This window comes from Simochromis diagramma, unplaced genomic scaffold (genome assembly GCF_900408965.1).
Source record: "Simochromis diagramma unplaced genomic scaffold, fSimDia1.1 OVJJ01000612.1, whole genome shotgun sequence".
In the NCBI taxonomy this organism is placed as follows: Eukaryota; Metazoa; Chordata; class Actinopteri; order Cichliformes; family Cichlidae; genus Simochromis; species Simochromis diagramma.
In genome coordinates this window covers 843,828-915,916 of record NW_024387419.1, presented here as the reverse complement: position 1 = coordinate 915,916, position 72,089 = coordinate 843,828, and the positions used below count along the sequence as shown (strand labels likewise).

Here is a 72,089-nt window from a genome sequence, read left to right as displayed (position 1 = left end):
ACAGTAGATGCGTTTAAACTTGTTGTATTCTAAGGCAAGCCAGCATAGCCGAAGCATTTTGAGTGTTTTTACAGCGGGAGATTCTCCAGCACACCGTAGACTTCTAGTTTTGCCACAGGGCACAGCACTCTCTGTGTTCTGGTCTTTGCGGGACTCCCTTGATTTTCCAATATTCTGATAAGCCGTATCACTCACTCAGTTACTCGACAGTGTTTAAAACAGACAAAGGAAGGATTCAGTCAAGTGTGTATCCTGTAAAGCCCAAAGGGGATGACTATCAGGTGAGTGGATAAAGCAAAAGCCGCCTGACTCTTTTTTTTAGTTAGATAATCATTTCCTTGTGGATCTAAAATGTGTGTTGCGTTCAGGGACACTTGCAGAACTTTTATCTCTGCGGCTGCTGTTCTTCATTTCAACTATAAACTGAGGTCTATGTCACAACTTTGAATATTATGAGAAAGATATTGTGATATTCTTTATTATATTTTTTAGAATAAGAATAAGAATTTGACAGTTAAAATAATGAACACGCTTTATTCTGTATAAATGGCACTTCAGTAAAGCAAAGCAACATGCCTGTTTATCTATGACTAATTTATAGCATGCAGTGGACATTAAATGGTGCAATGTGCCATGCTAATGTTTGAACAATTAAAAAGTTTTATATATATGCACCGTCTTTGTGCACAGATGTTTTCAGCCATTAGGGGAGACTGTGGCTCAGGTGCTCAGGAGCAGGCTGGCAGTTCAGTCCTGGACTCCTACTGTAAACTCGAAAGACACTGACTTGAATTTGATCCTGACTGTAGAGCCTTAGGTGCTTTCCCACGCTAACAAACCGGTATTATCAGTATTCCAGTTTGTCAAATACGAAAATGTCAGACCTATCCCATAGTATTCAGTCACATGTTTGAAGTATGAGAGCATGAATTCTTTTCAGGCCATTAAAAACCACAAATGTTAAATCAGATTATAGATGTCAAAAGGTAACACAAATAAATAATTTAAATTCCAACCATTCCAGATTTTTATACTGCTGTTGCTTTTATTTATTTTTATTTTCATCACTACAGACTGCAAGCTTTTTATATCACAGCAAATTAAAGTCAACATTAACTTTAACATTTAACCATTAAACACATACGGTACTAGTAAAAAACATAAAAATAAAATTCACACACAGTACAACATGTAGTGAAATGCTTGTGTCAGAGCTGCGGACAGGCTGCAGACGTAGCCGCGCCATTCCAGGGCTAGTTTTTTAGCATGGGGGGGTCTAGCCAGGACCCCTACTGGATACCGGGTGGGAATCCACCAGGTGTGTAGACTTACCACTACACTATCCCATTCTCTCCCTAAGCATAAGGTAATATCAGGTCCTTTTTAAGGGCAGCTGCAATGAAAGTGTATATTGAGAGTAAAAATAAAGTATGGGATTAGGAAAAATGCACCAGATTTACCAATCAGGACAAAATAGCATGTGACTGTATTTACTAAACAGTGTTCATAGGGGTGGCCAATTTTGCGACTAATCTCCAAAAGTGGGCTGGTTGCAAAAATTTGAGTTACTGGTCTTCTTGAGTCTTTCTGGACTCCTTTACAATCATGTTGAATGTGTCGAACGATGTCCAGGTATAAACACAAGAAGACAAACTCCTCTCTGTCCATCATAAACTGATGTTAAATCGTAATGTTTGCATAACTTATCGTGTCAGTAACTCAATAAATTCTTCACCAGCAGCTACCATTATTGATATCTGACATAATCATCTTGTCGCCTGATGTGAGCCACTACTCCCACACAAATACCTGCCTTGCATTCTGATGTTGCGTTACACTTAACCTTCAGTCAACCCCACTCAGGACAGGTCCACTGTATTTGCACACCTGTTGTGACTCTTAGAGAATGTGCCCTTACTGCATTCTTCTTTAATCTGGCTCCCCGCCTTGCCTTTGTTACATCAGTCACTTGTTCAGACTAATGCATGAAGCTGCAAGCTTTTATATAACCTTTTTTTTTAATGTAGGTAGTTAAACAGGTTGCTAAGTACACAGCTATTGATGTAAAAGTTGGAAGGTTTCTGACATGGACACTGATGAGTTTAGTTCTAGTGACGTTTTAGTTTACTTGAAAGGAGCCATAAGAATGGGGGGAACGGGCAAATCTTTATTTTCTCTTTTCCAGAATTCTGAGATTAAAGTGACTTTAATCTCAGAATTCTGGAAAAGAAAAAAAGAAGACGTGTCCACTTTTCCCCCCAGTGGCCCTAATCTGCTTCCTTAGCAAAGCCTGTTTTCTTTCACTGTACTCAGCATTCACAGTTCTTTCCACGGCATACACGTGAGGCTTCTAGGAAATTGCGTGTCAGTCATTTTGCATTATATTGCATCTGTTAAGTGTAGCTGCAGAAAATAACCTGAGTTACATTTGATTACATTCATCATCTAAACTATGTATGATTGTAAGTATGATTATGTTTCCTTAATTTGTATCAGAGAGAGCTCTGGATCCACAATCAGTTTTGGTGCAAATGCTTTTAGTCATATGGACGTGTCAGATCAATTGATTTTGATTTTGCTGAGCTCTAATACTGTACATGCTCTTTGCATTCTGTAAGTCATCTGAAAGTTGGATCCAGGAAGTTGCCACTCACCTTCATCATTATTGTTCATCATGTTTAGATGTGCACATAAAAGTGCTTTATACATTTTAAGAGCACAATAAAACATAGAAATTGTTGCATTCATACATTTTCGAACATGAGGAATACCAGGTTCTCTCTTAGAAACAAGATTTGAATTTCAAAGAGCTTAGCATTATTTGGTAATTCAGCTTCCCGTTTTAATGATTTCCATTGTATTTCAGTCATGGATTCTTCTGGATAAATTACCTGGATAAATAAAGGGTTGAAAGAAAAGACTGAGTAGAAATAACAAAACTGGTCTTTACGGTAGAAACAGAAAATCCTGGTTGCAGGGGAAAAAACTTCTTAGCAGCAAGTTGTAAAATAACAAAGTCTGTAAATTAAGAGAGAAGAAGGGAGAAAGAGACAGGCTAAGAGAAATCAACAGTTCTAGAAAAAAAACAACAAGTCACTGAGGAAAACTGAGGGCTTAAATACAGCATACAGTAAATATATAATTGGGGAAAACAAGACACAGGTGAACAGAGTCAAACTAACAAGACAAAAGAAAAGAAAATAAATAGTAAAAGCATATATGATTTACTCATGAAAGTGGCCACTTTCATGAGTAAATCATATATAAATCATATAAGGCTTACATGATTTACTCATGAAAGTGGCCACTTTCTCATTACTTTCATATATTTTTTTAGTAAGTATACATAAAACATACAAGTTTCATTGTATAATTTTTCAAGGGATCTTATGTGTTTTCACTCTTGTATGCTTTTCATACAAGACAGATAAAAACTTTATAAGATTTATATATATCTTTTCCATATGGGGGGGAAGCAAAACGCAACGCACACAAGCAAAGCAAAACAGGAAGTAGCTAACACCAAACAGTGAATGAGATTTGACAACAAACTGAAGAGAATGTAAACATAACGAAACCAATCCAGCAATCCGTTATTTAAGTCATGACGTGATGAATCCTGCTTCCAGGCCCAAAGTAGTCTGCATTTAATGAGGCTGTTGTGTTTTCAATGCTTTGTATCTTGTTCTATTTAATCTCAACAATCCCCTAAAAACAGTCAGTGATCACTGTCGGCCTCTCTCGGTTTTTATTATGGCTAATTATTTTAAAGCTCCGTTTCTAAACCTTTACGATGGAATTACAGCCCAGCCCATGCAGCAGTATATTAATGACTAACCTCGTATTGTGGATGGATTATCTCAGTTGTTCTCCTGACTGACGTTTGGCCCGTTTACAGCATCCTGCCATGCGAGTGCATTTGCCCCTAACCATTGGGAACCCTCACATTAACTTTTATCGAGTGGAAAAACGTCCTCCGTTCGTTAGCGTTCATCCTCCAGCTTCACTGTTTATATTATGCTAACATAGCTTCGTCACGCTAGCGATCACGTAGCACATCATTATATACCAGCTAGCCCAACTTCAGTAACCTTACAAACGTCACTGCTGTTTACTTTCCTGTCTTCATTTATATTGGAAGTAGGGATGGGTACCTGGCACCGGTTCTGACATAAACGGTAGTCACCAGACTGAAAAGCAGCGCACATTTCGGTGCTTTATTTCGTTGCTTTTTTTTTTCCAGAGATGTCAAACACTTTGGATTCTAGCCAATCATTTTACCTTTCCGAGGATAGTAGGATAGAATCTGATGAAACATCTGACGACGATAGCGATTTTTTAAAATCCGAGAAATGCACCGTATTTGATAGCTTGCTGCAAGACCTCCCTCTGAGTGCGGGTGTGGTGCCTGTTATTGGACCCGGAGTTAGCAACATTCCCCAAGAAGCCGAAGAGTAGAGTCCTGGCCCCTGCATTAAACTAATGCACGTAAGGTAAACTAGCAAACACTGTCGTAGTTACATACAGCTGTCTTCTTGTTTGACGCAGATACTCCCTTCATCCTGGCCAAAAAGGCTAAAATGACCAAAGAAAAAGTGGAAAACAGCTAAACAAGAGAGGTTTTTGGACAAAGTTTGTTTTTTTCCCATTGATTAAGCACTGCTTCCAGCCAAGAGTGATACCATATATGCCTTATAGATGCAGAAAAGGCTAACATTGTTATCTTTTTACAAAAAAACAGCTAAACATGAGAGGTTTTTGGACAAAGTTTGTGTTCGAGCACCGTTTAAGCACCAGCACCGTTTCAAAAGTACCGGTTTGGCACCGGTATCGGATAAAACCTAAACGATACCCATCCCTAGTTGGAAGAGATTGCAGAGCTTTACGTTTTAATTTGTTTCATAAATCCCTCAGTCAGAATATGGTATTTTATATTTAGATGAAAGCTAGCAAGTTAACTCCCTGCTAACTTCTAACTCCGTTAAATGTCATAAATTCCGTTTTCATGGATGCCTGGATGTTAAACTTAATTGTTACACCTGGTAGAGCAGCCACACTGAACATTTTATTACAGACTAAAGAATAGGCAGTTTTTCAACTCTCAGTGATGCCGCAGTGATCGTTTGACTTAGGGACCTGCAGCGGAGTTTGGGCCCAGACATGAACGTCAGACTTAAAGACCGGATATCTCTAAAGAGGTTCAAAAGTCCACACTGTGAAAATACAACAATTAAGAATCAAAAACAAACAATAAATGACAGAACAAAGCCCAGAGCCAGGTACCACAGAATTTTCTGTATTTGTTTGTTTGTTTGTTTTTTAACCATTTTTCATTTACAGTAACACTAAAAACCCTCATAAAAATAGAGGCATCAAAAATGAACAGGACATTGTTCTTCACAGATGTTTTTTTTCAGTGTGTAAACAAAATGAGACCTGTTTTTTGGCAGACTACAAATATCTGTAGAAACACTCTTATCATGTACACTGTAGCTCTGAGGCAGTTTTTCATTTGGTTGATTATTTTTAACCCTTCAGGCAGATTATTGTAACTGAGCTCATATTGGAATACCATTTGGCAGCTGAAATCTTTCAGAGCTGAAAAAGCCTTTTTAAAACGCTAAAAGGCAAAGAATTTTTTGGCAAATGGAAGGTTTTCATAAACAACTCTAGATCTGGATTGGGTGTTTCTGTTTTGCTTTTTTCCCCAGAGTAACCCCTAATGAAGACATGATTGTGATGGTGAAAACCATTTTAATTAAATAAAGCAGTCTGATGAATGTTCTTTCATTACTGCCTCAGATTCCCCACTGAGGGTATTTATTACTCACAGAGGAAGATATACAAACACACACACAAAGGCTCAGAGAAATATTTGCATACACACTCATTCTTGTGGGGCTTATGCCACTCATTTTCACCCACCTGGCATCGCTGTGTAACAGATGGGTGACATGTTTGGTGCCAGAAATAGAATATAACAGGCGATATCCCACTGTGCGTGCACACTAACAAAGCCATTCACTTTTCTCTGCACTTATTCAATGTGACTTCCACTCACTTATCATGTGTATGATTTGCCAGCTGTCAGCATACTATTTCATGCTTGTTCACTTTTCCAGGGATTCTGGTCTTTTAGTGTGTATGTGTGGGTGCATTCAAAAAGACCAAACAGCCATTTGCACACTCAGGGAGCATGCATTTGTGAAATTAGTTAAATCTGTGCTGTTGTCATATGTAGTGGAGCACGCATTCCTCCTACCAGTATTGTGGCTATGAGTAGATATATTGTAACACAAAAATCCCAGAGACCCCTTCTCTTCCCTGACGAACCTGTGCATTTTTATTTTATTTACAGTGCTTTCAAAAACAACTCTGAGAAGAACGTATGGTATGAGAGATCTTGTATTTGTGAAACATTTGATCTTTATTAGCTTTGTCTAATTTATTCATGTGTGTTTTTTATTGTCATTTTTAGTACCCCAGACTTATAAAGGGTTATATAGGTGTGATCCCTTTCCTGGAAACATCTTAGTGACGTATTATATTATATATCTTCTCTGCAACTTGTCATTGATTCTCTGAATGTCTGCACTGCTAATAACGATATGAATGCCACCGAAACCTCCCACAGGTGCTGAGTTCCTTTGAAATCTTGTGACTGTGAAAGCATGTCGTTGTGACAGTCTTTACACTTGTCAAACCATGGATGAGTGCTTTCATCAGGATTGAAATATTTCATTTCAGAAAAAAGAGATGACAACTCAGAACTGCTTTGTACTGATTTACAGTGAAGCTTTGCCTCTGAGGGAGAACTACCCCAGAATCTAAACCTATTTTTGATCTGATTCAGATCTCACAACTTAATGAAAATTTGTTTCCATTACTGTTTTTTATCTATAACTAGAGCTGGGCGATATAAGATTTTTTCATATGACGATATGTTTTTTTCATTTTAGGCGATAACGATATATATCACGATATTAGCCAAATAACTATATTTGTAAGATTTAAATGTGCCGTTGCTCACAGGTAAAATGTGAAATAATCAGCAGCTTGTTTTGATTTAAATATTTATTTCCCATAATAAGTTCAACAGGGTAGATGTACTTAAGGAACATGAGACTTTTTCAGATAAATAAAGGCAAATATTGCAAACTACACAAAAGGCAGCCGCTAAAGCGTTTTATGTTTCAAAATAGAACAAACGAAACAGACTACTAAATTGTCAATTCCACTTAGAAACAAAATATTAATTCTAAAAATAAATCTTAGTTTGTTTTACAGAAGAACAGACAAAATTGACTAACTTTTGTCAATATCAAATAAACTGAGAACTAAAAGGAAATTCTCAATCTCTCCTTGTTGTATAGCTTAGCTTTTCAAACAGTTTTAACAGTTACTTTAGTCTGACAAAAGCCGAATGACGAATTAGCGCTTTGAGTCAGAGATTGAGCATGCACCGGTTTATTGTATTTCCAGACTTGCTTTTGGCACAATTTACAGTGCACGCTACTCTGTTTTTTATCAGACTTGAAATAGCTGAAATACGTTCACACTACGGAACTTCTATGGCTCTTCCGTTCGACAATCTCTCTGGCATTGGAACCATCATCTGTTTTCTCTTCGGTAACCTTCGGTCACGCTCTCGGTTGATTTTTCTCTAGTCGGCACACTTATTTCCTCCATTATCCGGGCGGCACGGCGGCTGGCTGCTTCCCAAACAAATACACATGTGCGGCTTGGCACTTGTGCTGTACGTAACAAGTCACGTGACGTGACGCTGCGGCTGTGATTGGTTCGGCTCTGCGCTAGTTAATTTGGATTGGCTGTCCTTCTTTTTTTTTTTAAGAGGACAAGAGAGATGAGGCCTATCGCAATAGTTTAACTTTTCTATCGAGAAAAAGTTATTTCGCAATACATATCGTTATCGTTCTATCGCCCAGCTCTATCTATAACTAATCCGAATTTATACTTTCTGTTAAACTTATTTTGAAATCACAACATCTTCTCTTATTTTGCCTTATTCACCGGAATGTACTTAAACACTCTGAAATCATATCTGATCCCAGTGGTTAAAAAATCAGGCTGGATATCTATACTGATATGGACTGGGTAATGTGTTAGGAACAAACAGATATGGCATTGTTTGTTGAAAATTATCAGTACACACAAGGCTGAATCCATTCCTTCACTTGGTTCTTAGTAGTTCGTATGGCCTTCACTTGCATGTATTCATGCCTGACAATGTCGGGGCATATTCCTAATGAGGTGACAAACGGTGTCTTGTAGGTGTTTCTCCAAAATCTGGAACAAGGTATCACTGGATCTGGTAGTGTGTGAGGAACCAAAACATAATCTACCAGAGATGTTTTACTGGAGTTTGCGAGGGGCCAGTCAATGAGTACTGACAATAAGTAATTGTACCCTTAGGCCCTGAGTAAATGTGGTTATCCCAGCTGGACTTTTGTCAAAGCTGGAACGGCACCTAAAGAAAGCTCCAGCCGATCCAGGAAAGAAGGACAACCGCTGCCCAAGCGAAAACCTGTAGTGATCCCATATGTGTCAGGAGTATCGGAGCAGTTGAGACACATTTTTTCTAAACACCGGGTCTCTGTGACTTTTAAACCCCAAAACACGCTGCGCCAAAAACTGGTCCACCCAAAGGATTGGGTCCCCCAACAGAGTAACATAGTGTATGCTGTTAAGTGCCAGGATTTATACATCGGGGAAACCAAACAACCTCTGGCAAAGCAGATTGCACAACACAGAAGAGCTACCTCGTCAGGCCAGGACTCTGCAGTCTATTTACACCTACAGGCCAGTGGACACTCTTTCAAGGATGAGGATGTACACATCCTGGACAGGGAGGACTCTTTAACGTTTGTCACTTGTGCTCAGGGTGAACCTGCTCTTACCTGTGAAAAGCACAGAGTGCCAGAGGTGAACCTGCCAATTTTGGTAATCTATAGCATGTGCCAATCAGGCGCCACGATGCCGGATAGTGAGCACAGGGCTCAGTATATGACACTGGGCCCTCTGTCCACCCTCAGTCAGACACATTTACACCAGTTTCCTGCTGGAGATTATTTTGTAGCTCTGCAACTGGAGGATGTGTTAAAATAGATTTACTTCCCAAGAAAAGTGATTCCAAACTGCATTTTTATAGACATATTTTATTAGTGTGTGAATGTTTGTGTGAATGGGTGGATGACTGGATGTGTAAAGTGCTTTGGGGTCCTTAGGGACTAGTAAAGCGCCATACAAATACAGGCCATTTAATATAGTTTTTATATAGTGAATTAAAACAATATTTTAAAAAAGAATACTCACATTGATATGTAGACTTGATTTTGTAATGACTGAGCTTTTAACCCTTTAAAGCCGGTCAGAGCGGGCATGCTCCATTTTGTGTAACTATTTTTAAATCCCTGTAGAACCGGAACCGTGTAAGCTAGCGCAATAATTTTTTTGTATATGAAACTGGAGGAGTTGTACTTACATCTTATGCCATCAGCTTGTCCTAGGTCACGGTTTCCTTCCACATATCGCTTTGCAAATATTGCATAAAAAGCGCTTGCAGGAACAAAAACATAATATTCCAGAAACAGGTTTTGCCGATCCGATCAGCTGTTTGTAACACTTCCCACATTGAAACAGACATCAGGCGAACTATCGCATGTCCGCCATTACCTGCCTGAAACCGGAAGTGATGTCATTTTCGCGGAAAATGTAGTTTTTTACTTGTAGGCCTTAAAAGCCTATACTGGTGTTTTTATAAGTCATGTTTGACTTCATGCTTTTCTGAATAGTTTCTGGGATGCTTAGAACTCAAATTGCACTGCTGGAAATAGTTTATTTTGATGCACATGCTGCTTTCTTTGCAAATTTGCATCATAGTTTTGTTTTTCGTTTTTCCTGCAGTATATAAAAATTGGTGTATCTCAAAAATAAAACTATGAAGACGCTCAAAATAAATTTCCTGTGGTGGGAAACTATTTTTTGCAACTTTTTTGTATTTAACGTTTTGAGGGATAAACCTCTTAAATTTCTCCAAGTAGAAATATATGTAAAAAAAACAAACGATTTTCAATTTTTTTGTAGTTTATTGCACTTTTTTGCAATTAATGTAGTTACTATGGACTTAATGCATACATATTATTAAAATCTGGGCTATAACAGTTGTATTGATGTATAGCAACTTGAAATGGTCCCAAAAATAGCACCACACCATGTAAAAATATAAAGTAAGCTCTGGCGGCCTTGGTTCTATGGTAGGTCTTAAAGGGTTAAACAAAACTGTTAATTATTCACAGGCAACCCTTACGCCATTTAGCACAACACTTTTTTTTTCCAATTTCTGTTTAAAGCGTTGTAACAATGCCACTCATCACAATGTGTTGATGGCTGTAAATAAAGAACCCTAACCCTGAGTAAACAAGCTGCAGTTATAAGTCATGTTTTATCTACAGAGAGCATGTTAGTGACTGTGTTTTCATGTTTGAGTGCAACAAAAGACGTGCTCAGCTGAGTCACATCACTTTTCATGCTCCAGCAATTAAATATCCTTGACCATTTGATCCATTCTCACTGTAAAAAGACAATTATGTGTCAGAAATAATTGTCTCTAATTTTCCCCTTCAGAGGTAATTACCCTTCTTTCATATTCCTCACACCAAGTTTCTTTGAGTCAATTCTGCTTGTTTTCTCAAACTATATGTTTGAACTTTGCTGAGCATTGCTTTGATGGATAAGACCTTCTCTATCAGCCAAGCTGTCAGTCACACAATTAACTACACCATTTTCATGCCTTCATTCCTTTGCTTTATCAAAGAAAAAAAGATGATGACCATTTTTTATTCTCTATTCATGCTCCTGCTTTGTTGTCTGTTCAGCATCTATTCATTCTACATTTGTTTTCTTTTCCATTTGCAGGTGAAGGGGCGCTGTATTGAAATATGGATCTAAGAAAAAACAAGAACAAACATACACTCAACGCACTCGAAAGAACACGTGACAGAGAGAAGTTTTGTTTTGTTTTTACAGCATGTAGCTTTGCATATCTATGATGTTAATCTCTCGTTCCACCACATTCCAAAGGTGCTGTTTTTGATTGATGACCGTGGCCCTTTGCACACACTGAACTCTTCGAGCAATCACTTTAAGACGATTTAAACTTTTTGACATGGTGGGTTATCCTGCTGAAGCAGCCATCAGACGTTGTGTACACTAAGGCCATAATGGGATTGAAAGGGTCAGCAACAAGCTTAGGTAGGCTGTGGCAAATTATGTTCAGTTGATACTAGCGCGCTAAAGTGTGCCAAAAAGTATCTCTCACACCATTACACCAGCGACTTGAACCAGTGACAGGAGACAGCCTGGATCGACGCTTTCAAAGTGTTTACATCACATTCAGACTCATGGAAGTTCTTGGCAAATCTGATTTCATCACTTTAGACTCATCACCAATTGGGATGAATTCATATGACCTGTAGCTTAAGTTTTCTGTTCTTACCCGATGTGCTCTCCTGCTGCCATAAACCATCTGATTCAGGGTTACACATGTTGTCCGTTCCAAGATGCTCTTCTAGATCCCTGTGTTGTCATGACTGGTCATTTGAGTCCCTGTTTTCTTCCTATCAGCTTGAATCAGTCTTGTCATTCATTTCTGACTTCCTGGTATCAATAAGGCATTTCAAGCAGAAAACTGCTGCTCACACAGTGTTTTCTCCTGATCAGACCATTTTCTTTAAACTCTATAGATGATTGTGGGAAAATCCCAGCAGATCAGCAGATACTCAGACCAGTCTGTCTGACATCAACAACCACGCACACTGAAAATTCACTTGAATTGCCATTCTTTCTATCCTGATGATCACTTTCAACTTCAGTGGATCATGTTGACCGTGTCTATATGCCTACATGCACTAAGTTGCTGCCATATGATTGGCTGATGAGATATTTGCATGAATTAGCAGTTTATACTGCTAAAACTGTAGATTCTCACATTAAATATAACCAGTTCAGTAATCCATGCGAGTTAAAAGCTGAGGCTTCCTGCTGCTCTAAAAGGTCAGACATTTTTTTAGTCCTCAGAAAGAGAGAGGAAATATCTTCTAATACTAATATATTCATCAATACTGTATATTTACCACTGGCTATGAGCATCCCACCTGATGTTAAAACCTTTTCTTTGTGAGCGGGGACCACAGCTGCTAAGACACTTATGCAGTCAGTAACCCGTTTAAGGTTGTCTCTGGAGCGTCTTCAGTTAGTTTAAGCAAAACAACCACTCCCAAATAAAAAACAGGAAGCACTGTGAGAGTGTTAAACATCCTCCAAGGCAGCTTACTCTCTTGCCAGTATTTACTTTTAGGAGAAACAGGAGGAAACATAAGTTCAATGTGCAGGATTTTGTTATTTACCCAGTTAAAAACCATTCTAATATACTTGAGATAAATTAAAAAATAATAATTGTACCCCCAATTATGTAGATGTACTACATATGTAACATTCATTCCATTGTTTGGGAAAATTCATTTAGATGTTTAGAAATCAACATCACATGAAAACGTTTTTGAACACAAATGTCTGTTTAACAATTTGAATATACATGAAATGTTTCTGAATGTTTTGTAATGGTTATAACTTGTTACTGTAATCTGCATAACAGTCATAATAAAATAATGTGATATTTAGCATCACCATGCATCATAGCCTTTATGCCTATGTTCTCAATACAGACAATGGCAGTAAGAAAGATTGTTTTATACCATTATTATCACTTTGTCCATCAGATCAATCTATTCCTCGAAGGAAAGGTCAGAGGTCAAAGGTGACATGATTCAAGTGATTTTTTTACTTTCATACACTACTTTCTATATGTTGACAACACACGGGAATCATAGTTTCTAAGATACAAGGCTTTTTGTCAATTTTCAACCAATGAGACATTAAGTGAGTCAAGTTTTAATAGATTGTTAACATGACTCCACTCTACACCCCTAAAAAGTTTTATCTGAATTAATTCGACTTTTTGAGCTATCATATTTGCAGACAGAACCTCTTCCTGGCAGAGGTAATGACATCAAACTCTTGAAAGAAAATCCATGCAGGACCATATAAGAAGAATAAACAAAGACCTATTTAAACTTTTCACAAGAGAAAAAACAAGGGTAGAAGTCATAACTTCTATTCAAGTGTCCCAGCGAGTCATGGCCATGCCAAAGAATTTAGGGAGCAATGATTTAATTATTTTCCGAAATGCTTTTCTAGCTCTGACATGTGAAAATGTCTTTCTGTGAAAAAGACCTGTTGTAATTATCCTGATCTAAGGTGTGACAAAACTATCAGAGTGGCAGCCATATGTGATATTGTGAAATCACACAAATAAACAAAGAGGAACGCAGCAGTGAATCCCTTCAAATGTGTAGCCAATAAATTTCTTATAACCACATCTTTCCCCTTGGCCTAGTGGGTTGTTAGAGAGAGCTGGGCGTTTTTAAGCAGAACTGTCTGCAGGCAAAAAGACGCAAAGGAAACCTAAATACCTAAAAAGCTCAACTGCAGGATGTATTCTGTTCTCACAATTGTGTGTCATACGTACAGCTGTAGCTGTAGTTCGCATGGTTTATGGACACCCACGAGTCTCTGACACCCAGGAACATGACTGCACACACACTCGTGAGCTTGCACAGGGGCTCGCAACAGCTGTGGGTTATTAAGAGATAAGGAGATCAAAGGGTCAAAAACCACTGCTGGTTTTGACACAAAGACAACTATCTCTCTCTGTGTCATACAGACACACACACATACTCGTTTTCACATCTTAGTGAGGGCATCAGACTGACATCAGAATCAGAATCAGAATACTTTATTGATCCCTGGGGGAAATTATTTTTTGTTACAGTGCTCCATTATAAACCAACATTAAGACAAGACAGACAATACGCTAACTAAGAATAGTACAATATATACATATATATACTAGGGGTGCAACGATATTCGTATCGATATTGAACCGTTCGATACAGTGCTTTCGGTTCGGTACGCATATGTATCGAACAATACAACATTTGTAATTTATTTTATCAGCTTTCCTTCTGACGATGCTGTCTGTGTTGAGCGCTCAGTGAATCTGCGTTCGACTACTCCGCCTAGGCTGCACTGTCGAGCGCAGATCCACTGAGCGCTCAACACAGACAGCATAGTCAGAAGGAAGAGCGCAGGGCAAGCTAGCAAGACAGAAGTTAAGCTCTCCTTGCAAGATGGACCTCCCCCACTCTCATTCAGATCTGGCGTTTGGAATTATTTTGGTTTTCATGTGACGTATGACCCTGAAGGTAAGCGAGTCATGGACTAAAGTAAAACAGTATGTTGGATGTGCCACGCAATGCTTAATTACATGGGTGGGAACTAGTGTGTTAGCGCAGTTAGCTCGTTAACGTGTTGGCCGTCTAGACCCATGCACGGGGCGATCGGCGGTAGCTCGTTAACGGAGATTTGCCGTGTTGTGGCGTTAAGGTCATTTCAACGAGATTAACCTGAAAGCACTAGTGGGAACACAACGAATATGACTGCACATTTACGCCGACATCATCCTAGTGCAAAGACAAAAACAACAAGCATGCTACTAACTTTAGCCGAGTCATTTAGACAGCTGTTAGCACATGATTCTCCTTATGCTGCTGAGAATATAGCCCAGAAGAAGCGGATAGTATAGCTTTTATTTTGGAAAGAGACATTTCTCTGTAATAAACTCTCTTTTCCAAAGATGAGTGATTCCTCAATCAGATACAGGGCTCGCAAAATCGCTAGTCCGACGTCCTGGGGCTAGCGATTTTTTTCAGACGGGCTACCCTGCCCGTCGGGCTATTGTAGGAAGGAAAAATATATGTCAATGCTTTTGCATTCTTTCAGAAATGTAGCTGGGTAATTATGTCATTGGCATCGGTGAGCCACTGTCAATATGTGACATATTGAAATTGCGATTGAATTTGCACTTGTTTTTTTGCTTTCACTTTGCAATCGTGCGAACTGTGTATAGAGAGCGACAGCACTGATCTGTGAGTGATGATAATTTGTGCACCAATTCCTCTGACATCGTCTTATTAATCGTTAGCTTACTATGCAAACATGACAAGTGAAATCTCCCGCAGCAAGCTTAAACATGTGAGAGGTTGATCGCGCAGAGAATCGCTGAGCTTATGTGAGTCCGTGTGTAAAAGCAGCAGTATATATATTTTAGTTCTGCTGAGCCAAATAAGACAGGTCGGGGTGAAGAAGTGACAGCCAAAGAAAAGCTTACCACAAAACGGAGAAGTTATGACAAATGAGACTATAAGGCAAAAAGAAAGTGCAGCTTTATGGTTTCATGGACAAAAGAATTTCTGTGGCTGCAATATGACGAGCTAAATAACCAGGGCTGCACATAAGTGGTCCGCAGGTGCGCATTCGCTGTCAAAATAAAAAACGCGCACAAGGGTTAGGGTTAAATTTAAAAACTGTACTTTTGAGTTAAAATATATATTTATAATTTTAATAAATGACAAATTAAAAAGGCATGAACATTTTTTTTGTATCGAAAAAATATCGAACCGTGACACCAAAGTATCGAACTGAACCGAACCGTGAATTTTGTGTATCGTTGCACCCCTAATATATACATACATACATACATAAGTCACTCATAAATAAATAGCTGGAAAAGAAACATGTGTAGTTATAGCAGCAAACAGTGTGTTAAGTGGATGCATTGTACAGGGAGATGGCCACAGGCAGGAAAGATTTCCTGTGTCGTTCAGTGGTGCTTTTCGGTAATCTCAGTCTCTCACTGAACGAGCTCCTGTGACTGACCAGCATGTCATGGAGTGGGTGGGAGGTGTTATCCAACATTGTCTTTATCTTGGACAGCATCCGCCTCTCCGACACCACCTTGAGGGAGTCCAGCTCCATCCCCACAACACTGCTGGCCTTACGGATTAGTTTATTAAGTCTGTTGGCATCTGCGACCCTCAGCCTGCTCCCCCAGCATGCAACAGCATAGAGGATCGCACTGGCCACAACAGACATGTAGAAAATCCTGAGCATTTTCTGGCAGATGTTGAAGGACCTCAGTCGCCTCAAAAAATAGAGACGACTCTGGCCCTTCCTGTAAAGTGCTGTGGTGTTTTTAGCCCAGTCCAGTTTATTGTCAATGTGTACTCCAAGGTATTTATAGTCCTCCACAATGTCAACACTGACCCCCTGGATTGAAACAGGGGTCAAGTGTTTCCTGGTCTTCCTGAAGTCCACGATCAGTTCCTTGGTCTTTGCCACGTTGAGCTGCAGATGATTCTGCTCACACCACGTGACAAAGGAGTCGACCACAGCCCAGTACTCTCTCATCATCCCTGCTGATGCATCCAACCACCGCAGAGTCATCAGAAAACTTCTGAAGATGGCAGGTCTCCGTGCAGTGGCTGAAGTCTGTGGTGTAGAGGGTGAAGAGGAAGGGGGAGAGGACAGTCCCCTGTGGTGCCCCTGTGTTGCTGATCACCTTGTCACCTTGACATAATGATGTCCCTAGCCCCCTTACCCCAACCATGACCCCAAACCACTTTTTGAGCCTTTGCCTTAAAATTAAAAAGTACCAGCATTTGGTCCCCTTGATGATGATGTTTAAACAAGGACACACACACACACACACACACACACACACACACACACACACACTCTAACAGGACTGCGCTCTGGAGGGTATCCAGACATTTTCACAGAGCCTCGTGTACAACTAGCGTACAATTGACAGCTATGCACATTATTGTATACTCATCAAACGTAGAAGCGATAACAGAAGCAAAAAACGTTCAGGGGAATGTGCGCCTGGCAGACCTGACAGTGCATGGATGTATTTAAAAAAAATAGCATAATGGGATCTAGGGGAGGGGGATCTACATTTTACATTTTGCCAAGGTGTGAGCATTTTTCTGTGAATTTATGTATGCAATTTTCAGGCTGTCACGTGTGCCTCTGTGATTTCTTTATATAATGTTTATATAATGTTGCATAATGGTGTGTCTGCCTTTCTGAATGAAATTTCATTCCTCCTGGTGTTTTGATTATTTTTCAGACATGTTGTGTGTGTGCGCACAACTGTGAGTCACGTGTGTGTTATTTAAAGAAGGGATTAGGGCCACCAGAGACTCAACACCTGATTAATGCAGAGAGCAATGGATTGGAAAGTGGATTTGAGCCAATGGATTTTAAACATGCACGCACATCAGCACACCCTAAATACTTCACACGCCATACCAGAAGACTGCCATTAAATACAGTGACAATAATCACCTTTACTCATTCACTATAGAGGATTAAAAGTGCCAAAAGTTAATATTGCCAGGAATTCTTTTAAAATGCTTAAAAAATATATAAACATGAGGTGAGGTTGTCTTTATAAGATATTATAACGTCATCATGTTGCCGAGCAACCACGTAACAAGTTAAACAGACCTGTTCTCTGTATTTATGTAAAAATGTTTCTTTCATAATAATAATAATAAAGTCTCATTTGTAGCCACAACAAATAAAATATGAATGATTTACAGTCTGGAATTCTCGAACAATGTCCTTTGGATAGTCTAATCTAACAACTCCACTTTTGGGTAAAATGAAATACAGCATGTCAGCACAAACACCCCAAACCAGCCATCAAAGATGTTGGGCAATAATGTGATCTTGTTTCACATCCACGGGACCTGCACACCTTGCAGTCATTGAGTCAGCCTCACACTTGGTGCTAGAATACTTCTGCAGAGGATTTTATGGTTGTCTGTCTGACAGGTAAAGCGTGGCTGAAACTGGATCATGCAACAGGAGAATGATCCCAAGCACAGCAGCAAGTCTAAAACAGAATGGCTGAAAAAGAAAAGAACCAGGGTTTTGCAGTGGTCCAGTCAAAGTCCCGACCCTAAGCTGACTGAAATGCTGTCGTGGGACGTTCAGAGAGCTGCGCATAAATGAATGACCACAAACCTCAATGAATTGACAAGCGATAACTTTATTTATCTTTGCTAAAGGTTCGTCTACAACCTGCTGAGTCATGGGGTGTATATAGCTTTTCACAGGGTTGTGTCATGACACCATCAGGTTGTCTGTTTTTAGCCTTCATGCAAGTTTTATGAGTTAACAATATCTGTGTGTATCTTTAAATGATACTGGATTTATTGATAATGGTGTATTTATGAACAAACGTATTAAATTCCTATTTTTGATGTTTGGCATTAATGGTCCTCCATACATGCAACACTGGGTAAGACAGACAAAAATGATTTTGTGTATTATGAACCCAGATACAAAAGGTTTGTGGCTTTTGTGTCTGTATCTATTGACATTTGACAAAAACAAGCAGACAAAAAAAACCCACATAAAGGTAAAATGGGAACGGGGAACAAACACATCAATGAGTCAGGAAGGCAGTCAGTGAAAAGCAGAGTTCCCTAGGCACGTTATCCCTGGAGGGCTTAACCTGGGGGTTGTGGTCATAACCTGGTTAGTGGCTCTGGTTGCTCTTAGAGGGTGTTCTCCTTGTGGCTGCGTGCAGCAGGGCTGGGGGAAGGTCTGTGCTGGCGGACGTAGGTTAGTGGCCTGGTAGCCCCTGAGTGGACCCGGGGCAGGCGTGGGGGCTTGGGGTTCAGGGGTGCTTCGCCTCCGTGCTAGGGCTCTTGCTGGGCCTTGGGGGCTTCGGTCCTCGTTGGTGTGTTGCCGAGGTTGTGGGCGGGTGGGTGCACGGGGGCTCAGCCCTGGCGCAGGGGGCCTCTGGCGCAGGGGCCTCTGGCGCAACGGCCTAACTAGGGGGCTCTTCAACTGACAAGGAGTTTGTTCCATCCTTGCAGGAGTCCACTCTGCAGGTGGGGGAGAGTCATAGGAGAGGGGAAGAATAAACTTAACCTGGGTGTCTACTGTCTTGTGCAGTCTGGGAGATGATTGAATGTTAGGGTGGGTACAGTTTCCTCTGCGGTGGGGTCGGGTGGGCTGCCCCGGGTCCTGTATGGCTGGGCGGTCCTGCTGCCGTAGGCCCCGTTCTGGATGGGCCTGGGATCCCTTGCCTTGGTGGGTGCCGAAGGACGGGGGTGCCTACTGGGAGCAAGATGGCCCCAGGGAGGGGCATCTTGCTCCTCCCTTCTTTTCCTCCCCATCCCCGGCTGCCTCCCTCTTCCCGCTCCAACACACCCACCCACACAAGTAGGGCCTTGGAGTGCGGGTGTGTCACCAGGGTGCAGGGGAGGCATCCTCCCCCCCTTTCCTCTTCTGGCCACCTGTGCCTCAATTTTATTCCACAACTTAGACATCCACATTACTTACACTCTCATAACACATACATATAGGGCCTTGAGGGTGGGCACGTTAACGGCATCCAGTTGACGGTCTGTGTATTCAACCCCACCTCTGGCGCTGGTGCCCACCTCTCAATTTTAAATCCATGTAGACATTGAGGGTTCTCAGGAGGGGCCGTGCTAACACCTGCTGCTCTCTGGCAGCAGCACCATGCTCTCCTGTGTTTTAAATGCACCTTAGAACAACACGCAGTAACACTACACATGAGGGAGAGGAGGGAGGTTTTGGGTCTTCACACACCCCTGTTCTCTGCTGGCTATCGGGGAAGGGGGGCTGGGAGGAGGTGTTGGCCGTCCGATTGGGATCTGGGATGCGGGGCCTCCCTGCTGCTGCGGTGCCTGGGGCGGTCTGCTTGCCTCCACCCCGAGGGAAAGGGTGACATCTCCTGGGTCTAGGTGCCGTTTCCCCCTCCAGGGGCGAGGGTACCTGGACCCGGGATATAGAGTTTGTTTGGGGAGTGTGATTGTGTGTACATGTCCATTTATGTCTATCCCTACGTTGGGTGAATGCTGAGTATTTGTATATGTGTGCATGAGGGTGGGAATGCATGTTTGTGTCTGTGTATGCCTGTTTGTCTGTGTTTATTTGTCAGGTCGGGTCTTACACTCCACCTCTCTGGGAACTCCCAGGCCCTCCAAAGGCCCTCCCTGCCGGTAACTGATGCCCTCAGGGGTTGGTGCGTTGGTGGTTCTTGGTGTCCGGGGCTGGGCGCTCAGTTATGTACCAGCTCACTCCTGGTGACTACTTGGCGGGGCCTGGTGCCTGTTGCTCGGTCAGGCCTCTTCCAGGGCAAAGGGGGCCCTCTGGCCTCAGGACCTGCGGCTCGGTTCATTCTGGCACAGCTGGCTGCCGGCAGAGCCGGCGGGCACGTCACTGCAGCCCCATCTGGCTTCTGCTCCGTGGCTACTTGGTGACCCCTCATCTGGGGCTCTCCTCAGCTCTCCCCAGGAGGGTGGCCGTGATGATCCATTTCGCAAAGTAAATCCATTGGGTATCCTTGTTGGTCTTCAGACAACAATTCTGATGGCTAAAGAACCAAATGGGACGGGCAAAAAAAGAAAAAAAAAAAGAAAGAAAAAAAGCAGAGTTCAGAGGAGACAGAAATATATTTGTATTCATAATTTTTTTCTGCATACAAGTCCACGTGGCATGCTTCAATGGAAGAATCTCATACAGATTGACATCCTTGAGTTGGCCCCACCCGCAGAGCAACACACTGACTGTCATCGCCTTTAAAATCAAAAAGGATCAGCAGAGACACAAATAAACACGGCTTCATGACAACCTGAACACAAAGGGAAAGACGGGAAATATAAGAACATCTCTAATACACATCAAGAAAATACATCCTGTGTTGAATCGGTACATTAAATCCATCCACATTTTCTTTTTAATCAAAGATGCTTCTGCCTAAAGTGGTTCATTCATGGTATGCTCCAAATACCAACAGTCACACTGGGTAGTTTGTGTCAAATATATCTGTGTATGTAATCGGTGCCTCCTCGGTGCAATTGAGGGGTTCATATACAGCTCTGTTCACTTTAGCTTTAGAAATGTGAGCTTTGTGCAGTGATTCAGTGCATCTGCATGAATATTACTGCTGAGTCTCTTTATAAGAACAGATGTTTTGAAAATCAAAACTTACATGTTATATAATCATTAATTTTTTTACACAAGAAAGTCCACTGTACTGTATCAGAGAGTAACTAATCTGCAGAGAGTGTGAAAAAAGAAACAAAAAACCTGAAATGAAAATCTAGTAGAAATTTTGAAACTCTGTTCTGTAGACTTGCAGAAGATGCCTTTGAAGCCAGGCTGCTGGACCACAATATTCCAATATTCAACAATATTGTTATTTTAGTTAAGTGTATTAGACAAAAAAGAAGGGAAACATGCTGTCTTCATTTATTAAAATCCAAACTATAATATTATTGTGTTCATTTCACTTTTGTTAACCCTAAACAACCTGCCAATCACAACTGTCAACTACAACTGCACGTGTACCTTGCCTGTGTTGCAGTGGAAATGACTGCATAATATGCACGCACACAGTGGAGGCATTTGTTTCTCCATTACAAATTAACACTGAACAGTCGAAATTCCACTCAATCAACAGCGGCCCTGGTGAGTGACAGCTCTGAGAAAAAATATGAGCTTCAGAATGTTGCTGAACTGGTTTGTGCCCTTATTGTTTTATTTTTTTTCTTCCCACAGCTTCATATACCTCACACGCATCGAAACACCAAGCCAGCATTTTAAGATTTACAATTTTAATTACCATGCTAATTTCTGAAGGGGCTCTTTTGGGGATCCAATTAAGGCTTACATGTGTCTGCATGGGGTGCAACAAAGGCAAATGAGACAACGCCAATAGAACTTACAAAACATATGAAATGTTTAAACCAAGCAACTTTAAGTAAAAGTAAATAATTTTGATTTTCTTTTTTTTGCTTGTCCCATTTGGACCTTTAGCCATCAGAATTGTTGTCTGAAGGCCAAGAAAGATGCCAAGCGGATTTACTTTACCAAGTGGATCATCATGTCCTTGCCATATTGGTCCATTTGATTGACCTTAAAAGAAAGAGTGGGAGAGAAAGAAAAATAGAGGGGAGAAAAGATGGTGAGAAAGGGGGGAAGAAAAAAAAAAGAAACAAAAACAAAACACTTGGATCACCTGTATGGAGAAGAAAAAAAGAGAAGAGAAAACAAACAAAAAAGAGCAACATAACAAATACAACACAATCACAATAAACTAGCTAACAGTAGATAACAGTAGATACTAAAGATCAAATGTTATTGTGCAGCACACCAGATCAACAGCGCACAATGTGCTTTGAGGCAGCAGCCAAGAAAGGTGTAGTTTGTGTCTGTGAACACCCGTGTGTACACCTGTGTGGATCAGCACGCTTGCATTTAAAAGGTTTCTCCATGTAACGATCTGCTAGGGAGTGTGGGGAGTCATAGCTCCGTCCCCCAGGGCATGTGTAGCCGCTAAGACTGGTGGACCTAAATCTTCACCACCACGTCTGTATACATACAAGTGAAAAGGGGAGTTAGCGTGTCAGCGCTCAGGGCACAGAAACTAAGCTGGCTTCAAACACACACCATTTATTTCCATAAAAACGCAGCCAGAATCGCAAATACAAGTTAAAATCCCCGCTATACAATAAAAATAATGTTCACAACCGCTAAAAGCCCTGCCGGCAGGAATAACCGTACACTATTAAAACAAAGCTAAAAAAATGGTTCCCATATGCTAAAATTACCCTCCCACAGTCCCATAATCCCACAGTCCAGCCACACATGGGCGAATGGTCCTTATATGAAACAGGAGAGGAATTCCTCTTCCGGGATGGAAACCACGTAGGCCAGAAGAACAAGGAGGGGGCTCCTGTCGCAGACCTGTCTACTCCTGACAGCGCGTCGCCGCACAGTCCCGCTCCACTCCACACCTGAACACGGCCTCCCTCGTCTCACCGTCGGATGCAGGCAGAAGGGCATCCCTGCCATGTTGTGAATTGCGGCCATCGCCACCCGCTGTTGCTGTTCCTGCCGTTGGGACTGGGTCGCCGAACGACTCGTGGCACCCCACAGTCAGGCAGCAGTTCCTTCAACACACGTGCGGGCTTACACGCGTTCCTTTTTCTCCTGCTCACCTTTCATGCGTCGCTTCTCTTGTCTCTGCGCTCACTATCCCCTTTAACAGGTCAATCTGGCGGTTGATAGGCCACCTTGGGGAATGCCCCCACCTCACAGGTGCCTATAATTGTCTGTTTAGTCCACAGTGGATTAAAGGAATATGGTACAACAACATTAACACACATAATATAAATATGAGGATAAAACCATACAATATAAATATCAATAAACAAACATGCAATATAAAGATCACAATAAAATCATGCAAATAAAATCAACACTATGTACCAATACACAGATTGATAAAACTTAAAAACACAAATTTCCACTGTGTGACACATGTAGCAGGTATGGACGAGATCCAGGCCCCAGACATCCAGAGGCCCCAGAATACGAGGACCCAAGGAGGACCACCAAAGGGGCAACTGGGCCACCCTCCTAAGAAGAGCTGAGGAGAGCCCCAAACGAGAGGTCACCCAGCAGCCACGGAGCAGAAGCTGGGGGGGTTTCAGTGCCGTGCCCGCGGGCTCTGCCAGCAGCCAGCTCTGCCAGACAGAACCGGGCCTCAGGCCCAGAGGCTGAGGACACCCCACCCCTCGGAAGGGGCCCAGCCGGGCCACAGGCGCCAGGCCCCGCCAATCGGCCACCAGGAGTGAGCCGGTACATACATGAGCGCTCAGCCCCAGACACCAAGAACCACCAACACACCAATGTCTGAGGGCATCAGCCACCAGCAGGGAGTGTGATGAGGGGAGATAGGCCTCCATACCTCGAAGAGCCTAAGCTGTTCCCAGAGAGGTGAAGTCTGAGACCCAAGCTGACATATAGACACAGACGAACAGGCGCACGCAGACACAAACGTGCATTCCCACCCCATGTACACAAACAAATACTCGACACTCACCCAACGTGGAGACAGACACAAATAGACACTGTACACACATTCACACTCTCCAAACATACTCTATATCCCAGGTCCGGGTACCCCTGCCCCCAGAGAGGCAAACCATACCCGGACCCAGGAGATATAACCCTTCTCTCTGGTGTGGAGGAAGACCACCTCCTTATCTGCAGTAGCAGGGAGGCCCCGCATCCCAGACCCCAATCTGACGGCCAGCACCTCCTCCCAGCCCACCAGCCCTCACGGTTAACAGAACGGGGGTGAGTGAAGAGCAGAAGAAAGAGTGAAAAGAGAGCCATGACGGATAGTGGTCGCTTTGGCTTTTCCATTCACAACAAGAACTGGTCTGCCGGGAGCACACGTGTGCATGACAGAAAGCAAAGAGAAATTCAAATATCTGAACAGAGAAGGGAAGCAAATGTTTGATCTCTGTCTGGCTGGATTTTAAAGGTCAAAGGATACCTGTGGTGAATTTCTGCACTCTTTGCAAAGAAAAGCGTCTGGACTTCTTTAAGTTACTTGAAGACGTTTCACCTCTCATCCGAGAAGCTTCTTCATGGCACAACACAGAAGAGCCACCTCCACAGGACAAGACTCAGCGGTCCATCTGCATCTTAAGGACAAAGGTCACTCTTTTGAGGATGCCAATGTTCACATTTTGGACAGAGAGGACAGATGGTTTGAAAGAGGAGTGAAAGAAGCCATCTATGTCCACTGTGAGCGACCATCTTTGAACAGAGGCGGTGGTTTACGACATCAACTCTCTGCCATCTATAATCCAGTTTTGTGTTCCCTCTCCAGGCACCTTAACGCCCACTCACATCCTGGGCCATCTGATCTCAGGAATTCGCATGATAAGGTGGGGCCAGGTTTCACAATGAACTCACCCGAAACTCTGGCTGATTGGGACCCACACCCAGTTTCACACCTTGGCTCAGGCGATTAGAGGATCATCAGGGGGTCCTTTTGTCCCTCTGTGGGGGGATACTCCCACTAGGTTTATATCTGGGACTCTCCACCATTTGACCTTAGAATTGAAGAAGCTTCTCGGATGAGAGGTGAAACGTCTTCAAGTGACTTAAAGAAGTCCAGACGCTTTTCTTTGCAAGCTCCTTTGACTACGATGACCTGGATGACTGAGAACCTTCACAGACATATTGCACTCTTTGTTAAATCTCACAAAATAAGGAAAATATAACAATTAATAGATCAAATTAAGTATAAAAGATAAAAACAGAGTTTGGACAATTCTAATGAGCTTAAAAGTTATTATTTGTATGACCACCTTTATTCTTCAACACAGTCTAAACTTGTCATTTGTTTAAGTAGTCATCAGGAATAGTTCTCCAGGCTTCTTGAAGGACATCCAAAGCTCCTCTTTGGATGTTACTGCCCTTTGTTCTGTTCTCTGTCATGATGATCCCACGCTGCCTCAGTATTCCTGAGGTCTGTGCTCTGGAAAGACCAATCCATGACTGATAGTGTTTGATTGACAAATGCTTTCACTGCAGTGGCAGTGTGCTTGAGATCATGGTCATGCTGAAATGGAGCCCCAAACGATGACATTTACTGTCGTACCTCCCAGTAAATACTGATCATGATTTGAACCAAAACTTTCACATTTGGATTTATCCCTTTATAACATCAGTTGACACTGGTCTTATACGGGGATCAACTGGATTTTGGAGCTTTGTATGATTAATGGCCCCAAGTAATCCTAATTGCTTTCATGATGGGTCAGACCAGCAGTTTGTTCACATTTTTTTAGGTATTAAATAGCAGAAATGATTCAATTTAATTAACATGCCTAAAATGCTTGGTTTTGTTGGGTTTTTTTTTGTTTTGTTTTTTTTACTTTTTTTGAGAATTAACCAAACATTCACAGTCTCCTGTATACATAGACTCTGGCACTCTAACCTCTTCAGGGCTGTAGCTTTGGCTTCTATTGGCCGATTGACACCTCTTTTTAATCGTTTGAGGCAGTAAAATCATGGTAATGATTCTGGATTCTCATCACTTCAACCAAGCAGAAGCTGCAAGGCCAGACACCACATGGCCCCAAATTTACAACACGCGGTGTAATCCAGTCACGTGTCTGTAACTGGGCCTGAAATTGCGATTGTTGACAGAAGTGGCTCTAATGCATTGTGTTGGTTCTGCCATTATCAGGAGGTACAGCGGCTCGTATGCAGATTTCTGTCTTACCGCATTTTCTCCGCTTGTATTGTTGTGATCTTCTTTTTCGGCTGGTTCAGTGAATTTTAGTCGGAGCATGGTGAAACTTGGTGTTAGCTTAACAGTTAACTAGCTTAGCTAATTGTTTACATCGCTACATGAAGTCTAGATATTTTTTGTCTCAGTTGCGTGTGTTAAGCGGACTTTTGTGCAATTACGTAGTTGCTCTTTTAAGTATTGCTTGTCTGCGTTGCATTTGGTGGTTATTGAAATGGTTTATACGAGCATTTAGCTGAGGTTTCTGTATATATCACACATGTTGATATTTGCATATTTGAATATTTGCATAAAAGACTTGACTTTTATAATACAAGCTTTGAATCAGGATGTAGAATACATTTATTGCTGCTTAAGTAGTAAAATTAGCATTTAAGTGAAGTACTTGAGCTTTTTAATACCACCGAGTAACTGTGCACTTGGATAAACACGCATATGTACTCTGGTCTACATTAGTCATCTGTGCAAGACAGTGAAACAAAAACAGACAGACTTGGCAAACAATAGTTTAACCTTCTGCTTACAAGCTTATCGTTGTTTTGTCAGGTTTATGGATTAACATACCAACACACACCTCAGTTCCAATGTATTACAGGTACAACCACATATTTTAACTCCAGAAACATGCCCCACCAGCTTTTTCGTGGCATATGTCAACTTCCTCTTCTCAGAAAAGCTCCCGAAACATTTGAAGCTTTGTGAGTAAAGAGGAAAATAGTTGCATTATGCTACTTATGCTATTGTAGGTATGGAAGCCACACACAAGACACAAGACGATTTAGAAAAACACAGGCTAGTGGAAGACAAAGGACAACGGCCCAAAAACACAGGTTACATCACTAGTAAACATAGTCAACATAAGAACAAAAGCTAAATAAGAAAGGAGGCAAAACTTCTGCAAGGAAAAAAGGTTGAAAGCTTGACCTTAGCGGAAAAAGACAAGACAATGTAGATGAGGGAAGAAGTTAGGTATCAAGTGCGGACTGATGGGATAATCAGTAACAGGTGATCCACAAAGAAAGAGAAAATAAAGGGTGGAGATAAAAGTAACATAGGTATGTGACAAACAAGGGTTGCAAAATAATGAATACCCCACCTTTTATATTTTTTTTTCTGTATGACAAAGCATTTGTGTGCAGTCCAGCCATTTGTTGTCCTTTGTTCAGACATCCAAGAGCAACCCGGAGAGGATCTTGTTATATACCAATAATTCACATTTCAAAATTGTTTTGTATTTCAGTTTTTACACTAGTCTGTGGTGACCTATCCTGTTTCAGTCATTTGTTGAAATAGCATGATTTACAAATAGGTTTATTCTATCTGATTATTAGGCAGGTAAGTGTCTGTCTAAAAAGGATCACCTCTTCATGTCTCCAGCATCGTAAAACAATTTGGGACATTTCATGATTTTTTTTTTTTCTTCATGGCACTTATAAGTAAGACTACAAGGCATCTGGTCTTTGCAGAATTAAAACTTATAAATAAACAAAGTGAATGAAAAAAAAACTTGTATTGTCTGAAATTACATCTTTAATACAGTAGCTGATAGAGACATCTATGCTGTGTTGGTTTGAACTTGGACCTAAAAAGTGAAAAACAACAATTACTTTTTCATGTAGGAGGAAAAACTGTTATATCTATTTCCCTTGAAGTCAGCTTCAGTTTGCAAGCTTCTGCAGCTCATGGATGGTACAGTTTATTTTCTTGGGGGAGAACAAATAACAACCTACTCTCTTCCTCACAGCTCTCTCATTCACGCACTTAGAATCAAAACTGCACCCTGAATACATGTGTTATCCTAAGGATTATCAGCGGGGCTGCTGTTTGCACGGGTAAAAGGGTTGTCGATATATTGACCAGGCAAATTTACATGGTAAGTTGAATGAGCCAAAAGCTGCAGAAGTATGATGATGTGTCATGGGGCAATGTAATGGCTGGTTTCATCAAGGCAGAGTAAAAAGTTATACTTGATGTATACCTCAGTAAACATTTGCATTGCCTAACTACCTAACAGTTAAGCATAATACTGAATAAACAAATCCTTCTCTGTCCATCACCTCCACATATTTATCCTGCACCTTTCAAACACAAAATATATACACAAATAGGTATTTTATTGATACTACAAGGGAAATTGTTGTGTTACAGCAGCACGATAAAGAGTGAAAATAGTAAAGTCCACAATAAACAACAAAAAAAACCCAACACCTTAAAATAAAAGTGCCACAGGCAGCTGTTAAGGGCCTTATATAGAACTGTGCTTTTTCTTTATCATTTCTAATTACACTTGTGAAATACTTGGATACAATATGGACTGTGGCTGTAGATGTGATTCATCAGCAGAAGAGGCTGATGTGTGCTGAAGGCTCAGACGAATACCTGGGTTAAAAAAGCATCTGTAACGAATACATTACTGACATTATGATGAGAGCTCTTTTAATTTGTGTTGTTTTTGTATTGTCTTTATGGTTTGTAAAGCTGGGAATATACACATTTAATAAAAAATAACATAAAGCAAGTCATTAAGGCCACAAGCACAACCTCAAGTTTTCTTACTATAGATTTATAGTCACTCTACAACTCATCTGTCCAAATTTTCAGCTGGACTGAGATCTACGGACTGTGAATTCCACTGCATATGACACCTATCATTTTTATACTTAGACCACTCCGTGCCCCCCTTTGTGTCCTTTAGGGGGTATTGTAAGCTTGGATTTGTCTTAATTTGTGGGGACCCTTCCCTCTAAGATTACAAAAGAACACATCATAATAGACCCACCAAAATTGAGGTGGGCAACAAATAAAAAACCTACATGGATGACCCTTACAGTGCTTCACTGCACAGGTATTTTAAAATGATGTGAACTCCTTCAGTTTATGTTCTATATAAAGTAATTTATGTCTAAACCTGACCAGAAATTAAAAACAAAGCTAGGAAGTAGGTACAAGCTAAACAAACAACTGAAAACAGAGTGACCCACAGCAGTCCTGGCTGGCTGACTTGTGACTCCTGGAGTCCTTCCCACCTCCAGTGTGGACTACAACTACTGACCAAAATGGGATGCTTTGGGATGCTTTGTGCTAATTCCGACATGTGAAAATCCGTTAAAATACAGAAGGCAATGATAAGTAAAGTAATATGATGTATTTTGATGGGAACATGTACAGGTTCTTTATATCTAACAGACCTGTTCACTCAAAAACACTGGTGTCTGGATGGGAGTGTTTGATTCCCTGGGATGAGTACGTGGTGGCAGATCAGTCTCTCTGATTGAGAGGATAATCCAACATGTTACAATCAGTTAAAATACAGACGATTAATGTTAAGTAAAGTAACATGATTTATTTTGAACATGTAAAGGTTTCCTCTATTGAATTAGATCTGTTCACTCAAAATCACAAATTAGGGGAGGGGGGTGTCTGTGAAGAAGAATGGAGTTATGTAAATAAATAGTATTTGTTGATGGGTCAGGAGGACTATTATTCACAAGCTTGAACTTTCCTGCTAAACCTTTTTGTCCTCCGCTGTGAGCAGCTTGACAGGTTAAACAAGTATTTTTTGTTTTTTTTACCAGGTAGCAGTGACCTCACATTGTGTTTTACATCAGCGTGCTTGGAAACTTATTGTGCAACATAACTTTAGGTGTTACCCTCCTTTAGACATGATGTGGATAGTCAACCAGAATGACTTGTTGCTTTTGATCAGTACAAAGAAACATGCATGCGGTGAGAGTTTAAGTGGTTGCCAATGAAAACTTCTATTGTAAGACAGGAAAGACAAACATGGTGTTACAGTGTGATAATGAAAAGTCAATTTGTTGATTGAATTATACGCCAGAGTTGTTGTTTTTTTTAAATACTTTGCTTTGATCTCAAGCACAAAAGCACATACAAGGGATGTTATTCACGATTCATTACTCATTATTCACGATCCCATCAATCAACAGTGATGGGAATAACGACGTTACAAATGGCGTTACTTTTTTCAGTAACGAGTAATCTAACTAATTACCAAGGGTGGGTCGAGTATCCAAAAATGTTACTCAAGTAAGAGTAGCATTACTTTAAAATATTATTACTCAAGTAAAAGTGAAAAGTAGTCTTCAAAAAAGTTACTCAAGTAAGAGTAAAAAAGTACTTGGCGAAAAGACTACTCAAGTAGCGAGTAACTGTTTGAAATGTCCGATTTATTTTTTAAATAAATGTTATCAGACAAACAAAAATAAATAAATATACAAATTTTACCATTTTCAAAAGGAATATATGTAAAAACATCAACAAAATAAGGCACAACTATTCTAATTCCCAGATTTCAGTTTTCACAACATAAAGCTTTTTTCACCAATACCTACAGTAAATAATATAAATATATAAACAGTGCAAACAATTTCCAGTGACAAGATATGCTGTAAACTTTATATTCATTTTTGCTCCAAAGGGCACAGCAGCCTCAGAGAAAACAGAACGAGGCAGCTTCAACATATGTTCATACAAGGCAGCTCAGTTTACCATAAATTGTATGGGTGTGCATCTATTTCTGCATATTTAGCAAAAATGTGCCATTTCTTCACTCAGTGAGGTGATGGTTAAGCTTCAGCAGCAGTTTGCTCTCAAGGTTCTTGCTGTGAAGCTGTAACTGTTCAGCAGTGAACAGGAGTCCTGCATGACTGAGAAGTCCTTCACAAGCTCCAGATGCAGGAAGAGCTCTATTGACTTTGATCGACAGCTTCTTGATGTGAGGAACGCCATGCAATAGATCCACACCTCCAGTGAATGGACATGAAAGGTACCTCTCCAGTTCCTCTGCTTCTGGCTTTCCTGACCCCATGGATCCATCATCTTCGTCAAATAGGCCGCTGTTTGTGCTGGCCTCATGCATCTCTGGGTCTAGGTGATGTCTGATGAAGTGGAGACCTGTGGAAAGATGTAAGGTTTTCAAAAGAATTAGGTCTGGTCATTATAGTGCTGTATACACTGCCAAGCTGCAGATGTTTGTTTGGAGCTAGCCTCCAAAAGCTGGCCATACACTGTGCGATTTTTGGCCCATTTTGAGCCGATTTTTCAGTCGCGCAACCGTTTTGGGGATCGGCCCGTGTTTTGCCTTAATTGTGTGTGCATCGTGTAGTTGTATACATGGGATAACAAAAAGCAGTTAACACCTCACAACCAGCTCCCAATCATCAATCGTATGGTCGCAAGATAATCTAACCTGTTTGAAATCCTGTCGCCCCTCAACGCAGCCTCTCACACTGCACACGCACAAACACAGAAATGAAAGAGAAAATGTGGAGCAGCACGGCAGTGCAGCGTGTGATCTGGACACAAGAGATGGAGGCACAACTTGTAGGATGAGGCAAGCTCATCCGAGTACGTAAGTGTAGAGCTGCCACCCAGGCAAAAGAAAAATAGAGCTATATCACGTTATAACGTGAAAAGTTTATTGTTCTAACAATATACTTTTCATGTTCGTGCAATATACCTTTCACGTTTGAACAATATAATACCACGTTCGTACAATATAATATTTATATTGTACGAACGTGATAATTATGTACATTGTAATAACGTGATATTATATTATTCAAACGTGAAAGGTATATTGTACTAACATGATAGTATATTGTTAGAAAAATTGTGCTACAACACAGCATTTTACATTCCTCAGGATGCCATCACAACATCAACAAAACATGGTTAGCAACATCTGGACTCTTACTTCAGTCATGTCTAGGGTTCACATTGACAAGATAAAATAATATTAATGTTTTTATTGTTGGTTTGTTACACTCTCTCAGAAAGGTTACTGTGCATCATAAACTTAAGTATTATAGCTCTTAAAAAATGGCTTTTTGGTACAATTTTTAAAAATTGTGTCATATAAAAACAAAAATAAAACAAATAAAATAAATATGATTCAAAACTGGAGGGTTAAAATAAGAGAAAAAAAACGCAGCTCTTGGATGAATTAAACACCGTTGCAAATATTCCATCGCTAACATAGAAAACATCCCTGTATCACAGCCTATTTGATTGAGAGGAGTCAACAGATTTCTGAAAGTCTAACAGCTGTGAATTATGCTCCAGTCAATCACAACCGATTCTTATCACAACCTCCTTCTTTTGATCAATTCTCACTCTTAAGTGACATATGTCAACTTTTCTGCTTTTCTTTGTATTTACCAGTTGTCCACTTTGGCCCTGAAGGATCACTCGCTCACTTTCTCCTCTGGGACTGTTGACACATGTACAGCAGGCAGTCACCAGTGCTTGTCGATGAAGACAGCGTGGTAATTGACAGGCCGAAGGAAAATGTTTCAATCTGTAATTAAACTACACTTTTTGTTGAGCTTTTCTGCAACCGTTTTTATTCCTCATAAACATGCCATTGCTACACCAACATTATACATTTAACAGCATTCGTAACATCAGTTCTAACATTAACACTGAAGTGCCAAGGCGATTAAATGGATCTTTTCTCACTGTCCCTCTTCCCCTCTGTTTTCTTTCCCTGTCCTTTTCTTGAACTTCTCTTTTCTACGTCTTTCCCTTTCTTATCCCCGGTCATGTCCGTTCCGATTGTAATAACTTAAAAGTAAAAAATAAATAAATAATAAAGATCAATCAAGAGCACCAGTATGGCAAAGTACTGCAGGATGCTGTGGTAGCCAAGCTGGTTCAGTGTGCCTTCAATTTTGAATAAATCTCTAACAGTGTCTCCAGCAGAGCACCACCATGCTATCACACCTTCTCCTCCATGCTTCAAGGTGAGAACCATGTACAGTGGCTTGCAAAAGTATTCGGCCCCCTTGAACGTTTCCACATTCTCCTTGACAATGTTAAGATGATTTTATAGTCATGCCAACCTCCAACCGCATGGCAAAATATACCAAGAACTATAGAATAGTTTCTTCTTTTACATAATATTTCTTTGAATCCCAGTGCGTATTTCAAAGAATATGTGCAGCCTTTGAACAGTTCCTCAAACAAAACAAAGGCCAACTTGTTTGACTTGTTGCTTTACCTTTTGTTACTATTGTTATTTCAGTGGTCAGTGAAGGGAATCAGGTCTGGTTGTGTGAGCTTGTGGGTGGAGCTGAACACAAGATTTATAGTATTTAACAGTTGAAGTCAAATTAAAGCCAGCGTAGTCAACAATGGCCCTCCAACGGTTCTTGTGCTTTTTCTCTGTGATGATCATTCTTTTTGGCGAAGGTGAGAGAGAAAATTGTATTTCTGTTTGTACTATTAAAATCTTTCCCATTACTTCTTTCAGATGAAGTGTGGAAAGTTTAATTACAGATACTAAAGAATTTTATAATAAAAAAAATTCTATCTGGATAGTATGAAATGCATCCTGCCTGTAGCATTCTGCAAGATGGGAAAGAATTTTTTGACATCCTTAAATTCTGCTCTTCTTATTTTTTTCTTTCTTTATTTTCTCTTCTAAATTATATGGAATAGAATGTTATTATACTAATTATTTTAATAATTATTATTATTATTATCATTATTATTATGTTTTAAACATTAGAGTCATTTCATATTAGTTGCAATTGAATAAAAATACTTATTCACTATGGACTAGTCATGATGTGTATTACCTCTATTTTGATATATTTGTCTTTGTGTTCCAATTTTTAGATGTTCATTCACAGCAGCCTGGTAAGCATCCAAGAACAATTCTGAAAGTTTTTCATACTTAACCTTTTTTTTTTAAATTATATTTAAACCTACACCAATGGGAGTGCCAATTGAACATCTGAGCTGGGTATCTGTCAAGATTTTATTTTTCATTTATCTGTTGAAATCCACAGGGTAAATGGTATTAGTAAACTACTGTATCGTTGATAATCAGTAAGAGTATGGGAGGCAGAGTCTTCCTTTGTGGCACCTGCTCCCAGTTTTGACTGAGGAGACCGACATCCTCTCTACTTTTAAGATTAGACTTAACACTTGATTTTTTTTGACTGTTTCTTCTTCCCTAACCTTTTTTCACTCACCATGTGTTTATAAAGCACTGTGCATTTAGTCATTGCTTATTATTAATCTCTAGCTCTCTTATGTTCTTTGAAGTTTTCCCTGAACAACTTTGCACTAAAATGTCACAAAATACCTTTTCTGTGGTTGAGTGTGGTTCATGTGCAACAATGTTTTTATGACTTTACATCTAAAAATAACATCAACATGTATCATCTCCCATCAGAACTCTTCATGAGATGTTACTCACTGAACGTGTGAATGGTTATAATGCTGTGGCTTATCAACATAGTCAGTATTTAACTGTTGTGTCTTATTCTCTCAGCATGTGGCAGGGTTATTAAAAATCCTAGAATCGTAGGAGGTGAAAATGCAGAACCTGGAAGTTGGCCCTGGCAGGCATCTTTATCCAGAGATGGCTCTTTTTTCTGTGGAGGGTCCCTAATCACCAACGAATGGGTGCTGACAGCTGCTCACTGCATTACACCGTAAGTCAACACTGCAAGTGTTTCTGTGGTGGTGCAGTGGTTAACGCCTGTTGGAGGTTTCAACCTCTTGGAGTAGAGTTTACATATTCTCCCTGTGCCATGTGGGTTTCTTCTGCAGACAACACTTTTTAAAGGCTAAATATTTTTTTTTAATTGGTTATGGAAGCGAGAGTGTGTGTCTCTGTCCCTCTCTGGGGTAGCCCTGTGATGGACAGGTGGCCTGTTCGGCATGTAAGGCAATGGATGTTATTGCACAGTGATTTTAATATTTTTGTTCATAACCAACTGATGTTTTCTTTTTCTGAAATTAGTGAAAGGACATTTTTAAAGTCTTAAAAAAACTAATTGTATACATTTACTCAAAAACACCCCAACAGTTTTTAGAGTAATTTCTCCACTGATAATTTTCAACTCACAGTTGGTAGTAACACATTTCTTAATAATGTAATGTTGTGATCAAATTGTGACAACGCTGAGTAACAGCCAGGGTTAGATGAGAAACTTAATACCAGTCACGTCTTTCCATCCGATGTGAACTTACAATCAGCAGCATGCAAGTTTAGCATGAAGGTGTAAGTTGGGAACCTGCTAACTTTGTTCTGTCAAAAGATAACAAACTCTAGCTATGCACAAAAGTAAGCCTCACCATTCAACTCATGTGCACACTCACATGCAGGGATAGAGGAAATACAACGGCTCTTCAGTGTTTGAATAAAATGATTCAATTTATACAGTGGCTTGCAAAAGTATTCGGCCCCCTTGAACTTTTTCACATTTTGTCACATTACAGCCACAAACATGGATCAATTTTATTGGAATTCCAGGTGAAAGACCAACACGAAGTTGTGCACACGTGAGAAGTGGAACGAAAATCATACATGATTCCAAACATTTTTTACAAATAAATAACTGCAAAGTGGGGTGTGTGTAATTATTCTGCCCCCTTTGATCTCAGTGCAGTCAGTTGACCATAGATATTGCCTGATGAGTGCTAATGACTAAATAGAGTGCACCTGTGTGTAATCTAATGTCAGTACAAATACAGCTGCTCTGTGACGGCCTCATCTTGGAAGAAAACCTCTTGGAGTCTGCAAAAGACTTGAGACTGGGGCAGAGGTTCACCTTCCAGCAGCACAATGACCCTAAACATAAAGCCAGGGCTACAATGGGATGGTTTAAAACAAAACACATCCATGTGTTAGAATGGCCCAGTCAAAGTCCAGATCTAAATCCACTTGAGAATCTGTGGCAAGATCTGAAAACTGCTGTTCACAAACGCTGTCCATCTAATCTGACTGAGCTGGAGCTGTTCTGCAAAGAAGAATGGGCAAGGATTTCAGTCGCTAGATGTGCAAAGCTGGTAGAGACAGACCCTAAAAGACTGGCAGCTGTAATTGCAGCAAAAGGTGGTTTTACAAAGTATTGACTCAGGGGGATGAATAATTACGCACACCCCACTTTTCAGTTATTTATTTGTAAAAAATGTTTGGAATCATGTATGATTTTCGTTCCACTTCTCACGTGTACACAACTTTGTGTTGGTCTTTCATGTGGAATTCCAATGAAATTGATTCATGTTTGTGGCTGTAATGTGACAAAATGTGGGAAAGTTCAAGGGGGCCGAATACTTTTGCAAGTCACTGTATATATTTATTATCAAAATCTCACAAGCATCTGTTGCTACCTGGTTGTGACGGTAGTTCAACGATAATGATCACTATGCAATGCTATAAAAATAACTATATATTTTTTCTTTCATTCAAGTGCTGATCTTCCCACCACAAACGTGACTCTGGGCCACAACACTGCATCTGGTCCAAACCCAAATGCAGTTACTGTGACACTTGAAAACATCATCTGCCATCCCGACTACAATGCTGTAACATATGAGAATGACATGTGCCTCCTGCAGCTGTCGACTCCTGTGAATTTCACAGACTACATTCAGCCAGTCTGCTTAGCCTCAGCAGTCAGCACTTTCTACAATGGCACCAGCAGCTGGGTCACTGGCTTTGGTGCCCTAGAAAGTAAGTTTTTTAAAATATGTATTTTCTTTTATTAGTGATACATGATTCAGTAAAAATGATCTTCCTTTTAACATTTCCCAATTAGGTGGTGGTCCCACCCCAGAGATTCTGCAGGAGGTGAATGTACCAATAGTGGGAAACAACGAGTGCAGATGCGAATTACAAAACTTCTTTGCAATCACAGATAACATGATCTGTGCTGGACTGAAAAATGGCGGGAAGGATTCATGTCAGGTGACTACCACTTTGTGCTTATTTGTAATGTAAGGCCTAATTGACTGCACTGACTATCAGCTTTTAACCACTCACTGCTTTTCTGTAGTAGTGTTTATGATTATTAACATTATAGCCCTATTCCATTAGCACCTACTTGACTCAGCTCAGTTTTCAAGGTTTTCGTTAGGTGTTATCACCTGGTACCAGGTACTTTTATTTTTTTTTTTTTAGTACTGCTCAGCCGGTATTCCAAGTGAACGAAATCGATACAAAAATGTGACATCAAGAGACTGCATGTCACTGATAGGCCAGTCAGTTGTGTAGCTCAATGACTCATGAGAGTCACTCCTTAACAGTAATCAAAAGCACCATTTTGAAAGCATGCAACAACAGAAATGGGTACACAGAAACCAACACCATGGTCCGAGAGTCACCACAGACCAAGTAGCAGGTAGAGAATCCCTTCGAAGCCTTCCATGGTTAGTTTGTGTTCAGGTCAGTGGACTTTCTGCCATGTTGCTTTAATGATACAACGCAGGTGGTGCTCTATTGTACGACAAAATGACAGAAACCAAGTAAAGTAGAGTCAAGCTGAGAAGGTACTGGTGGAAAAGAGGCTTTGCATTGAAGCTCATTTACTCATAATTCGTAATTCTTTTCACTTAGATGTATTTAATTTATTCTACAAAGGTTTTCCCAAAAGTTTTGTGATAATTTCTGTCAGTGACATCACATCATGTAGTGACGTGCAGTTGGGGGTGTTGGGTGATACTGTAACTAATCAGCAAAAGTTGTGTCTGATTTACAATTAACACAAACATCTCTGGAAACATTTTATGCATTTAGTAGAAATTAAGCTCCATGAGATGTTCAACTGATCTCAATCTGTTTTAACAACTTTTACACTTTTTTCACAGGGAGACTCGGGGGGACCACTCGTGACAAAAGCTAATATGGGTATTTGGATCCAGAGTGGAGTCGTGAGTTTTGGTGAAGGCTGCGCCCTGCCTAATAGACCTGGAGTCTACGCTCGTGTGTCCCAGTACCAAAACTGGATCAGCACCACCGTCACCGGAACACCACCAGGCTTTGTTAACTACTTCACCCCGGGCTTTGACTATGACTCAATATACACCTGCCCCACATCAACACCACCCACTACAGATAGACCACCCACCACCCCATGTGACAGTGACAGTTTGTTTTGCAGTGGTGAAAACCTGATCCACTTCACTCACTTCACCTCTCTCTGTGTTCTTGTTGTGTTGCTCCAAGTGTTTTTTGGAAGTGGTGGAATGTAACTCAACACAATTACTAGTCCTGTACTCAAATACTAAGTTGAAATAATCATTACTCCAATAGATTTATGGGACAGCTTAAGTTTCTGGGCACTTCACAAGGTAAACAAAACAGTTATTAGTAGAAATTAGACTAACTGTTGATACCATAAGAGAAGAAGAAGTGGACGGTTTAAACATTTGGACATGAAATATTTGTTTATCTGAAAATAGCAACAATTTCTTATATCCTGTTTCTCAATTACAGTGATTGGCTAATCTTTATCTGATGTATTTCCATGACTTCAGTAATGATTTAAAACTACAGCCTGGCAAATTTGAAGTAATACATTTTAAACATTATTTAGTAATTCTCTTTAAATGTTATCACGTTATATATATCTGTATATCTGTATACATATCTGGCATATATCTGTGGTCTGTTCAAATCTTGTTTTGGTATGCTGACACTTTTGATGATTAAAACATGCAATTTTAAAATACTATTTACTGTGCTGCATTCTTTTGTATTCTATTTTGAGTTATGTAAATAAATAGTATTTGTTGTTGAGTTGGTAGGACTATCATTCACAAGCTTGATGTTGCCAGCTAGATATTTTCTTCACATTAGAGTGCCTCGAAACGTATTGTGCAACATAACTTTTCCTCATAGAGAAGGCATTGCTAAACCAGCATCATACATTTAACAGCATTTGTACCATCAGTTTTTGTATCAGAAAGTCTGCTATTTTTTCTAATGCGATGATGGAAAAATAAGAGAAGATGAGAAAATGAAAAAAAACAAACCAAATTAAATATGTATGTGTGGCATTAGAAACGGACCTGACCACAGGCTTATGCTTTTCAGCATTAATCTCAAAAAGTTGATTCTGTTCATTTGGACGTAGCGTTTTCAGTGAGAGAAAAATTTCATCACTTATCCAAGTGACTTCTTCAGTCTCAGCTGACTGCAGGTTTCCCCAATCTTATACACAGCCACAGAAACAGCAATGTTGCAGACGTGGAAGCAGAGCAACTACGGACGAATTTTTCAGCCTGTCTCAGCAATGTAAAGCCCCTAGCATCCAACATCAGCATGGAGGAGAGGAAGGCACTCACATCACTTAGTAATGACAACAACATTATCATCCTTGTGGCAGACAAAGGTAGATGCATGGTTTTGCTAAACCAGAAAGACTATCATGAGAAAATTTTGTCACTGCTCAGTGACAAAAACACTGAGCCCCTGAAATGAGACCCAGGAAGTGGTTACAGGAAGAGGGTAGGTAGTTCTGTTACGGTTGACATGGAGGACTCACACGCAGGACTCAGAGGTCAGATGCACACAAGAGAATTTATTTACAAACGTCCACCAGGTGTGTATACAAAAAGGTTTTTAGTTTTCAGTTTTATTTGTCATATGCAAGTTAGCACAGGGTCAACATTGCAATGAAATGTGTTTGACGAGCAGCAGTCACTCAGCAGCATGGTACAATAGGAGAAAATATAATAAAATAAAATAATAAAGAAAATAGAAAAATAGTAAGGAGCAAAATATTAGAGAGACATGGTAAAAGAGAAAAGATGACTAAATATATATGTATCTATAAATATAAATATATGTACACTAGTGATTAAATAAGAAAATCTTGAAAATAAATATGACGGGGGCAGATGGGATATTGCACAGGAATGAGCAGCAGAAAATTACAGTATTGCACTTTTAAATATAAATATCAATGACAATAAAGTGGAGTGACCAGTGCAGATTAAACAGAGTACTTGTGAAGCTGCAGGGTAGCTTCTGAGTGCTGTGTTGTGTGTGTTTAAGTGTTGTGGTTGAGGTGTCGTATGGCTTGGTGGTAAAACTGTTTTTAAGTCTTGTAGTCCGAGCAGCCTCCTCAGGAAGTAAAGCCGCTGGCAAGCTTTCCTGATAGCAGTGTCTGTGTGAAGGGTCCAGGAGAAGTCCTCAGTGATGTTGACTCCAGGGAACTTGAAGCTGCTGACCCTTTCGACCTTGACACCGTTGATGTGGATGGGCTGGTGTTCCCTGACTGGTCGTTTTCGGTAGTCCACTATCATCTCTCTAGTTTTGCTGATTTTGAGAGTCAGGTTATTTTCCAGGCACCACTCGTACAGCGCCATCACCTCCTCTCTATAGGCCGTCTCATCGTTGTCTGTGATGAGGCCTATGATGGTTGTGTCATCCGCAAACTTGATGATGATGTTGGACTCTTGTTTAGCAACACAGTCGTGTGTGAACAGGGAATATAGGAGGGGGCTAAGCACACAACCCTGTGGCGTGCCTGTGTTTAGGATGAGTGATGAGGTGTGCTTACCAACTCTCACCACCTGGGGCCTGTTTGTGAGGAAGTTTAGAATCCATCTGCAGATCGGTGTTCCCAGCCCAAGGTCGACGAGCTTCGTGGCAAGTTTTGAGGGGATGATGGTGTTAAATGCCGAGCTGTAGTCGATGAAGAGCATCCTTGCATATGTATTCCCTTTCTCCAGGTGAGTGAGGGTGGTGTGCGTTGCCAGGGCGATGGCATCCTCTGTGGCTCTGTTTGTCCGATAGGCAAACTGAAGAGGGTCCAGTGTGTCAGGGGGGGAGGAGCAGATATGACCTTTGACCAGCTGCTCCAGGCACTTCATGATGACGGGTGTCAGTGCAACAGGATGGTAGTCATTCAGACAGGAGACCACTGATTTTTGGGGAACGGGAATGATGGTGGATGCTTTGAGGGACGTGGGGACCACTGACTGCCTCAGGGAGAGGTTGAAGATGTTGGTGAACACCTCTGCCAGCTCGTCTGCACACACTCTGAGTAGCCGGCCTGGGATGCCGTCTGGTCCTGGAGCTTTGTGAGGATTTACCTTTTTAAAGGTCCATCTCACAGCTTCCGTTTTCAGAGTTAGAGTTGCAGCCTCACTGTCCTCCTGAGGGTAGAGGATCTGCTCTCTGTTGTCTGCGTCAAAATGAGCATAGAAGTTGTTAAACTCGTCTGCAAGAGATGCAGTGGGCTGAACACTGACTGTGTTGACCTTCTTGTAGTCAGTGATGCAGCGCAGTCCATTCCACAGTCGCCTGGTGTCAAAGCTGTGGTAGCTGGACTCCATTTTGTCCCTGTAGTCCTTTCTGGCCTTTTTTATGGACTTTCGGAGGTCGTACCGAACCGGAGGTTGGCCCGCTCAGTTTGGCTGTTAGTCTGCGGATGAAAGCCAGTGGAAAGACTGACCTGAGCTCCCAGGGAGGAACAAAACACCTTCCAGACATATGACGTGAATTGTGGGCCCCTGTCTGAAACTATGTCAACGGGGATTCCATGGAGACGGAAGATGTGGTTTGTCCGGAGCCGGGAAGTTTCTAGGGCCGTAGGGAGCTTAGGGAGGGCAACAAAGTGAGCAGCTTTAGAAAAACGATCAATGATGGTCAGAATGACAGAGTTACCTGACAAAGGTGGCAAACCAGTGATGAAGTCGACAGCAATATGAGACCAGGGGCGGCTTGGTGTAGGTAGGGGCTGAAGAAAACCAGAGGATGGTTGATGATGGGAGAGTCACAAGCAGAATCCTTGGAGGCAGTGAATTGGTGAGAGAGAGCGTCGGGTTTGGTTTAATCTTTTCAACCAAAAGGAGCAAGTGAAGAGTCGCTGCAGGGAGCTGAAAGGAACGGACTTCAGCGTGAACGACCAGTTCCATAAAGAAATCCTGGAATGACGCATGATCTGACACATCTAAATTCAGAAGGGCTCAGCAGTGTTACATTAATCACAATTTCTTTTTTTATGTTTCATCCCTCCCACTTGCCCTTTTTCATAGGTCTCTTCCCTCTCCCTTTTTTCACTGCACTGATCACCTATTCTCCCACGCAGTGACACACAACACCCTGGATCTTTACACATTTGCATGGCACGATCACACATGCACTCAGCGTCAGCACATCCACTACAGCCTCACAGCGCACGCTGACATATAGGACACACACACACACACACACACACACACACACACACACACACAAGCATGTACATGCTAGTTCATATAAGTTAGCATGCACACACGTCACATGTAGCATCCAACATTAGTTAAACACAAACAATTAGGGGCACATTAAGGATTGTCTCATGTGAATGTGCATGGAGCCGGCTCCAGAAAGAAGAAATTAAAGATATTTAACAAGCTTAAAAAAACTACAGGCATATGTTGTTTTATTACAAGAGACTCGTAGACCTGCCAAAGCTACAGATGAACTTAAAACACCTGAGTTCCCTAATGTGTTCTCAGCCTGCTATAACTTTAGGCAAAGAGTATTAGAAATCTTAATATGCAAAAATATTAATTTCACAGTACTCAATACAGCTGTAGACACAGAGGGTAGATTTGCAATCATTAAATTATCTATACTTAAAGAAAGTAGAAGATGATCTGGCTAGATGGAAATCTCTACCCATATCACTTGGGTCGCTACAATAAAAATGATGGTCTTGCCAAGAATAAATTATTTATTCTCAGTGATCCCAAGTAAACCATTGCCACACTGGTTTAGATCTCTGGAATCGTCAGTTCCAGTTCCAATTCCTTTGGAAAGATAAACCTGCGTATTTTAGTTTAACAATGTGACAAACGGCCAAGGATAAAGGAGGACTTGATCTGCCTAACTTTCAACACTACTTCTTGGCCAACAGGCTACGATTTATCTCAGAGAGTCTCTCAGTCTTGTTCTCTAAAACCTAAAGTATATTGATTTGATTAACTGGTCCCTCAACGCAATCGGCACCCCTTTCTCAACGAGAAGCCTGGGTTCAGGAGAGCCCGATTCTTGATCATGAGACTGTGTTATGACTCTCTATGCCCATATCCTCCCAAGGCCACCTGCATCGGCTGCGAACTGTTGACTTTCACTTTACTGGTTTGAAGGTCACTCTGTCAAGCTGAACACAGGACACATACACACATGCATGCACGTTACAGAGTTCGGGCGATCGTGGCTGTACAGGCAATTGTGGCTCAAGAGTTGGGAGTTCGCCTTGTAATCGGAAGGTTGCCGGTTCGAGCCCCAGCTTGGACAGTCTCGGTCGTTGTGTCCTTGGGCAAGACACTTCACCCGTTGCCTACTGGTGGTGGTCAGAGGGCCCGGTGGCGCCTCGCCTCTGTCAGTGCGCCCCAGGGTGGCTGTGGCTACAATGTAGCTTGCCATCACCAGTGTGTGTGAATGGGTGGATGACTGGTTGTGTAAAGCGCTTTGGGGTCCTTAGGGACTAGTAAAGTGCTACACAAATACAGGCCATTTATCATTTACCAGAGTTACGCACTCACCCCCGTCCCCCATTCCAAAGGCCTCTGCTGCTTGCCCCCTACCCAATACAGACGGCAGGTCGACTGGACCAGCACAGTCATGCCGCATGACTGGATGCTCACACTGATCCCCTATCAGGAGTTCAGTCTGAGTAGAGTTATCATTTTTCTCCTCGACTCCCCTATTCTGTTGTACATTTTACTGTTTTTCTTTAAAGCTGACCTGTCTACCCAATGTATGTATGGTTGGAAGGTCGACAGTGTGGAGTCGAGTGATGTGTCATTATAGTCCCCTGATATTATAAAAAGGGCTCTCAGAGATTGGGTTTGCAGTCTGCTGACCACAGAGAGTCACAGACTGCCTCCCCGCATGCTAACAGCTAACAGCTCAATGTATCTGTTGCAGAGCTATTCTTTCATAGCGATGTACCCATGGTTACACCATCTGTCATTTAACAAACACTGCCAGTCCCCCTCCTTTCCTCTCACTGCTGTCTCTCGTCCTGTGAACCGACAGCAGCTGGAAACCAGGCAGCGCCACATTCATGTCCGGTGTTAGCCAGGACTCTGTTAGCATCGTAATGCTACACTGCCCCTACTCCCTCTGTGACTGGGTCATTAGTTCCTCAATCTTATTAGGGAGTGATCTCATATTTCCAATGATTACATAATGTCTCCTTTTCCAGCAACAACACCCCCGTCTCTTCATCCTCAGCTTACTTGGGATGTCGGGTCTCTGTCAGGAAGCTGCAGGGCCTCCAAATATGGGTGGAAAAAGTGGAGACAAAAGAAGAGAAAAGTAAACAGAACTAGCACGAAACGGTAGTGCATGATGGCAGAATCTAATTGCTAAGATGTAAGACGTAAAGTATTCTGTCGTTTGTTTGCTTGATCATGTGTTAAACACATCAAAATGCATAGTAGGATTATAATACAAGTGAATACTGGGACAAGCATTGGTACCGAAAAGGCAGCAAGGCGAATCTGTGATGAATTAGTGTGGTCTGCACTTCTTTCTTCCTTGATTGGGTGAAAGGAGTTAAAAGTAATTGGATGAGGGAACCATGAGGAGTGCCCTGCATAATTTCAAGAAAACGGCGTTTTAAATGGCGTCACAGCTGACACTGAACAAATGTGAATGTGTGTGTGTGTGGTGATCATATATGTGTGGTGATTGAGGTGTCTATAGACAACAAAGCAAAAACAGCTGTAGATTTTCATTTTAATTGTCTTGGTGAAGGCCATCTTAGGTCACATGATCCTGTGGGTGGAGCTGAGCAGGTATATGTAGTAGATGAAGTCAAAGTTAGGTGTAGTTAACAATGGTTCTTCCACGGATGTTCTGTTTCTCTGTGATCATCATTCTCTTATGCAAAGGTGAGGAAGACTGACATTTGTTTGAATTACTGCACATTTTTCTTATTACCTAGCTTAAACAAAGAATGGGCAGAGTAAAACAATAATCACAAAAACAAAAGCAGACTTTATCACTTATCAGCCCAACTGGCATCATACTAGTAAGTTGCTACAAGATCAGAATCAGAATCAGAATCAGAATGGGGTTTATTGCCAGATGTTGAGGTTTACAACATTAGGAAATTGCTGCGGTGCTTCAGTGCAAACAATAAGAATTAAAGTGCTATGTAGAAAGAAAGATATGTGCATGAGATATACATGAGAATAAGACTTATGAGTGCTACGTAGAAAGATATATACATGAGTGCAGGTGGTGATCGGTGCCAAACATGAAATGATGCAGTGACACAGCATAGGGTCATGTGTTAGTGGCGGGGACAGTCATGTGGTTATTGTTCATGTGTCCAACAGCAGAGGGGAAGAAACTGTTCTTATAGGGAAAGGTGATCAAAATGGTTCTAAATAAAATGAAAATGCAATATCAACAGGAGTGGGTCACAAAAGAAAATATCACCTAGATCAGGGGTCTGCAACCCTTAAGACCCAAAGAGCCATTTGGACCTGGTTTCCACGCAAAAGAAAACACTGGGAGCCGCAAATACTTTTTGACGTCTAAAATGAAGATAACACTGCATATATTGTTTTTTTACCTTTATGCTTTGTGTGAATAACTAAAGTGTGTTGCTTATTAAATCCATGAAGTGCTAATGAGAAAATTACATTTTATTTATGTAATTAACACATTTTGAACTCTTAAAGAAGTATAACAAAAGGAAAGACACCCAGCTGAACTAGAATGATCCATGTAGCAAACAAAAACTGTTGTGAGCCGCCACCCTTATATCGCCTTTGGGCTTTTGGAGCCTTGACCTTACTTCTAAAAAATAATTGGAAAAAAGCACTATGCTGCTAAAAGATGAAAAATACATATTTGCAAAATTCTGCCTAAATATGTATTTTACCTGGTTAATGTGTGTGGCGGGGGTGTGGCGGGGGGGTCTGCAGCGCCGCTGCATGGGAGTCGGACACACCTGAGCGGCACCCGCAATCACGCCTCGCCACCTTAAAGTCTGTGCTCTCTCTGCTGTTGTGTTGGTGTGTGTCGGGCTGTGAGCTGAAAAGCTACAGCCGACTGTATGCGTACAGCAACCGTGTGTGAAAAGTGGTCAATAAAGAGATGCTGAAAAGCAGCGGGTCTGCAGTGGCATGTTTTCAATGGAACTTCTGCTCCTGAACCTCTGCGCACAGCGTCTGCAACGAAGTCACTTTCATCTTTACGCAGGACTGTAAGCTGTCGTCTATGAAAAAGTGAAAAAGGCTTAATTTTCAAATTTCTGAATTAGGTGACGGTTCCTTCCCAGAGACTCTGCAGGAGGTGAATGTCCCTATAGTGGGAAACTACGAGTGCAAATGCTTTGCTGAGATTACAGAGAACATGATCTGTGCTGGGCTGAAAGGGGGAGGGAAGGATTCATGTCAGGTGACCACCAACTTTTTGTTTTTTTGTAATGTAAGGGCCTATTGACAACCATGAAGATTTTATATTGTTGTTAGCAAAACTTTGGATTATGGTTTCTCTGTTGTTGTATCCGTATTTACTGATATTTTAAATCAAGATCTGTCTTGATTTCTTCAATCTCATTTATTATTAATCTGTTTCATTTTCAAAAAAAAATTTCTGTCAATGATATGTTATGTTGATATCATGTTACTAAAAGGATTTAGCTCGTTGGCCTGCACCAATGAGCTAAATCTAAACTGGCTTCAAAATAAATTATAATTAGCAGTGTTACTGTAGCTAATCAGTAAGTTCATAATTAATGCAATTTTTCTGCCAGTCATATGTCACTTTCAATCCAATGTTTTGTCTTCATAGAACACTTTAGATTTTTTTCTATCACATTTAAAATCGGAAGATATTATGAATTATGAATCATTATGTTACAGACCTGGTTTATAAAACCACATGTGTCTGATTAACTTATGATGAAAACAACTCAGGCTTCATTTTATGCATTTAAGATCCAAAAGATGTTTATCCCAACAGAGGACCAAATTTTATTAATACCTATCCGTCTTAAAAACCTTTTACAAAATTTTCACAAGGAGACTCGGGAGGACCACCTGTGACGAAGAAAGACTTAGTCTGGGTTCAGAGTGGAGTTGTGAGTTTTGGTTATGGCTGCGCTGAACCTATGAAGCCTGGAGTCTACGCTCATGTGTCCCAGTACCAGAAGTGGATCAACAACACCGTCAGTGGGACACCACCAGGCTTTGTAACCTACACCTCTCTGGGCCCTGACAGTGATTTAGACTTCATCTGCCCAAAATCAGCTATTCCTACAACTTTCCCCACAGATGACACTCCTTTCACGTTTCCTCCCTCTACCACCTTATGTGATGATTTGTTTTGCAGTGGTAAAAACTTGATCCACTTCACTCACTTCACTTCATTCTGTGTTCTTGTTGTGTTGCTCCATGTGCTTGTTTGAAGTGGAGGAATTTAACTCCAAATTTTAACTAGAAATTTAACTTAGAGGAGCTTAGAGCTTGAGTTTGTAGTTACTTTACAAATTAAGAGTTTTCACTAATATATATCATGATATAAAGATCTAAAGAAATGAGATGAAATGTTAACACGTCATTCCAATGAAACACTGGATCTTGTCAAATTGAAATGGAAATGAATCTTTTTTGTTATTCTAAAATGTATTTTTTGTTAAATGCTGAGTATACTAAGCCATATAAATAATAAACATTTATTATAATGTATATGCCACACATTATTCATTATACACATAATTTTACATCAAGAATCCAAAAATTTGAAAAGCTGCTTGGGAGCCAATAGAGCTCTTTTTCGTGAGTCAAGCCATAAGAACTGACTTTCTTAAAAGAGCCTGAATTCCCATCAGGCTAGTTAAGCTCCTGGACTCTCCTGTTATGAAGCCATGCTGTTCAGATGCAGTATGTGATTTAGCGTCAACATCTATCAATATCAATATCATCTGGATGATATCACATCACATGTGTTGCCTTTCGGAACCTTTTGGCACTCATATTGCCTTTACAAAAGTGACAACTGCCAGTTTCACACATCCTAACACTTAGGATTAGTTAGAGAGAAGCTCTCTTAGCCACTGGAAAAAAAAATCTGAGAAAAAAGAATTCTGACTTTAATCTCAGAATTCGGGGGAAAAAAAGAGGTGCCCACTTTTTCCAGTGGCCCTAATCCTCTTCCGTACCACGCTGCATAGGTTCTTTTGAATTAAATGTGGAATTTAGGTGCAACATACTGCAACTTCTAGCCTCATCTTGGAGATGTTTTAAAGTTGCTTGTACCGGGAACTAATTGCCTTTTTCTTTTACCCTTTGATATCTTTTAACCCTTAGAAAAACTTGTTCCAAGTTTGTACATGTATTTTATCACGTGAACACTTTATTAATTTTGATTCAACTTCTATTCAATTTTGACTGAGAGAACTTCAACTACTCACCGCTCACATTTAATTTGTTATATGCAAAATTTTGCAGATTTTGTTGATAGAAAACAGGCTCTGGTTACCTTTATTTTGAAGGCCTTCTGCGAGCGTGAATGGAATCTAGTAATGGTAAATTTGATTATTTTTACTGAATCAAGTTTTAATGAGTCACTCACAAAGTGAATCGGGTTTTTTGAGTCATTTGATTCACTGAGTCAGTTGACCAGAGAATGCAAAAAATTTACATTTTCACTCAAACTTAGCCCTTTAGAGCCGGTCGGAGCGGGCACGCTCTGTTTTGCGTAACTATTTTTAAATCCCGGTAGCTCTGCAACCACGTAAGCTAGCGCAATAATTTGTTTTGCATATGAAACCTAGGACAAGCTGATGACATCTTATGCCATCAGCTTGTCCTAGGTCACGGTTTCCTTCCACATATAGCTTTGCAAAAACTGCATAAAAAGCACTTGCAGCAACAAAAACATAATATTCCAGAAACACGCTTTGCCGATCCGATCAGCTGTTCGTAACACTTCCTACGTTGGAATAGACGTCAGCGCGAACTTTTGCATGTCCGCCATTACCTGCCCGAAACCAGAAGTGACGTCATTTTCGCGGAAATGTAGGTTTTTTTACCATCAGGGCCTCAGGGCCTATACTGGTCTTTTTAAAAGTTATCTTTGACTTTATGACTTTCAGTGTCTTTTATGGGATGCTTAGGACTCATATTGCACTGCTGGAAACAGTTTATTTTGATGCATATGCTGCTTTTTTTGCAAATTTGCAGTATAATATTTATTTTCGTTTTTCCTGCAGTATATAAAAATTGGTGTATCTCAAAAATAAAACTATGAAGACACTCAAAATAAATTTCCTGCGGTAGGAAACCATTTTGTGCAACTTTTTTGTATTTACAGTTTTGAGTGATAAGCCTCTTAAATTTCTCTAACTAGAAATATATGTTAAAAAAGCAAAAACGATTTTCAATTTTTTTGTAGTTTATTGCACTTTTTTGCAATTTATGTAATTGCTATGCACTTAATGAATACATATTATTAAAATCTGGGCTATAATGGTTGTATTGATGTATAGCAACTTGAAATGCTCCCAAAAATGGCACCACACCATGTAAAAATATAATATAAGCTCTGGCGGACTTGGTTCTATGGTAGGTCTTAAAGGGTTAAATTGTTTCTCTTTTCATTTAAATCCTACTGCTAAGATGAACGATTCTAAAAGAAAACAACTATTTTATAGAGCAAAAAAGAGCAAAAACATTTCTAAAATTAAGCAGTTTCCTATCAAAATTGCTTAACCCTTGTTACGATCCAATGTTATCAGTGTTTTGTGTTAGGCGTGACTGTTATGTGTTTCCTGTTTTACTTTGAAGGTCTGTCTTATCTCAGTGTGTTCAGTTGTGTAAACAACTGTTTACAACTTGCATAGTTCCGATTTCTGTATAGCTGTATATCTCAGATTTCTGTAAAGTTATTTATTTCATATTCTGTATAGTTTTTCATATTTATATCCTGTTCATATCCTGTACATAGCTTGTACTCACTACAGCCTGTACATACTTATAGTTATAGAATATTCACAACATACTTCATACCGTGTACATTATAACATACCATAATAGACCCATTTCTGTAATATACTTTACATATCTATATTATTGCTAATATATATTGTAATATATCTATATCACTAAAGCACTTCTGGATGGATGCAAACTGCATTTCGTTGCCCTGTACCTGTGCATGTGCAATGACAATAAAGTTGAATTCTATTCTATTCTATTCTATTATTCTTCTAGTGATTCAAAGCTGGTTTAGAATATCATGTTCGGATCTCTCTGACTTATTCTAATCATAATCTATGTGTGTAAGCGTGTTTGCAATTACCCTTCTGCACTCTAAGTTATTTACTACAATATATCAGTCTGGACAGTCACACGGAACAAAGCTTCTGACCTTTAAAGACTGACTGCCAACTCGAATGAGGACATTTGCAGTAAATGTGTGAAAATGATTTTATCCCCTTATTTTAGTAAGAGAAATTAAACATTTTCAATCCTAACTGGCTCCAGCAAACACCAGCTGATACTAGAAATTAATATTAAATAAATTCTAACAACAGCTTATCAAGCTTAAACATGCTGCTGTTGTTTAGCGCGACATCCGCTGGTTTCCTCTTTCTGGCGCAACGTGGGCGATAAACAAAAAAGAGAAAAAACTATTATGATTTTTTTTTTCTCTGTCTGTGATAAGATTGCTTTCAGAGCCGTTACCTAAGCAAGGGGGAGGGTGCATTCGATCTCCTCAGCTGTAATTGGTCCAGCACGGAGTCAATCATGACCAATTGGCTCATCCACCACCTTTCATTGTTATACTGTTATAAAAAGAACAAAAAACATCGGCCCATGAAAAAGAAAAATCACAATTGGCCCACCTGGCAAATGCCCTGTATATCCGATGGCCAGTCCAGCTGTGATCCAAGGCCCGCTGTTAGAGCCAAAAGTAAAAACGTGTATATGGTGGATTTTTCACCATAATTTGGTCTTTCATCAATACAGGTTTTGAAAGCAGTTTACAACAAATGTTGTACAGTCCCGATCAAAAGTTTAAAACCACTTAAAAAATAGCTAAAAATCATATTTTGCATAATTGGATCTTAATAAGGTTCCAAGTAGAGCTTCAACATGCAACAAGAAGAAATGTAAATGAGACTAAAATATTTTTTTGAGCATGCAATTTATTGAAAAGAATGCTTGAACTGAAACAGGCTGTTTTACAGCTGATCAAAAGTTTAAGATCACATGCCTTTAAAACGCCAAATCTGTGCAGAAATGTGGATTCATAGCCTGTTTCTGTTTAAGGGTTGTTTTCAAGAAATTGCATGCTTAAATTTTTTTTGTCTCACTCTCATTTCTTGTTGTTGCATTTTGAAGCTCTGCTTGGAATCTTATTTAGATACAATCATGCAAATATGATTTTTTTTGCCATTTTTCACGCGATCTTAAACGTTTGATCGGGACTGTATGTATGTGCAGTATGCTGTTTTCACTTGTGGCACCAATTGAGTTTGTCAGTATTTACAAGCATGCCAAGCCTTAATGAAATTATTTTGCCTTAATCTAAAAAAAAACAAAAAACAAATGAAAATATCAAAACGTACTTGCTTACTTATTTTGCATACTAGTTAATGTTTTAAAGCCATAAATTATGCATGTCAAGTTGATAGATTTTATAGTAACACCAACATCCACCTCCAGGCTGGAGAAAACAACCTCCAACCACAGCCTTTAGAATAGTTTCTTCTCTTACATAAAAATTTCTATGAATCCCAGTGTGTATTTCCAAGAATGTGTGAATCATTTGAGCTTTTATCAAACATCGGCACGCAGACCGACTTTTTTGACTTGTTGCTTTATCTTTTGTTACTATTGTTATTTCAGTGGTCATTGGGGGGAAGGTCAGATCTGGGTGCATCAGGCTGTGGGTGAAACCAACAAACTATAGCCAGCATAATCAACAATGGCCCTCCAACGGTTCCTGTGCTTTTTCTCTGTGATGATCAATCTTTTTGGCAAAGGTGAGAGAAAAGTTTGAGTTGTATTTGCATTGTTAAACATTTTTCTTATGACATAGTTCACATGAAATGTGGAAAGTTTAATTACAGATGTTAAACAGTTTTATACTCTAAAAAATATATTTCTGGATACTATGAAATGTATCCTGCCTGTACATTTCTGTAAGATAGGAAAGATAATTTTTTGACATTTTTAAGTTCTGCTCTTGTCACCTCTATTTCATTATCTAATTTCTCTTTTAAATTTGTAAGTAATAGTAGTTAATGATACTAATTAAGTAAGTACTAATTACTTACATAATTTTTTTTAAAAAGTGAAGTAATTTCACATTAGTTGGGTTTAAATAGAATTTCAGTAGTAATGACGTGCAATACCACTGGTTTGATATATCGGTCTTTGTGTTCCAATTTTCAGATGTTCATTCACAGCATCCTGGTAAGCATCCAAGAACAATTTTGCACGACTCCCCATTTCAGATGTGCTGTAAATACAGTTAACAAACATTACTGTAACTCATTTTGTTTCAGCAAGAAAACAATTTTGGCTGGGTCTTTTATTTTATTTTTATTTAAACCCACACCTGTTGTTGTCTGAGCTACATATGTGCCAAGATGGCAACTAAAACAATGAAAAGCTTTTTTTGAGTAGTTGCTGCTTCCCTTCATAATCTTTTGAAATTTACAGTGTAAATGGTATTAGTAATTTACAGTTCCAGGCTGATCATCGTATTCACTATTGAACTTTTGTGTCTTCTTCTGTCAGCATGTGGCAGGGCTAATAAAAATGGCAGAATCGTAGGAGGTGAAGATGCAGCCCCTGGAAGTTGGCCCTGGCAGGCATCTTTAGCCAATGCTGGCTTTTTTTTCCTGTGGAGGGTCCCTAGTCACCGACCAGTGGGTGCTGACAGCTGCTCACTTCATTACTCAAATGCAGTTACTGTGACACTTGAAAACATCATCTGCCATCCCGACTACAATGCTTTAACATATGAGAATGACATGTGCCTCCTGCAGCTGTCGACTCCTGTGAATTTCACAGACTACATTCAGCCAGTCTGCTTAGCCTCAGCAGGCAGCACTTTCTACAATGGCACCAGCAGCTGGGTCACTGGCTTTGGTGACCTATCAAGTAAGTTATAAAATATATATTTTTCTTTTATATTAGTGATACATGTAAAAATGCTCTTTCTTTTAAAATTTCTCAATTAGGTGGTGGTTCCACCCCAGAGACTCTGCAGGAGGTGAATGTACCAATAGTGGGAAACAATGAGTGCAATTGTGACTTACAAAACTTGGTTGCAATAACAGATAACCTGATCTGTGCTGGATTGAAAAAGGATTCATGTCAGGTGACTACCACTTTGTGCTTATTTGTAATGTAAAGCCTAATTGACTGCATTGACTATCAGCTTTCAACCACTCACTGTTTTTCTGTAGTGTTTATGATTATTAACATTATAGACCTTTTCCATTAGCAGTTACTTGACTCAGCTCAGTTTTCAGGGTTTTCATTAGGTGGTAGTACCCGGTGCCAGGTACTTTTTTTTGTACCTACTCAGCCAGTATTCCAAGCGGGGGAAATCGATACGTAAATGTGATGTCAACAGACTGCATGTCACTGATAGGCCAGTCAGTGGTGTAGGTCGATGAGTCATGAGAGTGACTCCTTAACAGTAATGAAAACCGCCATTTTTGAAAGAGAAAGAGAAAAAGCTAAACAGAAACCAGTGCCATGGTCCCTGAGTCTGACAAAATGCCATAGACTGAGCAGCAGGTATACCATCACCTCAAAGTAGTAATAATAATAATAATAATAATAATAATGGATTGCATTTATATTGCGCTTTTCGAGACCCTCAAAGTGCTTTACAATTCCACTATTCATTCACACACTGGTGGAGGCAAGATACAGTTGTAGCCACAGCAGGCTGACTGGCAGAAGCGAGGCTGCCATATCGCGCCATCGGCCCCTCTGGCCAACACCAGTAGGCGATAGGTGAAGTCTCTTGCCCAAAGGTACAATGACCGAGACAAACAGAGCAGGGGATCGAACTGCCAACCTTCCGGTTGCAAGATGAGCTTCCCATACTCCATTGTTGTGTTTTGGTTGTTTTTTGGCCGTGATGTATACAAATGACGTCACTGGACTTTTGGCCCCATTGCTATAATGACCCAATGCAGGTAGTGCTCAACTGTACGACAAAATGACCAAAGCTGAGTAGAGTCGAGTCCACACTGAGCACGAGTGAAAAAGAGGCCTTTATTTGTTCAAGTTCATTTATTCATACATCATTTCACTTAGATTTATTTCATTTCTTTTATAAACCAAATACCTTGAAAAAGTTTTTTGATACTCTCTGTCAGTGACTAAAAACGATTTAATCATGTGAAGGTGAGAGTGTTGGATGATACTATAACTAATCAGTAAAAGTTGTGTGTCTGATTGACGGTTAACACGAACAGCTCCAGAACCATTTTATGCATTTAGTAGAAATTAAGTTCCATGAGATGTTCAACTGATCTAAGTCTGTTTTAAGAACTTACACATTTTTTACAGGAATACTCGGGGGTACCACTTGTGACAAAAAATAATATGGGTATCTAGATCCAGAGTGGAGTTCTGAGTTTTGGTGATGGCTGCACCCTACCTAGTAGAACAGGAGTCTACGCTCGTGTGTCCCAGTACCAAAACTGGATCAGTGCCACCGTGACCGGAACACCACCAGGCTTTGTTACCTACACCTCCCCGGGCTTTGACTATGACTTATTCTTCACCTGCCCCACATCAATCTCAACCACTGCTCCTACCGATTTCCCACCCTTTAGCACCCCATGTGACAGTGACAGTTTGTTTTGCAGTGGTGAAAACCTGATCCACTTCACTCACTTCACCTCTCTCTGTGTTCTTGTTGTGTTGCTCCAAGTGTTTGTTGGAAGTGGTGGAATGTAACTCAACACATTTACAAGTCCTGTACTTAAGTACTAACTTGAAACAATTACTAGTACTCCAATAGATTTATGGGATAGCTTAAGTTTCTGGGCACTTCACAAATAGAAGAGAAACAATTATTAGTAGAAATTAGACTAACTGTTAATACCATAAGAGAAGAAGAAGTGGACGGTTTAAATATTTGGACATGAAATATTTCTTTAAAAATCTGAAAATAGCAACAATTTCTTATTTCCTGTTTCTCAATTACAGTGGTTTGCTAATCTTTATCTGATGTATTTTCATGACTTCAGTAATGATTTAAAAGTACAGCCTGGCAAATTTGAATTAATACATTTAAATTGTAATTTTGTAATTCCCTTTAAATTTTGTAATTCCCTTTTCCCTCTGCAACTGGATCCTGGACTTTCTGACCGGAAGGCCTCAGTCAGTACGGATCGGGAACTGCACCTCCAGCACCACCACACTGAGCACTGGGGCCCCACAAGGCTGTGTGCTCAGTCCTCTGCTGTTCACACTGCTGACTCATGACTGTGTAGCAACACACAGTTCAAATCACATCATTAAGTTCGCTGATGACACGACCGTGGTGGGTCTCATTAGCAAGAACGACGAGTCAGCGTACAGGGAGGAAGTGCAGAGACTAACGGACTGGTGTAAAGACAACAACCTGTCTCTGAATGTTGACAAGACAAAAGAGATGGTTGTTGACTTTAGGAGGACACGAGGCGACCACTCAACGCTGAGCATGAACGGCTCCTCTGTGGAGATCGTCGACAGCACCAAATTCCTGGGCGTCCACCTGGAGAAGGACCTCGGCTGGTCCCTCGACACCAGCTCCCTGCACAAGAAAGCCCAACAGCGTCTCTTCTTTCTGAGAAGACTGAGAAAGGCCCGGCTTCCACCACCGATCCTGACCACCTTCTATAGAGGAACTATCGAGAGCATCCTGAGCGGCTGCATCACTGTCTGGTTTGGGAACTGTGCCATATCGGACCACAAGACCCTAGTGGGAACAGCAGAGAAGATCATCGGGGTCTCTCTCCCCTCTATTGAGGACATCTACACCACACGCTGCATTCGCAAAGCCACCAGCATTGTGGCTGATTGGACACACCCCTCTCACACACTCTTCACACTCCTGCCATCTGGAAAAAGGTACCGAAGCATTCGGGCACACACATCAGGACTGTGCAACAGCTTTTTTTCCACAAGCCATCCGTCTCCTCAGCAAAAAGGGACTGACTGATAAACACACACACACACACACACACACACACACACACACACACAAACATTATCACTCGGGTTAACTCAACTACCTCAAAACATTGAGACTGGACTGACTAATCAACACAAGCGCAAACACACTGACCTACACCACCAAACCATCGTACACACAAACCTGTAAATGCTCTTTTGCACAATATTATTACTGGACTTTCTGCACTAACTTCTGTACTTCCTAATTTTTGCTGCTACACTAAGGAATGTTTACTGTTCCTCTACTACCTCAACTCATCATCACAAAACCTTATTATTATGTTACGTTGTGTTTTTCTATCATTCTGTCACTTTGCTGCTCTTGTTTGCACATTTGCACGTGCACTTTGTTGTCTGCTGTCTGATAACAAAAAAAAAAGTCTTCCTTAGATAGTTAGATATATATATATTTTTTTTTTTTTTGTTAATTTATGTTAGGTCAGTCTGTCTTGTTTCTGCTAGCCAGCTAACTAGGCCTCTTAGTTAGCTAGTTTAGTGTTTTCTGTTAATTTATGTTGTAAATTTATGTTGCATGTAGCACCTTGGTTCCTGGACGAACGTTGTTTCGCCTCACTGTGTACTGTTAAACTGTATATGGTTGAAGTGACAATAAAGCCAACTTGACTTGACTTGACTTTAAATGTTCAAATTCAAAATTCAAATTCAAATTTTATTTGTCACGTACACAGTCATACACAGTACGATATGTAGTGAAATGCTTGGACAACTGCTCGTGACCTAAAGAAAACAAAAAAGGAAAAGGCTATGAATAAGATAGGAAATAAATATGAAAAATTAAAAAAGGGTAAATTTAACTAGGAAGGAATAAAATATAGATTAGGGTTAAAAATGAAATAACTGTACAACACAAATTAGAATGAAGGGTAAATTTAACTGGGAGAATAAGATAAAATATATAAATTAAAGTTGAAAATAAAATAACTGTACAACAAAATACACAATATAGAACTATATAAGAATGTATGAAGAAATATAAATAAATATATACACAATAACAGCAGCATATACACAATAACAGCAGCGTGATTTAAGTAATGAAGTGAAAACAATGTCCAGAATGTCCAGTGTGTGTGTAAGAACTATATGTGTGGGTCAGTACTGTGTGGTGGTGTGATTGAGAGACCGTATCACCTGCGGGAAGAAGCTCCTCCTCAGTCTCTCTGTGTTGGTCTTCAGGGAGCGGAATCGCTTTCCTGACCTCAACAGAGAGAACAGTCTGTTGTTGGGATGGCTGAGGTCCTTCACGATCTTCCTGGCCTTGGTCCAGCACCGCCTGCTGTAGATTGAGTGCAGGTCAGGGAGCTCGGAGCGGATGGTGCGCTCAGCTGACCGCACAACCCTCTGTAGAGCTCGTCTGTCCATGTTATCATGTTACATATGGGCATATAAGTGGTATGTTCACAATTTGGTTAAATTCTATTCAAATCTTGTTTTGGTATCTTGATACTTTTGATGATTAAAACATGCAATTTTAAAATACTATTTATTCTTTTGTATTCTTTCTTATTTTTTGACATACAGCACTTTCACAGAACAAAACCTGGTGATTAAGTTAGCAGAAAAATTGCAAATGAGACATCCAGCAGACAGGCACCAACCGGAGAGATTATCTAAAGATGGAAAACGTTTTCCAGGTCTGAAAAGTGAAGTCACATTTTTGCAAATGGCAAAAATCTGCATTCTTTATAATGGTCAGCAAGCGCTGATGAAAGTGACTTACTCCCATACCCGTTATGTGTCTGTAAGCACGAGGGAGGGAGAAAAAGGATAGTTGAAAAGTACGAGTTGTCACTGACCAGAAACAGGAGGTGCTCTAATAGGGTTATATGGTACTACAAGGTCATTAAGATAAGATGGGGCCTGATTATTTAAGACCTTGTATGTGAGGAGCAGGATTTTTTAATTCAATTCTGTATTTAACAGGGAGCCAATGAAGGGAAGCCAAAACAGGAGAAATATGCTCTCTCTTCTAGTCCCTGTCAGGACTCTTGCTGCAGCATTTTGGATTAACTGAAGGCTTTTCAGTGAGTTTTTAGGACATCCTGATAATAATGAATTACAGTAGTTCAGCCTGGAAGTAATAAATCCATATACTAGTTTTTCAGCGTCACTCTGAGACAGGATATTTCTAATTTTAGAGATGTTGCGCAAATGGAAGAAAGCAGTCTTACATATTTGTTTAATATGTGCGTTGAAGGACATGTCTTGGTCAAAAATTACTCCAAGGTTCCTCACAGCGTTACTGAAAGCCAATGTAATGCCATCCAGAGTAAGAATCTGGTTAGATGCCATATTTTTACGATTTTTAGGGCCAAATACAATAACCTCAGTTTGATCTGAATTTAGAAGCAGAAAATTAGAGGTCATCCAGAAAGTCAGGTGTTTTGAACTTTTGAGTGGTCAGCTTAAAGATGGGAGAAACTATATAATTGAAGTCTATATATCACCAACAATAGCTCATCACTGCCTTCCCAACCCAATACCAATGAAGATTTTTGGATGTGATCTAATAACTGATTACATTCTGTTGTCAAAGGAACTAGCAAAGAAAAGTGTCTGGACTTCTTTAAGTTACTTGAAGATGTTTCACCTCTCATCTGAGAAGCTTCTTCAGTTCTAAGGTCAAATGGTGGAGAGTCCCAGATATAAACCTAGTGGGAGTATCCCCCCGCAGAGGGACAAAAGGACCCCCTGATGATCCTCTAATCGCCTGAGCCAAGGTGTGAAACTGGGTGTGGGTCCCAATCAGCCAGGGTTTCGGGTGAGCTCATTGTGAAACCTGGCCCCACCTTATCATGCGAATTCCTGAGGTCAGATGGCCCAGGATGTGAGTGGGATACTCCCACTAGGTTTAAATCTGGGACTCCCCATCATTTGACCTTAGAACTGAAAAAGCTTCTCTGATGAGAGGTGAAACATCTTCAAGCAACTTAAAGAAGTCCAGACGCTTTTCTTTGCAAGCTCCTTTGACTACGATAACCTGGATGACTGAGAACCTTCACAGACATTACATTCTGTTCAGGGCCAGCTGTGGACGAATGAAGCCTCAATACATCTACTCTTTAAATGGGTGTAACATTTCAAACATACATCATATTATTTGTTTTTCCTTTTGCAGAATGGCAATGCATTTGAGATTATTTTTTTCAGAAATTCTATTCATGACATCACACAAGAATAGACAAATTAGTTTGCATCAAAGTGGTTATATAATGTAACATCAAATATTTAGACTAAATCCAAGCCCATTTCTTAAGTCCTGAAAAAACACGTCATAACAACAGTCGTATGTTACAGTAAGTCCTTCCTTTTGACAGAAGAAATAGTTCACTTTATTGAGCATGTATCTACAATATGCAGTTTTTCAAACGAGAAAATGAAAATGAAATAATCATACCTAAAAATAATCAAAGTATTGAATGATAATGTCATAATTAAAACATTACCTTGGTTTTATAGTTTAGTTAATGTTTTATCTCCATAGATTTTCCATGTCATGACATAGATACGGTCTCATATTCACACCTGCTGGTTGAAGGAAGTGTTTCTCAGGAAAATAATCTGGGTAATTATTTCATTCATGTTCACTCATCCATTCACCTTTTGAATATGAACTTTGTTCTCATGTAAACGCATTGTTATTTATTGTATAATGCTTTGGTGCCACTGGGTTTTAGCATGTCTCAATGTCTCACACCTTATTCATGCCTTTAAACAGCTGGGTGATTTTATCTCATCTCCCACAGGAAGAGTCTTTTGTGTCTTCAACACTGTGAGAGGTAACAAGAGTGTGTGAACTTTTCTTTGGGGGAAGACTAAATGTGTGAAAACAGCACTGTACTGCTTTTTGTTTCTGTAGAAGGCATTTAAACTCAGGGCTTTGCTGGGTTCAGGAGAGATTCTGCTAGTCATTCTTCCCGCAATGGCTCCTCTCACCAAGCTTGGATTTTTGTTCTTTTTTGATTAAAGGAGGTTAGCTTCCACTCACCGTTTGTCTGCAGGCTTTATTAAATGGAAACTTCCACAACAGCATCAAGCCCAACTTGTTTGACCTGGTTCCTTGTCTTTTGTTGCTTATGTAGGTCCAGTGGTCAGCGAGGGCAAGGACAAGTGTGGAGGCATGAGCTCGTGGGTGGAGCTCACCAGGATTTCCATATTTAATACTTGAAGTCAAATTAAAACCGGTGTACTTAACAATGTCTCTCCAACAGTTTGTGTGCTGTTTCTCTGTGATCGTCGTTCTCTTGTGCAAAGGTGAGAAATTGATTTTATTTGCAGTACTACATTATTTTCTTATGGGCTATAGAAGAGCGGAAAGAGTAATACAGAGATACAAAACATTAAACATTAGTCACATTTTTTCTGCCAGGTTACTATTAAAGGGCTCACTTGGCATATTCCCTGTAAGGACAGGAAAGTCACATTGTGTTATTTTATATAGACATTTCCAACTTATTCATCAATAAACTGGCAAGTATGTGTTTAGCACGTGTTCAGCAGAGCTGAATTCAGTAACCTAATAAAAACCAGTGTTTATAAGGGAAGAGACGATACTGGCACAGGTACAAATGACAAAATCTTTGATTTGATTGCTGTTGAATAAATAAATAAAATTGAATTCTTAGCAGACAAACGATATTAGAAATTGAATTTTTAAATTACATGGGCAATATCATAAGATGTAATATAACGTAATATAGTATAATATAATATATTTAATTTGCTATTGGAAAAAATACTTTTAAATTTCCTGAAAGGACAGTTTTAGTTTAGTTATGTTTTAAATCACTCACTTTTCCTAAAATTCTGTGAGCAGGTCCAATTTCAGTTTTTACATATTTGTTTCCTCTCTCTGACCCGTGCTGACAAAAGCAAATCGTGATGTGCAATACACTGTTTTAACTAGTTATCGCTGTTTCAATTTTCAGATGCTCATTCACAGCAGCCCGGTAAGCATCCAAGAACAATTTTACACATTCTGCAAGCTTCAGGTTTCAACATGATTATTTCCTCCTCTCAGCTGCAGACAATAGACGATACTCCTCCCATTTGTTTCAGCAACAAAGGAGTGTTCTGAGTCTTTTTCATTTGACATTAATCCTACAGTCTACACCCTTGGATACACGTTTTGTTAAGTTAAATATTAAATGCCAAAGTTATAAAACTATAAAAAATGACTAAACATATTGGTTTTATGGCAAAGACAGGATACGATGCCAACATATTTTAGGATTGAATGTCTTGTTATGTCTCCCTCCCCTCACCCTCACCCACTCGTGGCAAATGGCCGTCCTTCCCCTAGCCTGGTTCTGTCGGAGGTTTCTTCCTGTTACTGTAGGGTCTTTATCCTTACAATACAAAGCAACCTGAGGCAACTGTTGTTGAGATTTGACTTTGAAATTTTTAATTTGGAGAGGACCGAATATCCGTAATATACTGACCAAGTCACAGCTTTGATTGAAGTTACCAAACAGAGCAAATATATTTGTCTAACCCTTACTACATGGATTAAGACATGATCATTTTTACACCACCAATAAAATGTTGCATATTGTATTGCATTTTAAATTACAACTGGCTCTCTCTGAAAATCTGAAGAATACTGCAGGAAGTCTACCTAAAATATAGTATTATTAAGCCCTGTTTGCAAAAAAACAAGAATCTTCACAAATATCAGCACCAAACTGAATAAAAAGCTGCAGTCTGGGGAGGTTTGAAAGTTGACTTACAGTCAGTGGAGTTTGTTGTACAATCAGCATGTTTTAAGAATCTTTGCATCTTTCTTAGTAAAGGTGCTTGCAGGCAGACACAATCAAAAACAACATGGCAGATAAATTGCCAAACATTACGCCTAAAACAATAAGGAATTCTCTTTGCTTTACCAGTAAGTGGTTTTTATTGTGGCTTATCAGCGTACTCACCATTTAACTTGCATCCATTTTTATTTATCAGCATGCGGCATGGCTGCAAAACATAGCAGAATTGTAGGAGGTCAAGATGCACCCCCAGGAAGTTGGCCCTGGCAGGCAGCTTTATCCATTTTTGGCAGTTTTTCCTGTGGAGGGTCCCTCATCACCGACCAGTGGGTGTTGACGGCCGCTCACTGCATTTCATTGTAAGTCACCATTGTAAGTTTCCATTTTTAGTAATAATAATGTTCCTGCATGGTGTTGCAGGAGTTAGCACTGTTTCCTGACTTCAAAAAGTTCTGGGGGGTTTTTTAGACTTGTGATTTGTAAGAAAATGGATAATGTTGCACTTGTCTGGTTATCATGTGGTCCCTTTTTTTAAGCTATTTTTTTTTGTTCTAATGACTGATGGCTAATACTAACATGTATAAAAGGCCTTGAAGAAACTGTTGCTGTTGCTTTGATTTGACTCTATATAAATAGCACATTAAATCACAGCCAGATGAGAAACTTTCCATCAACTGGAAATATACATATATATATATATTACTGCATTTGTTACTAAGGTGACTCTTATAATGGGCAACATAAGATGCTATGAAAATAACTATATATTTTTTTCCGTTTTGTCAAGACTTGAACTCTCCTTCACAAAGGTCCATCTGGGTCGCCACAGCCAGTCAGGTTTAAACCCAAATGAGGTGACACAGACACTTGAAAACATTGTTTGCCATCCCAACTACAACCATTTAACAATTGAGAACGACATATGCCTCCTGAAGCTGTCGGCTCCGGTGAATTTCACAGACTACATTCAACCCATCTGTTTAGCCTCAGAAAACAGCACTTTCTACAATGGGACCAGCAGCTGGGTCACTGGTTTTGGTAGTACGGCAAGTAAGTTACAAAAAATTTAGTTTATTTTACTTTACTTACTTTATCAAGGTTCAAAAAGAAAAGTGAATAGTATGATGTACGGTTTGGAGATGGTGGCTCTAACAAGAAGACATGAAGCTGAGCTAAAGATGTCTAAGGAGCTTGGAGAGAAAAGCATCTGGACTCCTTTAAGTGGCTTGAAGACGTTTCAACTCTCATCCGAAAAGCTTCTTCAGTTCTAGAGTCCCAAATTTAAGCCCTGTGGCAGTGTCCCCCCAAGAGGGACAATGGACCCCCTAATGATCCTCTATCTAATCACATGAGCCAAGGGGGGACACTCTTGGGGGGATACTCCCACAAGGCTTAAATCTGGGACTCTCAATCATTTGACCTTAGAACTGAAGAAGCTTCTCGGATGAGAGGTGAAACCTCTTCAAGCAACTTAAAGAAGTCCAGACGCTTGTCTCCACGTTCCTTAGACTATGATGACCTGGATGACTGAGAACCTTCATAATAATAATAATAATGGATTGGATTTATATAGCGCTTTTCAAGGCACCCAAAGCGCTTTACAATGCCACTATTCATTCACTCTCACATTCACACACTGGTGGAGGCAAGCTACGGTTGTAGCTATAGCTGCCCTGGGGCAGACTGACAGAAGCGAGGCTGCCATATCGCGCCATCGGCCCCTCTGGCCAACACCAGTAGGCGGTAGGGTAAAGTGTCTTGCCCAAGGACACAATGACCAGGACAGAGAGCCCGGGGATCGAACCGGCGACCTTCCGGTTACAGATACGCTTCCCAACCCCCTGAGCCACGGTCATAGACATACTGAGCTAAAGATGTTTCAATTTTCATTCATGAGACCATCAGAGGGACAGCTCAGGTTGAGCAGTTTGGAGACATAGTTAGACATATGTGGAGAAGAGGTGCACAAGAGGGAACATGGTGGACAAAGGGTATTGAATATATGGAGCTGCCACGCAGGAGAGAAAAGAGCAAGACCACAAAAGAGCTTCATGGGTGTAGAGGAGGACATAGCAGGAAAGAATGCTAAGAATAGCATGAGACTGAGGCAGATGATCCACAGTGGAGGGAGAAGAAGATGGTGCTGGCTTCTTTAATAAAAGCTCTTGCATTTGAATTTTTTCCAATTAGGTGATGGTTCACTTTCCAACATCCTGCAGGAGGTGAATGTACCAATAGTGGGAAGCAACGAGTGCAAATGCTACTATCAAGACTTCAGTGAGATCACAGAGAACATGATCTGTGCTGGGTTAAAAGCTGGAGGGAAGGATTCATGTCAGGTAACACCCACTGTTTGTTTACAAGATAGAGTGGGATGTTAATACAACAAATGCTGCTAGTTACTTTTTAAGGAAGTAATGCATCATGTTACTTCATTAAATCATGTAGAAATCATTTGTTACACTACTTGTTACATTACTGCACCATGGCCTCTTACTCAGACATGCAAATAATCTGTTTCATGTTGACACGATCCATACTTCACCAGGATTGATCTTACTGAGACAAGTCAGGACCTCTACAGGACGCCTATCTGTCTGAACTTTTATCAATTTCTTTTTACAGGGAGACTCCGGGGGACCACTTATGACAAAGAAAGAATCAGTCTGGGTCCAAAGTGGAGTTGTGAGCTTTGGTTATGGCTGTGCTGAGCCTATGAGACCTGGGATCTACACCCGTGTGTCCCAGTACCAGAAATGGATCAGCGACACCGTCACCGGCAAATCACCAGGCTTTGTTACCTTCACCTCACCAGGCACTGATAGTGATTTAGACTTCACTTGTCCGATAGATGACAGTGTGTTTGACAGTGGTGAAAACCTGATCCACTTCACTCACTTCACCTCTCTCTGTGTTCTTGTTGTGTTGCTCCAAGTGTTTGTTGGAAGTGATGGAATTTAACTCATCACATTTACTCAAGTCCAGCATTGAAGCTTGAAATAATTTTTCTTTATGAAACTTTATAACCTAGAGGTGAAGGCTACACTTTTTATTCCAATAGATTTATGGAGGAGCTTCAGTTTCAACTTACCCAATTTAGGATTTGAGTATTTGAGAATACACAATTTAAAATTTTTACAAATGAAGCACTAGGTATGAAAGTAATGGTAAATACTAAAAAAAAGTTGAGTCAGTGAGCATATTAGACATTATAACACAGAATAACTTTTTATCTGAAAATGTAACATGTTTACTTATCTCTACTGTCTAAAATATGGTGAATTGCTTTACTTTGTCTTACTTCATTTTAATCATTTAAGACATTTTAATGATTAAAGCAGTGGTTCCCAAACTTTTTTTTGCTAGGCTCCCCTTTGTTTTACAAGAAAAATGTTCGCGCGCCCCCACCCTTCTCGCACGTGCACGCGCACGCACAAACACATCCTCCAACCACACACACCCACATTTTGCTCCATTGCGGTTTATTTCACACCTCAAACATTTAGTAAACAATTAAGCAAATACAAGTAATCTGCAATAAATTACAGGCAGTAAGAAAATAAACTACCAGGTTTTAGTTTTTACCAATTGTTTGCTAGTTTAGTTTAGTTTTTATTTTTTTCGAAAATCCTTAGTTTTAGTTTAGTTTTGATTAGTTTCAGTTGTGTTTGCAATAATTAAGTGTAACAAAATCCCAGTTTCATCATACCAGTCATGCTCTTCTGCTTATCCTTGGGTATGTTGCTGTTCCAGCTACCATACCCTGCACCCTGGACAGGTCCCCTGTCTGTCGCAGGGCTAACACGCAGAGACAGACAACTCACATTCCCACCTATGGGTTCTTTAAATAAATAAATAAATAAATAAAGGCAGATGAACAACCATTGATACCAGGCAACTATAAAATGTACATCTTGGCCCCAATGAGACTATTAACTCTTGCAGCACCGGGTGTTCGTAATTTTGGTTCAAGTGAATTGATAAACTTTTTGAAGGCAATTGACTCACACAGTTATGTAGATATCCCAGTCCTGTTGTCTCGGGATGCATCACGCTGCCTTGCCTGGGGTTAGCTTCTGTTTTGTGGGGATGAGGGTTGAGTGTGCTCCCTTACCTTCTCAAGGTAAGCTAGGTTAGCCTTCTTGTGTGAGCTTTTCAAGTGCACTTTAGGGTTTGTGGGATTTTTTTCCCTTTAGAAATGTCCCTCATAATTTGTCTCTTTCCACTACAAGACACTTGCTTTATCCAAAACACAGTCATATTCAAAGTAATCCCAAATTGGACTCTGGCACTTTCTCCCGACTTTTCCTGACATGATTCTGCGCGTGGACGGAGCAGCAACACAGACGACTCGACTAACATACTTGCCACCTGCTGGCATAATTAGACAGCAAGAAAAAATCTGGAAACTAAACTTCATTTTCACCCTTGACTATTGTATGACACGCACACATCAATGAAACTAAACACATTTTTGCTATAAATTCAGTTAATTTTAGTTAGTTTTGTGAACACTCATTACAGTTTTAGTTAGTTTTCCTTTTTTTGTTTTTATTTTTATTTCCGTTAACAAAAATGTTTTTTCACTTCTAGTTTTCGTTATTTCGTTAGTTTTCGTTAACGATAATAACCTTGTAAACTACTAACTCTTTTACGCTATGTTCACACCTACACGGGTATTTTTGAAAACGCAGCTGTTTCGTCCACACGTAAACGGCATTTCGAATCACCGAAAACTGAGATTTTTTAAAACTAATTTTTTGCGTTTACGTGTGGACGAGGAATACAGAGTTCATCACCCAACGTCAAAGGTATGTGCCTTTTTTTCACGTCATGCTGTGCGCCACGTTATTGTTTACATGAGATGAATTTCAGAATGGCAGATAGAGACAAAATACTGTTAATCTGACTATCTTCAGGTTTTACAGCTTACATATAAACACGCAGTTACTGTCCCTCGATTTAGAAAGGCAGAGGCGTCACGGTGTGATTATTTTACGTCTAGTTGTGTTTTTTCATGTGTAATAATATTCAACATTGCTATCAATGCATTTTTCAAAAAATGCCTCTCTGTGCAAAATGGGTTTAAAAACATAAACAACTGTGGGATACTGTTTGTCCGTGATTTAGACAGGGGGAACAAATTGTGGCAGGATCAGTCTGAGATTATTTGTATCCCACTGTAACTTTATTGTATAAAGAGCTAACATTTCCAAAATGTGTCTGTGAAGGTTCTCAGTCATCCAGGTCATCGTAGTCAAACGAGCTTGCAAAGAAAAGTGTCTGGACTTCTTTAAGTTACTTGAAGACGTTTCACCTCTCATCCGAGAAGCTTCTTCAGTTCTAAGGTCAAATGGTGGAGAGTCCCAGATTTAAACCTAGTGGGAGTAACCCCCCACAGAGGGACAAAAGGACCCCCCTGATGATCCTCTAATCACCTGAGCCAAGGAGTGAAATTGGGTGTGGGTCCCAATCAGCCAGAGTTTCGGATGAGTTCATTGTGAAACCTGGCCCCACCTTATCATGCGAATTCCTGAGATCAGATGGCCCAGGATGTGAGTGGGCGTTAAGGCGTCTGGGAAGGGATCTCAACGACAACGCACTCATTCTGTTTCTTTCAGAAGAATAACAGGAACTTAGGATGTAGGTATCTATGAATAATAACTATTATGCATACTCATATATTTATATAACCAACTAATTTCTTGCGATACCACATAACCTGTTCATATTGTAGCGGGTCAGGGCTGTTCGGGGTTCTGTTTGTACAGTTATGTTTTGTTTATGTTGCCATAGTGATAGGTGACGCCCTCTCGCTGCGACGGTGTGTCCTTCCGGGGTCAGAGGGCGCCCTGCGTGTTGTTGTTGTTGTTGCTGTGCTGTTGCCGCGCTGAGCAGTTAGCTAGTGGCAGTGTTCTTCTGCAGATGTCAATAAACGGCTGTGCTCCCTGGCTAGCTCACGGGAAGCAAGACCAAACGATACCTCCGTCTCCTCCTTGTCTGAGCTCGCCACATTGGTGTCAGAAGTGGGATAGCTCACCCTCGCCGTAATGGAGAGAGACATTCAGAGGCTGGAGCAAGCTGTCGCGGAGAACATTCCGCTCTTGGGAAACTGGCGATTGAAGAGAGAGGATGTGAGTGGCCATGTAAGTCCCCCGACGGGTCCCGATGGCGCGAGCGCACCGCGGCGGCAGCCTGTCGCGACAGATGCTAGGGCAATGCTTCATGGGCTACCTCTGTCAACCCACACGCCGAGCCCCCAACCGCGAGCAGTTATGCCTACCACGCCAGTTAAGGTACCGAAATACAACGGGCTAACCCCGCTAGAGCCCTACCTCTCACAAGTGCGGCTGGCCGCCAGACATAGTGGCTGGAGCGAAGAGGAGACTGCTACACACCTAGCGCTAGCATTAGAGGGAGATGCACTGCAGATACTCCTTGACCTAGCCCCGGCAGAGCAGCATGAGCTCCAGGCCCTCACCGTGGCACTTGAGAGGCGATTCGGGCAGCGGCACTCCACTGATCAGAGCAGAGAGCAGACCAACTGGAGCCGTCGACCGGGGGAGAGCCTGGGCACCTTTGCAGCAGACGTGTGTCATGGTCCTGGGCCATGTTGGCCCAGTATTCTTAGTTTTCTTGTATGTTTGTATTTTGTTCCCTATTTAGGCCATGTTTCCTGAGTTGCCCTGTTGTGTTGTTCCCTAAGTGTTTTCCCTTTGTGGCTTTTACCCCCTGTGTGCCCCTCTGTGTATCTGTGAGCCCTCGTCTCTCCTTATGTTTTATTCCATGTTTCCCCTGCCCGTTATGTCTAAGTTCTCCCCGTGCTCTCTCTCCCCCCTGTGTGCCCTCTGTGTATTTATGAGCCCTCGTCTCCCTTTGTGGTTGTTCCATGTTTCCCCAGCCCGTTATGTCTGTGTTTTCCCCGTGCTCTCTCTCCTCCTGTCTGAACCTCTGTACTTCCTGTTTGACTCTGCCCGTCTCCCGTCAGTGTTATGTTCACCCCGCCCTGTCTCGTTATGGTTATCTGTGTCAGCTGTGTTCCCCGTGTGTTCCCACTTTCCTCGTTAACCCTCTGTGTATTTCTGTCTGCGTCTCCCTCTGTTCGGCGTCGCATTCTCCCTCATTGCTGTGTGGATTCCCTGTGTCTCCCTACGAGTGTTAGTTTATTGATTCCCAGTTTAGTTGAGTTCTGTATTTCCTATGTTCTGCCTGTCAGCAATAAAGCTGCTTTTGAGTTCATCCCCGTGTTTGTGAATCTTGCGATTGGGTCCTCCTCCCGCCTGCCACGCAGCGGTCCATGACAACGTGTTGCTGTATGCTCGTCGTGGCTACCTGGAGTTTCCAGCAGCAGCCCATGAGGAGCTTAGCCTGCATGCTTTTCTGCAAGGGCTTTTCCCAGAGCAACTACACCAACACGTCCGCCTGGCCATGCCTCAGACGCTCCGTGAGGCGCTCCTTGAGGCTAAAAGGGCCGAGCCGGTGCTCACCTCGCGACCTAACCAGCAGGCGCCCCCCCCCCCCAATCTACCCCCAAATCAGAGCCGCAGACTGTGACGGGGAGGCGGGGGTCGCTGAGATGTCCCAGCTGCAACCCTCGGTGCCCCGGAGGCGTCCTCATCGACCGACCGACCGCTGCTACCGGTGCGATGAGCCTGGCCATGTGGCGCGTGACTGCCCAGCACCAGCCCCGAAGACCAGAACTACGCAGCCTCAGGGAAACGAGGAGGGAGCGGTTTAGCGAGGGGACCACCGCTCCAGCTTCCTGCACCCCTCCAAGGACGATGCGCACTGGTGGGCCGAGTTGGGCACCTCAAGGGACTCTACCTGAGCTGCTGTATTGAGGACCAGCCATGCCAGGCCCTGGTGGACACGGGGTCTACCATTTCCCTGATACGACCTGGCGTGCTCCATGAAACATCCGGGCCACTGGTGAAGGGTTGGTTGCCCACAGACACCCAGCTGATGACAGTGACGGGGGAGAAAACTGTTATGCGGGGGAAGAAACCGTTGCGGATCTGAGTGAAGGATCTAGAGCTGGTGCAGGACTTCTGGCTCGCCGACATTCAAGACCAGTGCATCATTGGCCTGGATCTGCTGAGCCGCTGGGGGGCCTGCGTCGACACCGCGAATCTGGCTATCACTCTTGGCGCAGAGACTTTTGCCCTCCAGCGCGGCCAAAAGCAGGGAGCCTCAGCCTCTCAGCCCGACAAACCTCCTTCGACCGAGACCATCGAGGCTGTTTATGACCTTTGGCAGCGCAGCAGCGTAGGCCTCAACGTTGACCAGCGCCAGCAGTTGAGGTGCCTCCTGGACGAGAATGTGGACATCTTTGCCACCAGTGACAAAGACTGTAGGCAGACGAGTCTGGTCCAGCACACCATCGACACCGGCTCTGCTCAGCCCATCCGTCTGCGCCCACACCGGCTGCCCCTCTCAAAACGGCAGGTAGCCAAAGAGAAGATCCGTGAGATGGCTGCGGCTGGGGTGATCGAGCTGTCCAATAGCCCATGGGCAGCACCCGTGGTTCTGGTGGGGAAGAAGGATGGCAGCCCGAGGTTCTGCGTGGACTTTCGCCATCTCAATGCAGTCACCAAGAAGGACTCGTACCCGCTGCCGCGGATCGACGAGGCCCTAGATTACGTTACCGGCTCCAGTTGGTTCAGCTCCCTCGACCTACGCAGCGGTTACTGGCAGGTGGAGCTAGCCCCCGATGCAAGGCCTAAGACTGCGTTCACCATTGGACAGGGGCTGTGGCAGTTCAGGGTCATGCCATTTGGGCTCTGCAATGCACCAGCGACGTTTGAGAGGCTGATGGAGAGGGTGCTCGTGGATATCCCTCGTAGCCGCTGCGTTGTGTACCTGGATGACCTGTTGGTGCACGGTGGCGACTTCGACAGTGCACTGTCTCACCTGAGCGAGGTCTTGAGTGCCATCCGACGAGCTGGGCTGCGGCTCAACCCCGCGAAATGCCGGCTGTTGGCGAGAGAGACCACGTTCTTGGGCCATGTGATCAGCGCTCGAGGTGTCGCCACTGACCCCGCAAAAGTGGCTGCGGTCCAGGACTGGCCGACTCCCTCGAACGTCCAAGAACTGCGGAGCTTCCTGGGCCTAGCCTCCTACTACCGTTGGTTCATCAAGGGGTTCGCGACGATGGCCAGCCCCCTCCACCGCCTGACTGACAAGGGGCAGCTGTTTGGCTGGGGGAAGGCCTGTGCTGCGGCTTTTGCACAGCTGAAGGAGGCCCTCACCAGAGCCCCAGTCCTGGCCTACCCCGACGCCCGGCAACCTTTTATTGTGGACACTGATGCTAGCAATGTAGGAGTTGGGGCGGTCCTTTCCCAGCAGGACGAGGCTGGAGAACAGGTGGTGGCGTACTTCAGTTGTGTCTTGGGGCGAGCCGAGAGGAACTACTGCATGACCCGGCGGGAGCTGCTGGCCATAGTGCCACGGCCTCCTGTACCGGAGATGGCGGGCCCCCGGTCAGGACAGAGGTCTCCTGCAGCTGTTGGTGCCTCGGTCGCTGCGATCGCAGGTGCTTGAGCTGGTCCACGGCTCGGTGGGGGCAGGACACTATAGGAACGCCAAAACTCTCCGCCGCCTCAGGGGACGGTTCTACTGGCCTGGCTGTCGACGGGATGTGGAACTTCATGTGCACTGCTGTGACACCTGCACGGCACAGAAGGGCCCAACTCAACGCTCCACTGCCCCCCTTCAGCAGTACCTGGTGGGGGCCCCAATGGAAAGAGTGGGAGTGGACGTCCTAGGGCCTTTCCCCTTCACAGAGTCAGGGAACCGGTATGTGTTGGTGGCTATGGACTATTTCACGAAGTGGCCAGAGGCCTACGCGGTGCCGGACCAGAGCGTGACGGCGGTGGCCGAGAAGCTGGTGGAGGAGATGTTCACCCGTTTTGGGGTCCTGGCTGAGCTCAACAGTGACCAGGGGCGTAACTTCGAATCGAAGGTCTTCGGGGAGATCTGCCGACGACTGGGGGTGGAGAAGACAAGAACCACACCGCTCCACCCACAAAGCGATGGCTTGGTTGAGTGCTTCAACTGCACGCTGGCCACCCAGCTCGCCATTCTCACCAGCCGCCACCAGCGGGATTGGGACCGACATCTGCCCCTGGTCCTTTGGTCGTATCGGACTGCGGTGCAGGAGTCCAGCCAGTGCACACCTGCCGCTC

General features: G+C 41.4%; 2 protein-coding genes across 4 annotated transcripts; both read left to right on the top strand.

The window, feature by feature from the left end:
- Positions 1 to 33,242: 33,242 nt before the first annotated feature.
- Positions 33,243 to 54,880, top strand: LOC120721898 (serine protease 27-like). 3 transcript variants are annotated; one of them, XM_040012536.1, is made up of 7 exons: positions 33,243 to 33,358; positions 33,788 to 33,808; positions 34,449 to 34,611; positions 36,376 to 36,638; positions 36,724 to 36,872; positions 37,772 to 38,066; positions 54,777 to 54,880. In XM_040012536.1, the coding sequence occupies exons 1-7, from the start codon at positions 33,301 to 33,303 to the stop codon at positions 54,863 to 54,865; spliced, it is 1,038 nt and encodes a 345-aa protein (XP_039868470.1). In that variant the 5' UTR covers positions 33,243 to 33,300; the 3' UTR covers positions 54,866 to 54,880. The 3 variants fall into 3 exon arrangements, with proteins under 3 accessions (XP_039868470.1, XP_039868471.1, XP_039868469.1); XM_040012537.1 differs by lacking the exon at positions 54,777 to 54,880 and having other exon boundaries at positions 36,376 to 36,642; positions 36,728 to 36,872; positions 37,772 to 38,637; XM_040012535.1 differs by lacking the exon at positions 54,777 to 54,880 and having other exon boundaries at positions 33,244 to 33,358; positions 37,772 to 38,637.
- Positions 54,881 to 59,936: 5,056 nt separating this feature from the next.
- Positions 59,937 to 65,400, top strand: LOC120721899 (serine protease 27-like). The gene is made up of 7 exons (XM_040012539.1): positions 59,937 to 60,121; positions 60,232 to 60,403; positions 61,078 to 61,098; positions 62,102 to 62,264; positions 62,693 to 62,955; positions 64,096 to 64,244; positions 64,531 to 65,400. The coding sequence occupies exons 2-7, from the start codon at positions 60,346 to 60,348 to the stop codon at positions 64,864 to 64,866; spliced, it is 990 nt and encodes a 329-aa protein (XP_039868473.1). The 5' UTR covers positions 59,937 to 60,121; positions 60,232 to 60,345; the 3' UTR covers positions 64,867 to 65,400.
- Positions 65,401 to 72,089: the final 6,689 nt, after the last annotated feature.

Excerpts from the sequence above, each read along its gene's own strand:
- LOC120721899 (XM_040012539.1), top strand. The coding sequence starts at position 60,346 with ATGTCTCTCCAACAGTTTGTGTGCTGTTTCTCTGTGATCGTCGTTCTC. Across the intron at positions 60,404-61,077 it reads CGTCGTTCTCTTGTGCAAAG|ATGCTCATTCACAGCAGCCC; the intron begins GTGAGAAATTGA and ends TTCAATTTTCAG. Across the intron at positions 64,245-64,530 it reads GAGGGAAGGATTCATGTCAG|GGAGACTCCGGGGGACCACT; the intron begins GTAACACCCACT and ends TTCTTTTTACAG.
- LOC120721898 (XM_040012536.1), top strand. The coding sequence starts at position 33,301 with ATGGCCCTCCAACGGTTCTTGTGCTTTTTCTCTGTGATGATCATTCTT. Across the intron at positions 33,359-33,787 it reads GATCATTCTTTTTGGCGAAG|ATGTTCATTCACAGCAGCCT; the intron begins GTGAGAGAGAAA and ends TCCAATTTTTAG. Across the intron at positions 36,873-37,771 it reads GCGGGAAGGATTCATGTCAG|GGAGACTCGGGGGGACCACT; the intron begins GTGACTACCACT and ends CTTTTTTCACAG.